General features: G+C 49.0%; 2 protein-coding genes across 6 annotated transcripts; one reads left to right on the forward strand and one right to left on the reverse strand.

The window, feature by feature from the left end:
• The first annotated feature begins 3615 nt into the window (after nt 1-3615).
• On the forward strand, nt 3616-39661 carry RANGAP1 (Ran GTPase activating protein 1). 4 transcript variants are annotated; one of them, XM_089781047.1, is made up of 17 exons: nt 4279-4431; nt 4517-4645; nt 8126-8286; nt 9912-10039; nt 10944-11003; nt 11725-11904; nt 12411-12545; nt 23447-23605; nt 23809-23922; nt 24227-24326; nt 25769-25853; nt 27988-28135; nt 28672-28794; nt 29168-29270; nt 31087-31175; nt 33820-33941; nt 38859-39661. In XM_089781047.1, exons 2-17 carry the CDS (start codon nt 4527-4529, stop codon nt 38926-38928), a joined length of 1896 nt encoding a protein of 631 aa, XP_089637173.1. In that variant the 5' UTR covers nt 4279-4431; nt 4517-4526; the 3' UTR covers nt 38929-39661. The 4 variants fall into 4 exon arrangements, with proteins under 4 accessions (XP_075792374.2, XP_089637173.1, XP_075792391.2 ...); XM_075936259.2 differs by lacking the exons at nt 4279-4431; nt 4517-4645 and adding an exon at nt 3616-3751; XM_075936276.2 differs by lacking the exon at nt 4517-4645.
• Nucleotides 39662-45192: 5531 nt separating this feature from the next.
• LOC102452389 (uncharacterized) lies at nt 45193-59413 on the reverse strand. Of its 2 annotated transcripts, XM_006123957.5 has the most exons (5): nt 59254-59413; nt 56264-56378; nt 53392-53839; nt 51740-52338; nt 45193-48801 (listed from the first exon to the last, which is right to left on the reverse strand). In XM_006123957.5, the coding sequence occupies exons 3-5, from the start codon at nt 53828-53830 to the stop codon at nt 47938-47940; spliced, it is 1902 nt and encodes a 633-aa protein (XP_006124019.3). In that variant the 5' UTR covers nt 53831-53839; nt 56264-56378; nt 59254-59413; the 3' UTR covers nt 45193-47937. The 2 variants fall into 2 exon arrangements, with proteins under 2 accessions (XP_006124019.3, XP_006124020.3); XM_006123958.5 differs by lacking the exon at nt 56264-56378.
• Nucleotides 59414-64604: the final 5191 nt, after the last annotated feature.

Raw genomic sequence — 64604 nt, forward strand, 5'->3', positions numbered from 1 at the left:
AAGAGCGCCATCTGTTGGAAGTACAGGAGCTTCAGGGGGTAGCAGAGTTTGTCTGTTACAGAAAAAAAACAGCAAGCAAATGGTCTGGGAGCACTCTATAGACTAACAAAACATGTAGATGGTATCATGAGCTTCTGTGGGCACAGCCCACTTCTTCAGATGACCAGAGTTATGATTAGAGGATAAGGAAACTCAAAATAAATAGGAGAAGGGAAGGGGGGGGGGGGAAAGATGTTCTGTCGCCCACCCTCCTACCTCTGTGCATAAAGTATAGGGAGAAAGGGTGCTAAACCTGAGTAGATAAAGATCAATGTCTGTGGATAGATAAGGCAGGAAGGATACCATTCAGAAAGTAGTTAGCACCTTCATTGATAAAGTATAGTTACTGATAACCACAAGTACGTGAACAAAATGACATGTGCTTTGTCAGTGGTGACCTCTGGCAAGCTATACATCTTACAAAGAAACCTGTACTTTTAATCTTTTCTGAGTCCAGCTCACTCTGTCCAATGTGTGTTAAAGCCATGTAATCTTTTTGCTTGGTCCAGCAATAAAAGAGGTAGCATCACACCCACTCAGGGCATGAGATGGGAGCAGAGTTTCCAAAAGTGGCCCCATATTGTAGTTGCTCACACACAAATGGCATGACTAGGAAAGTACTTTGGTTCCTTTGATGTGCTAGTTTTCATCCAAAGTTGTCTATATGCCATTTTGCTATAGCGAGCCAGCAAAAGATTAAGCACATCAGAGCTCCTGACTTTAGCAACCACACTGATGGCATTCACCATGGAGACATTGTAAAATAATTCTTATGTCTGTTTCTTCCTGATGAGTACACAGCTGGTGGGGGTCAACTATTGCTGTCCAGCACCAGACTTCAGCTTCAGCCTGAAAACCACAAGTCAGAACAAAGATTTTATCTGGTGGTGCTTGTGTAATTAGTCGCTCAGATAAAAATATTGCAAGGTTTTCCTTACAGTTTCTCCCAATAGGGATAATTTTGGGTGGGCAATGGACACCAGCTGTCAGTATTGTTTTTGTGCTTGTTCTCAGACTGCCATTTCTCTATCCTAATGCCAAAAGGACAAGCATTAAATCATCTTTCAAAATTCGTTGCAAATTCACAGCCCAGATGGCTTCATACACTGTGATTAGTCACTGAAGAATATATTTCTGCCTCTCCTTCATGGTTGAGGCCTTTCCTTTGACCTCTTTCTCTGCCTCAAATATCATGGAAAAAGTTGCAGCATTATTCTTTGGCACTGGATCATGAACATATACACATCCAGGCTCCCCTTCTTGTGTCATAATCAGAGCTCCCTGTAAGCTATGTGCTTATGTGATTGCTCAGGAGAGATTCAAATGCTGCTCAGCTGAACAGCAGATCCACAGAGCTAGGCTACATCTACACTGCAGGCTTCTTGCGCAAGAACTGTTTTGCGCAAGAGTGTCCATTTTTGCACCAAAAATTAAAAATCCTGTGCCAAAAAATAAAAATTCGACATACAATATTTTAAAATTCTCCAAATTGTATTTGTTAAAATAACACCATATAATTATGCCAGTTTCAATTATTTGGTAATTTATTTCAAAATATCTGTCAGCAAATATGTCTCTAATAATATGGACAAAAAAAGGATTTTTTCAAACAAATAGATTCCTGAAATTCCTAGGCAAATTAATAAGGAACTTCAAGTAATTCATTTAAGCTACAATATAGAAAGGTATTTCCCACACCCCTCAGAAGCAATCTAAAGGCTTTGCGGAATCATAAGTAGCATAGGAGGTGAGCGAGATGGAAGGAGCCTGGGAGTGAACTTGGAGGGTTATTGGTGTGGATGGAAGAAGTATAAAACTGTTTTTTTGGGGGAAAGTATGTTAGGGAGAATCCCACATGCAGATGCTGACTGACCCCATCCCATTCAATCAGGCACATCTGCCCCATTCCTATGTGTCCCTGCATCTTCCTCCCCCAGTTCCCATGCATCCCTACAGTCCCATCACCCCCATCCTCATCTGTCCTGGCAGTCCTCTACCTCCAGTCACCATGTAACCCTACAGTCCCTTGCTAATCAACTCCTAACTCAATGTTGTCACCCCATAAGCACCTATGCCCTTGCCCCAGTCTGTGATTTCTCTCTCCCCCTATATTCTGTGTTTCCTAACCTGTCTCCATGAACAGGATGGTGTAATGAATGTAGCAGGGCACGCCCACTAGTGCAGAATTCCTCCAGGAGTACACCATTCAGTTTTGCCAGATGGACTCAATCCTGTCAATGGCTTTTCTGTACTTGACATCTTGTAGTTTCTTTCTTTTACACAATCCTTGTTCACCTATTTCATGCACATATTATTTACTTCAAATACTTCACAAATAACAGAGACTGTAGAAAACCAGTAGATATCTCTTGAGCCTTACTACTGGTTCCATATCTACTTACAACCATAATCAATAAGTATCATAACACATCACCTCATCTAACCACTCTTTCTTGATGTCTTTGTAAAAAAAATGCCATTAGTATAATTTCTGTGTTAATTCTATTTTAACAACAAACCATTGCATGCTATAAAACAAATATAAAGTGTGCACAGAAGTGAGAAAATGCTTTCACATATTACAAGAAAAATAATCTGATTTACTTATAACATTGTATGAACAAATACTATCAAAAGTTGAGCATCAGGGTGTAGTAAGTCTTAAAACCAGTCTGACTTCTCATTTCTGTTCTTTATAGACTGATAAGAGAGTATGTCATGTTGAAGTTGCCATGTCAGTCCCACGATATTAGAGAGATAAGGTAAGTGAGGTAATAATGTCTTTTACTAGACCAACTCCAGTTGGTGAGAGAAATAAGCTTTTGAGCTACATACACAGAGCTCTTCTTCAGATCTGAGGAAGTGGGTCTGGCCCACGAAAGCTCATCATCTAATAAACCATCTTGTTAGTCTTTAAAGTGCTACATAGTCCTGTATTTTGTTTCAGCTACACCAGACTAACACAGCTACATCTCTATCACTGTGTTCACTTGAACACTTCTCTCTTTTAACAACAGACATTGGTCTGCTAGTGACTCACACTCTCATCTCTCTAATGACTTACATCAAAGCATTTAATTGCATCCCAACACATCCATGCACAGGCTGTGTGTGTACCAAACGTTTCTGGTAAACTTTGACAGTCACATGGAGCTGCAGGACTTGCAAGTTCAAAGCTTGGCAACCATCCCAGCTGTGGAACCGGCAGGTTCAAACAAGAATGGAAATAGCTGCTACCCACTCTGAACGAAAACCGCAACAAAACTCCTAGTGACGCACAGCCAGGAACCCACGACACCTCCGATTCTGCCTCGCCTGCCCGCCCTCTCCCTTTTAATAGCCGGCGCTGCGCGAGGCATCCTGGGAACGATAGTCCACGCCGCGTTCTTCTCTTGTGGAACTACAATTCCCGGCCTGCTCCACGGCACAGCGAGCCCCCAGCGCAATGCATCACGGGGCTCGTAGTCTTCTCTGCCGCGCATCAAACCTCACCAGGGTCTCCAAGGAAACCACAATTCCCAGCATGCCGCACGGGGAAGAACTGTCGCCTACGCCACCGCGACGGGCGGGCGAGAGGCCTCGCGAGCCAATCAGAGCCGGGAAAACAAAACTGCCGGGTTTGAAATCCTCCGCCTCCCCCTGCGCCATCGGCCTCGGCGTGACAGGCTGGAGCCGGGCGCGTCCGACCCACACCCGACGGCAGCGCGCGCAGGTGAGCGGGCCCAGGGGCCGCGCGGCTTGTTTACTGTAGGGTCGCCAGGAAGTTGGCGGGGTCGGGGAGCGGGATCCTGACGCTTCTCGAGCCCGGTGTGCGCGGGGCCCCTCCTGGCGCAGCGCCCCGGCGGGGTTTCCCAGCGACTGTGCGGGGGCGTCCCCTCCTGGCTGCCCCCCGACTCGGGGGCGGGGTGGGGGGTGCCCCGGGCGTCTGCTCCTGCGCCCCCTGCCCGCCGCGCCATGCGCTCCGGGAGCCGAGTCCCGCCCGGTTGCTGCGTGGCCCGGCCCAAGCCGCGCTGCTCTTGTGGCTGCCGCTTCCCCTGGGCTCGGCCGCCGGGCCGGGCGGGTGAGTGACTCTGTGCTGCGCAGCCAGGCTTGTTGCATCACTGAGGCTCGCTGGGGCAGCCTCACCTGGCGCGTCGCGCCCTGAGTACATCGCCAGGGAGCCGTAACCGCAGAGAGCAGCCGCGGAAGTCGGGGGGAGGGCGGTCGGAGTGTGTCACCGAGCAAGCAGATGGGCAAACAGCTTCCTGTGGTGCTGTAGCCTTGTGGGTCCCAGGATATTAGAGAGACGGAGGAGTGTGTGTGTGTGTGTGGTAATAGCTATTATCAGATCATCTATTAGTGTGGCTATCTCTGCACTACAGATTGCTTCAGTATAACTTATGTCATTCTGGGGTGAGTGTGATGGGTTGGGCAACCCTCCACCTTGGGTCTGTCGCCTGAGGTGCTGAGACATCACAAAGCCTGTTTTCCCTTACAGCTGTGAGCCTATGTTGTTGAGCCTGTCTCTTCAGCCTGTTGCAGCACAGGGACAGAGCCACCCCCCCCCTCCCCAAATCTGCAGACTCAGGAAGCAGTCCAATGTGAGACCATTCCCAGCACTAGGGATGTAAGTGACTAGTCAGCTACCCGATAAGCATATGCTTATTGGGAAGTCGAGTAGTGATGTGAACCTGTAGTTGCTGTAATGTAGACATATCCTGAGAGAGAAAAACTTCTGAGATCACTTAGGCCACTCATTAGTCAAAACTGAGCTAAGAATTAGGGATATAGAGGGTTAATCAATTACCTGGCAAGCATTGCCCTACCGGTATATTTACCGGGGTAACCAGTTGACTGGCCAGAGCAGCCCCTGCCCACGGCGCACCAGGCTGGGGCCTGGCTAGGCTGAAGCAGCCTCATGATGCAGTGTAGCAGGCCATCCGAGGGGCTGCTCAAGTGTCCCCCTCTTTCTCCAACCCACCCCCCCCCGCCTGCAACATATAGTCAACCAGTTAACATATAGTTTAATTGGTTAACATTTTAAATGGGATTTTACAGCCCTACTAAGAATCCACAAAAGCCTCGTGTGCAATTACCAAATGAAGAAGAATTATCTAATATAGTATGAAACATATTCAAGCAAGATCAGAAGACTGAGTCAATCAAAGTAGGGGTGTAATAGTACAGGCAGTCCCCGGGTTACACGGATCCGACTTATGTCGGATCCGTACTTACGAACGGGGCTTTTCTCGCCCCGGAGGGCGCGGGCGGCGGGACTGCCCAGACGCGCCTCGGTCCCACTGCCTGCGTCTCCCTGGTCTGCTGGGGGGGGGATGCAGCTAGTGCGCCCTTCCCCCCCCCCCCCCCCCCCCCCAGCAGAGCAGGCTTTTCTTGCGGACGCCTGTGGTAGAGCAGCTGGGGCCCTGCTGGTTGGTCCCGCAGCGCCGCTCCTCGGCGCTACTGGACCAATCCAGCAGCACCCCAGCTGCTCTGCCCCAGGCGTCCCCAAGTCAGCCGCTGCTGAAACTGACCAGCAGCGGCTGACTACAGGAAGCCAGAGGCAGAGTTGCTTTGCCCTGGGCTTCCTGGAATCAGCTGCTGATCAGTTTCAGCAGCAGCTGACTTGGGGACACCTGGGGTAGAGCAGCTGGGGTGCTGCCGGTTTGGTCCCCGCAGCGCCGAGGTGCGGCGCTGCAGGGACCTACCCGGCAGCGCCCCAGTTGCTCTGTCCGAGGCATCCAGATTCAGCTGCTGTTGAAACTGATCAGTGGCTGATTCCAGGAAGCCCGGGGCAGAGAAACTGTGCCTCAGGCTTCCTGTAGTCAGCCGCTGCTGGTCAGTTTCAGCAGCGGCTGAATCTGGACGCCAGTTCCGACTTATGTACAAATTCAACTTAAGAACAAACCTACATCCCTATCTTGTTCGTAACCTGGGGACTGCCTGTATGGTCGATTAACCGATAAGCAAAAGCTTATAGGTTAATGCTATAGACTACATGCATTTCCCTCCCCCCACACTTACCAGTACATGTTTTAGCAGACTTACCAGCAGCTCAGCTCAGTTCTGGCTCACACCGGGTCCAGTACCTACTCCTGCTGCGGTTCTTTATTTGAAGTGTATTAGGAGCCAGGCAAGCAAGCAGCCTGGTTCAGTTCCATCTTGTGCTGAGTCCAGGAACTCAGACCCACCTTAGACAGGGGTTGCTGCCACCCCACGCTGCTGCCTCTTTATTAGAGGCAGCAGCACTGGACAACAGGCAGCTGGACTTCAAGGTGAACTGGTTTTTAAACTGGCTCCCCTCATGGACCAGCTCCTGCCTGACACCCTGCACTGCTGCCTCTGATACAGTGACTGCCAGCCCCACCCCTGGGGACTATAGAATAGTCAACTAACCAATAAGAATTCATGAGGTTACTCAACTATTCAATTAACCAATATTTAACATCCCTAAATCCAAGAGAATCTTAGACTATTCCACTGCCTGACGTGGTAAATTTTGCACAGTCCATCAGGAAAAAAGGTGGAAAATCGCCACGTTGCTTGTTACAGTTACAGCTAGACTGGATAAGTACCAGAGATGTGATAGTGTAAATATGTAAAAGCCTGGGTTTATCAGTAAAACTTCACGATTACACATAACCCTCCCCGGGTGCTGCTTCTGTATCCGTCGAGCCGTCCTTCCCCTCCCTGGTATAAATGTGTACCCATACACATTTACCAAAATAAATACATTTTAACTTCCCTAGTAAATAATAATGTACAATGTAGTTGCTTTTGTATTCTGCACCCATGTAGTCTCTGTGATAGGTATTCAGCAACTAAATCTGATAGTAAAACGATGCTGATACGTGAGTACCGGGTGGGTTGCAAGGGAAAAGGAAAAAAAAACGTGTTTAACTCTGGCTCAGAGGAAGAGCAACTCATAGGATTGGACAATGGCTTGTGTTGAAAAGCCATGGTTTTTGGGGAGAAAGGAATACTGTATTGTAAACAGAGTAATGTCTTAAGGCAGCGTTTCCCAAACTATGGTCCGCGGCCCGAAAAAAATGCCGGGCCTCAGCGTGCCTGGTGGCTGCTGGCCCTTAGGCTGATTGACCCATCTGGTTGAATCGGGCCCCGCGCCCCTGCACCCGGAAGTGCCGGCGAGTTAAGAGCCGGGCCCTGCTCCAGCGCTATGTGGAGCTGGGTCTCTCCCCGGCTCTGCCTGGAGTGGGCCCCGCCCCTGCGCGTCCTCTCCGGCCCCGCCCCCAGAGCGTCCCATTGGCCCCGGATGTCTCTGCCGCGCGCGGCTCCTCCTTGCCGCCCATGCGCGGCGTTGCACGTGGGTGGGGAGGACGTGACGTCACGGCCCGGGGTTTTGAAACCCGCGCGAGGCATGTGGTGGGGCCTGGCTGGCTCCGGGTTTGGCCTCCGGGGTCTGAGCGCGGACCCTGGCCCTGCAATGGGGAAAGAGAAGGTGGGAACCGGCTCGTGCGGCGGCGAGGAAAGGAGAGGGGTGGGGAAAGGGGTGAAAGGAGAAGGGGCTTGGGAGGGAAAGGCACCAAGGGACAGGGGTGTGGGGGAGAGAGAGACAAATGCCAGGGGGCCAAGTGCAGACCATGAGGGAAAGGGCAGGAGGGGAGGTGTCAGTGGGAGGGGGGACAGGGTGATGCTGGGAGAAGAGAGAAGAGGGTCCCCGTGTCAAAAAGTTTGGGAACCCCTGTCTTAAGGGATGTTGTCAGGTAGTTCAGCTGCCTTTTGCAATGTTATTCATTGAAAATAAGTATGGGGCTGTGTCCACCTCTTGCTACACTCGCCAACTGCCTGATGACATCATTCTGTTGCATGGCAGGAAAATGTTATATATAATTTCGAGATGACTAAGCTAAAACTTTTCCCTGCAGGATCTCAATACTGAAACTGACCAATCCAGTCATGATTGTTGCTTAGATTTTTTTTTTAAGCTTAATCAACTAGAATATTAACATAGTGTTGTTGTGGGTTTTTTTGTTTGATTTTTTTTTTTTTTTTATTTTTTTTTTTTTTGGCAATCTGAAATGCTATTTTTAGTAGAGATTTAACCTGTGTTTCTTCAAATTGAGGTTTTGGATTTATTTTATCTTGACAGTGTACTTCCTTTAAATCAACACGTCTTGGAGGTTGGTGAAGTGGAGAAAATGGCGTCAGAGGACATTACTAAGCTAGCAGAGTCACTTGCCAAAGCTCAAGTGGGTGGAGGGCAACTGAGTTTCGCAGGCAAGAGCCTAAAACTCAACACTGCTGAAGATGGTAAGAAGAAACATTGTTGGGGCAGTGTCTCCCCTGGGATGAGTGGTGATGCCATCCCAAAGTTGTGTGTCATGAACTTCTTCCTAACCAAAGGTGTCTTGACACCGCTAATTTCAATGTGTGAGAATCTACGTCAGTGGTGGGCAATCATTTTTTGATGGGAGGGCACTACAAGAATTTGGTAAAAGGTCACAGGCTTCACTTTTCTACACTGTTAATGGAGGAGTGCAGGGTCTGGGATGGCGGTTGAATGCAGAAGGGAGCTAGGGGATTGGGATGTAGGATTGGGGATGGAGTTTGGGTGAAGGAGGGGGCTGTGACCTGGGTCAAGAAGTTGGGAGTAAGAGAGAGGGTGGGGTGCCAGGTGCAGGCTCTGGCTGGGATGTGCTTACCATAGATGGCTACTGGCTGGCAGCCCAGCAGGACCCTCAGGCGGGCTCCCTGGTTGCTGCAGTCCCACAAGCCACTCAAAACAGCTGGCTGGTAGGACAAGAGTGTGTCTTTCTGCGTTGCATGTCACTTGAGGGACAGAGGGGTTTCCGTGTACTTCCTGCACAGGCAAAAACGGCTCCTGCAGCTCTTATTGGCCACTTTCTGGTCAGTGGATGCTGCAAGGATTGTGCTGCAGAAGGGGGCAATGCACAGAGATCTCTACCCCTCAAGGGGCATGCCTCTTGGAGACAGACACTCTGGCCCCAGCGGCCAGCTGCTTTGAGCAGTGTGTGGGGACACGGCAGCCAGGGAGCCTGTCTGAGGGTCCTGCTGGGCCATGGGATGTTAGTGGCCTGAGAATCATGGCAAGCCAGATCCTAATGTGTGGTGAGCTGGACCTGGCCCACAGGCCATATTTTACCCCCTTCTGGTCTATGTAATGTGGCAGGGGGGTGCCAGGGTCAGCCATCTGAGAAATGGGACTTCTGATAGTGAGGCAACCACTTCCCACCTTTCCCCCAACACACTAGTCTAGCATCACTGCTACAGCTGGAGAAACTGATTTTGATTCTCCCTGATAGTTGTCAGGTTTTTTTTTTTGTTCTGGGAGTGATGATTGTCCTTACACGCACATTGATGCTTTAAATTGCTAGAGAATTTCCTCCTACTCTATAAATGCTTCAGAAAGACTAGTAACTTTCGGAATGATTGAAATGCCAAGGGATACTATCAATACCTTACAAGCGCTGGTCAGGGCTCACCTGCCTGCCTGTGCAATCCTCTTCTCTCTAAGATAGAGTGCTTCAGTTCTTGGCTCAGTCCCAGACAGCTTCTTGTTTGCTTGGAGTGCTCTTCCCCCTGTACACCTCTCTTTAGGATAAAGCATTTGCTGGGGTAGTGATGTCTTTGTCTTGCAATGGCAGTTGGGGGAATAAATCCCTGAAGCACATAAGAATTTTATTCTGTACTGCACACCTGGAAATAGATTGTACTCAAAACTGACTGATATTTCCCACTAATTTTCATAAGAATCATCTTTCTTTCCCTCTTTGGAAGTGCAAAACCATGTTAGTTGTGGTTAAAAGTCCCGGAGGCTGGAGAAAATAAATAGTGATGGGAAGAGAGACTCTTCAGCCTGCCCTCGTACGGTGTTAACTTTTCTCTCTTGTCTCAACTATGCTTGCTCTGTGCAGCCAAAGAGGTGTCTAAGGAAATCGAGGAATTTGATGGCTTGGAAGCCCTGCGCTTAGAAGGCAACACAGTGGGTGTGGAGGCAGCAAAGGTCATTGCCAAAGCCCTGGAGAAAAAAGCTGAGCTCAAGGTGAGATCTTCTAGTAGTACAGAAGGGGAAGATAGGAAATATTGATGAGATGCTGAAGGTCGGTCTATTTTTGAGCACTGATCCTGGACATGTCCCTGCAGGAGTAATACAACCTTCAAATTCTTTCCTTGTCCCACTAGCAGATAAGAATAGACCCAGGAATACTAAGCTTGTGTATGAATAAGGGATAGCGAACCCTCAGGACATCATAAGTTGGCTTAACACTTGCTGAAATGCTGCATATCAGCCATAGGCGATTCTCCATAGCTGAAATAAGAAAGTCATGAGAGAGGTCTCACACCTGCGTTGTCCTGTGTAAACTGGAGGGGAGCCCTCCGGTAATGCAGTGTGGCCTCTTAGGGTTGTGATCTCATCAGATCTTTCCTACTTGGGAAAGACTTTAAGCAAAACTCTAAATGCTGGAGGAAATAGCAATGGAGGTTCATCAGGATGCTCTCTCTCCCTTGAAATACTCTTGCTTAGTGTTGAGGAGAGTACTGTGCCATGGCAATGGTAACTCTCAATGAAACACAAACCAGAGGCCTTGACCACTCGTGGTTGCTGAGGTTTCTAACATCAGTCTCATAAGTTTAGGCTCCCATATCCTGACGAAATTCTCATTCTGTATCCTTCAGTTTCCACTGTATGTGGTAATCTTCTCTTATGTCCCTAGTTCTTGTGGTATTGCTGTGCACTATTAAACAGTCGCTGAATTCTACCCCAGAAATGATGGTGTTCCGTGGTGAGTGAAGTAAACTATATAGCTCTTTTTGGTACAATGAGGAGAGGCACCAAAAGTGTAAGCTCTAATATATCAATTCCCCTGTGGAGTGCAGGAGGTTACGGGACCTTTGCGTATGCAGCTGATTTGACGGTCATATCCTCTTTTCTTCTCTCTCTTTAGAGGTGTTACTGGAGTGACATGTTCACAGGGAGACTGAAATCTGAGATCCCTTTTGCTCTGGTAAGTGGGAGAACTGGGTCTGAAGCCTGACTTGTGATTAGTCTTCCCTCCATCCTTGTGTTTACATTGAAACTGTACATCTTTTCCATGGATCAATATACTGTTAGAGACCCATATTCAAGCATAACTTTGCTGATAAAGCATGAGCATGTATGGATTTCCCTCTCCCCTCTATCTCTGGGATGATGGGCAGGAGGCAATTGTATAAGTACTTTCTAGCTGATCTCCTGAAAAGCAGCTCTTCCTTGGAGGAATAACAATATGGGTAGGAATCAAGAACTCCAGAATAAAAGGATACCCTTTTGAAGGCGCAACAATCAGAATGATCCTGAGGTGAATCATGAGGTGTCTTCTGTGATCTTATAATCAAAAAATATTGCTCCTTTAAGTAACCTATATTTGCATCTGTGAAACTTGGTGCTTGGGCAGGTCTCTGAAATGTGTATGGCTCCTGCAGCCTTCGTTTAAAAAGGCCTGGATAACTTCATGGTCTCTAGTACTTACAGCTGTGCAAATTCAGCTAACCGCATCAAATCTCATGCTTGAGGGCGCAACCAAACTGCGTTGGCAATCGGAAAAGATTCCCTCTCCTTTTGTGGAGCATTGTGTAATGTACGGTGTGCACTGGAGATGTGCTCTTTCTTCTGAAGCATAGGCTTATGGTCTAGATGGGCCTGTGGAGCTATGTTGTTAAAAACCAAATCCTTTTGTCTCCTCACAGATTGCCCTTGGAGAGGCACTCATCACCGCAGGTTCCCAGCTGGTGGAGTTGGACCTGAGTGACAATGCCTTTGGGCCAGATGGGGTACGGGGCTTTGAGGCACTGCTGAAGAGTCCTGCCTGTTTCACTTTGCAGGAGCTCAAGTTGAACAACTGTGGCATGGGCATTGGAGGTGGCAAGGTGAGCGACGCTTCTCAATCCCTCCTCTCTTGCATTTGTCATTCCTTAAAGACTGGGTGCTGGAAGCTAGGGGTCCAACTTGTCTTGATTGCCATCATACTGATCTCATGACATGTCGAAGATGCAAGTTGGCCTATCCCAATACCTGCACAAGAGAATGATGTTCTTCTGTCCACGCCCAGTGCCTGAGTCTGGCTGTAATGGAGGATGTTCTTTGACGTGTGAAACCAAAGCCTTGCCAATTCATAGTCACTGAAGAGCCAGAGTTGTTTCCCCGAATTCTGTATAGACATGGTAACAGGATTATTGCATTTTCATGATGTAAAATTCCCTCTCAAGTGACTCCACTGTTAATGTTATGTAAAGTTGGTGGTATAGAATGGTTCCTGTGCTCCACAACAGAAGCACCTTCACTTCAGTGGTGTCCTAAATGTTTCCTATATATCGAGTTCATAAACCATTTCTGGGATGCTATAGTAATGTAAAGCTGTTAATGTCCTCTCTAGATCTTAGCAGCTGCCCTGAAAGAGTGTCACAGGAAGTCAAGCACCACGGGCAAACCTCTTGCTTTGAAAATATTTGTGGCTGGTAGGAACCGTCTGGAGAATGACGGTGCAACTGCACTGGCTGAGGCATTTGGGGTAAGCTTCAAAGCAGGAATTCTTCAGAGGGGGACATAGATGTGTCAGATATGTGTGGGTGCTGGTTCTGGTAGTCATGGGTGAGCAGTGTGTATTTAGACCCGCATGCTGAAGAAACAAGCATTGAGGAGAATTGTGTGCATAAGGTACTGGCCGTTGGTACATCTTTTCCAGAGCAATCTGTGTGCTGCTAAAACAGTCAAGCATTTTGAGGATGTTAACACCAAGAAAAGGAGAGGACTTGTTTAGAGGAGGCCTAACAGAGGAATGGGATAAAACTGAGCACAGAAAACATAGGATGCATTTCCATCCTGAATACCCCATACTATAACCTGCTAATTGTTGGGTGAAGTGATGTGTCGCTTGAGCACCTTAATACTGGACAGAATAAATGGTGCAGCTGGAGATTAATGTGGCCCTGAGAGGAGCTGGAGCAGATGACCAGTTAGGTCTCTATCTCTAATCACTGACTGGTAAAAGCCAGTGCTTTTTTGTGATGGCATGCACCGGTACAGCGTACCGTCACCTTTTTTGGGGAGCACTCGCTTTTCTCCAACAAAGCTGGCCCTGGGAGCACTAGTAAAAAAAGCACTGGTAAAAGCTATGTCTGAGCCAGCTATCTCCCACAAATCTCCTGTATGGAGCTCTCCTGTCTGGTGCCTCTCTTCTTCCCTTAGCCCTGGTTCTGCTCAAGCTATTAGTACTGCATTTGGGTGGGGGAATGGAAATTGTGTTGTCTGATGTCCACCTTTCTATCCAGCGAGCATGAATGAGATTGGAATCTGAGTTAGACTTGTGGTAGCTTTTGGGGTCTAAGGAATGAGGAGTCTTCACCTTTCCTCACCAGCAAACCTTACATTGCCTTCCCCTTTCCTCATGTGGCCTCCGTGTCCTAGATCCTTTGTGCCTGACCTCTGGTCACTGTGTGCCTTTCAGCTAAAAAGCCCATAATGATTATATACAGATCTGGCAAAAATTAAGGATTTAAATTCAGTGCCTGGCAACTTGGTACGCTTTCTGGAAAGCTGATGCTCTCCTGAAAGACTTGATGCCCTCTGAAAGCTCTTCTGAGCAGAAAGTGTCTGTCTTCATCTTGTCTTTCAGCCAGGAGTGCTAAGTAGGGGTGGTGTCCATGAAGGGACTAGGTGTCGCAACACATACACCTAATTTTTAGATGCCTAGACAGTCACGGGAACAGCACAGCATTCCACAAAACCAAATTGGGAACCCAGGCCACTAACACAATGACTGGGGGAGTCAGGAGCCTAAGAATGTGATCCATAAAAGCAAATGCCCTATGAAACAACGATGATACAATAACTCCTTGTGTAAAGTTGTAGTAATGTTCGTGAAAAATTCTGCTTTAAGCAAAACTGTTAAGCGACTCCATTAATTTCACCATAAAAATTAATGAAAATGTGCCGGGGGGTTGGCTACTGTGAACTTCATTTTTTTAGCAGACAAAAGGCAGTCTAGGCAGTATATGCATAAATTGTTTAATGCTTATACTATGTAATACTGTACACAACAATGATTGTGAAGTTGGTTGAGATACATGGTGGAGTCAGAGGGTGGAATATTTTTTACAGTGAATGTCTTCCTACTAAAGTGCTAGTTCATTGGCTGAACCCCCCCCCCCCAGGTTTAACATGGTAATGTAACCTCCTGCTGTAGAGCAGGGGTAGGAAACTTTTTTTGGGGGGGTCGGGAGCCACACACAAGTAAGAATCCCCTGGCTTAAGAAGAAAGACACTCCCCACATTCCCCTTGCACACCAGAGCCTAGTGGGGCCTCGTGGGATCCAGGCTAGTAGATTTTGTGTGCTCCAGCCCACGGGGGGCTGGAGTGCCAGCATGGGATCCCCAGTACTAAGCCTCTGGAGCTGGATCCAGGGAAGCCAGCAGTTACATCCAACCCCTGGCCCTGAGGTTCCCCACCCCAGCTCTAGAGGCAGCATAGACTGAAGCAGAAGGGAGGAAATACAATAGATACATGGCAATGGCTTTAAACAGTTCCCTGTAGAAACTGAACATGATGATGAACCCACCCTGTCCCATTGGAGTGCACCAGTCTCTCCTGTAGATGATGCCATGTATGGTTGTACAGTGCCAAGGAGTGTTTGTGTGTCTGTAACCACTACCAGGTGAATTTGAACCTGAGACCTCTGGAGCCGAGTATAGGAGCCTCTACCCTCTGAGCTAAAGGCCAGCTGGCTCCCAACCCAAGCTGTTGAGGTTTCTTGGTCTTAAATGTTGCTGTGGTCTAGGTACCACTTGCATTGCTCAGTAACCACACTAGGGCTATGTCTACACTTGCGGCATCTTGCGCAGGGGTTCTTGTGCAAGAAGTCTTGCGCAAGAAAACGTCCACACTGCCATGTGCGAGCTGTGCTTTTGCGCAAGAGCTCCCATGGCAGTGTGGACACTCTCTTGCGCAAGAAAGCTCCGACGGCCATTTTAGCCATAGGGCTTTCTTGTGCAAGAAATCCCTGCCGAGCGTCCACACTGCCCTCTTGCGCAAGAGCTCCTGCACAAGAGGGCTTACACCTGTTAAAGAGCATAGCTCTTGCGCAAGAAGCCCTCTCTTACTACGCTGTACTATAAATTTCCTTGCGCAAGTGTGGGTGGGCTGTGGGGACGCTCTGCAGTTTCTTGCGCAAGGACGGCCATACTTGCACAAGAAGCTGTGAGTGTAGACATAGCCTAGGGGTGTGGGCTACACGTGCTAGGGATGTAATAGTGTAGTCAATTAACTGGTTAATGGATAAGCAAAACCTTATAAGTTAATGCTATAGACTGTTAGTCAATGGCAAAACTCCCATTAACTTTGATGTGGCCCATTTTTCACTCTGAGTAGTTCTGTGGTAGTGAGTGCAGGATTGGAGCTTTAAGGTTTTACTCCTTACAAGCCAATATTCACACAGCAAGATAATCTCAAAACAATATTGTTTTCAGTCACCAAATTCTATTTTTATTTTGAATATAACGTCTTGAATTTCTTCCAGATAGCCAATAATTTATGCATTTCCCACCCCCTACCCTTACTAGTACATTTTTTAGCAGGCTGGCCAGCAGCCTGGCTCAGTTCTGGCTCATGCCAGATCTATAACCTACCCCTAGCTTGCACCGGGTCTAGGAGCTCAGACACCACCCCCCTTAGACAGGGGCTGCTGCCACCCCGTGCTGTTGCCTTTTTATCAGAGGCAGCAGCACTGGGCGACAGGCAGACAGTCCACAAGGGGAGCTGGTTTTTAAACTAGCTCCCGTCGTGGACCAGCTCCTGCCTGGCACTCTGCACTGCCTCTGATACACTGGCTGCTGGCTCCACCCCCAGGGACTATGGAATAGTCAACTAACCGATAAAAATTTGAGGTCATGTGACTATTCAATTAACCGATATTTAACATCCCTAGTGTGTTCTAGAGAGGGAGTGCATTGTGAGGATTTAATAGCGTAGTCAATTAAACGATAAGCAGATGCTTATCAGTTAATGCTAAGCTACATGTATTTTCCTCTCCCCACCAGTACCCCCTCCCCACCAGTAATTTTTTAGTGACCAGAAAATTCAGCCACAGCAGTCTAGCTGTGATATCCTGCTTTGTAAAGATGGTGTGGGGGGGGAGAAGCGGGGGGGGGGGGAGCATTGGCACCCTCTTCCCCCTCCTAGCAATCAGGAGGCTCCTGGAAGCAGCTCCAAGGCAGAGGGTGGGAGGGGCAGCTGAACTGCAGCTTCCCAGCTGCATACCTTATAGCAGGGATGGGGAAGCCTGTGGCTTGCTTTCATCCAGCCTGCAAGGCTCAAATCACCTCCATCCTCAGCAACACAGTGGGATGAGGCAATACTGGCACTCCAGCCACACACCAGATCTCTGAGCCTCAGCACTCCCCATGTGTCTGGAGCTTCAGTGCTATCTCCTCACTATGGGGAGAGGGAACCCTGAGCTTCTCAGGCTGGGTGAAGGGAAGCCATAGGCTGCATCTGGTCCCCAGGCTCTTCCTGGCAGCAGGAAAGAAGCAGCTCCCTATGGCAGCACAGGGAAGCTCTCTCCCTGTGCTGCTTGCAGGCTCCACTCCTGTCATTCCCATTGGCTGGGGATAGTGGCCAGTGGGAGCAACAGGGGAGCTGCACCTGCAAGAATAGTGGTGCAGCGCTGCTAGTGCCCCCAGGAGCTATGCCAGGTAGGCATCCCAATTGCCCATCCTCAGCCTGCTCCTGCACACCCCCCACTCCTTCTCAGACCCAGCACCCCCAACCTGCTCCTGCACCCTCCCTCTTGCTCAGACCACCCCCACCCTGAGCCTGCTCCTCAGCAGCTTCTCCTGCACACTGAACCCCTCATTTTTGTCCCTATCCTACTACCTGGGGGGGCCCACAATCTACTAGTTCCAGGCCCCAGAAAATTAATCCAGCCCTGATGAGAAACCCTGAGCCTCAACGCTCCCCTGCCTTGTGACATTAGGTGTCTATTTTTTTCCCCCCCGCATCTCAGTTGGGGCCATGTCAGTGAAGGTGGTTTTTTTTTTTTTTTTTTCTTTTCCTTCTTGTGTGTGTGTGCCTCCCCATGACTGATTTTTATTTTCATGGTGGGTCAGTGGCCCCTAACCCAACAAAGGTTCCCTACTTTCCCCTTAGAAGGAACTTAGTGGAGCTGTTGGGGAGGGGCATGCAGCCCCCAATGCTTCAAAGCCCCCATAAGGCCAGGCTGCTTTTCCAGAAAATCCTGCAAGTAGTGGACAAAGCAGACAGCTAAACAAGGTTATCAGAGAGCTTTGCACAACTTTAAATGAGCATGTGCTCTATAGATAAGCAACTGTGGCAAAGTTCTGGCTGTTTCCCATGGGTCCTGCGCTCCTTAGGTGGTGATTATATGTCTCAGAGGCTCACTGTGACCCTCTACACATGAACCCATTCTGGGCAAAGAGCCAAGATAGCAGTGGATCCAGTGCAAAGGCTGGGGCAAAGTTGCCAAGGGGGAGGGAAAAAAACTGCCCCTTTAAAAGGAGCCCCGGATTGCGTTCGGTCGAGGGGCGGGAAAAAGAAAGCTCTGCCCCTTTAAGAAAATGCATTTAAACGTGTTTTAAGGCTTTTTGGCCACAGCAGGCTCCCGACTCCATTTTTCATTCTATATCTTTCATGGCCGCACTGGACAGCTCCCCTGCCCAGGTCAGCACAGGGGGCCAGGAGGAGAGGACCATTTTGGGGGGCGCAGGGATGGCTTACGAGCCACAGGAGGGAAGGGGGCTTTGCGAGCCGCACCCGGGAGTGGGGAGAGCTGCATGCGGCTCGCAAGCCTCAGGTTGGCCACGGCTGCTCTACGCTGCTTCTTATGTTTTTCTAGTGGTCAGGGTTACAGCTTATTGAGCTATTTTCATCACTGGGAGAGATCCCTCTGTAATTCCTGGATCTCCTTTTCCTAGAATTAGTTCTTTCTGTGGTGTGGGGAGGTTGGGGGGGGAACCCAGGCCCACCCACTATTCCGGCTTCTGGCTCAGGGACCCTAGGCAGCAATAACTGCTTGGGTTTTTCCCTCTAGCTCCAAGACAGCAGCCTTTTCTCTGGGCCACTTCCTCAAGTGTTCCTCTGGTACCTGACTGAATCTTTCCCTTCTCAGCATCTCCACAAACTCACTTCCTCCTCTTCTCCTTCCCCTGCCTTTCTGACTTGGGGGAAACCTTTTAAAGCAGCACCCCAGGCTTTAATTGGCTGCAAGTGTCTGATTGGCCTGAAGGAGTAGGATAACTATTAACTAGTTTCTGGTGTCTCCCTGCCTTAATTTTGAGGCAGCAGACCATGGGAGCTTATTCAGGGAATAGAAAACTGTTTATCCAGCACTCTGTATACCTGCCCTCTATTAGACTGCAGCAGCCAGCTAGCGTGGGTCTGTCACACAACATGGCAATGTTAATTGAGGAGTTACTGAATAACTGAGACATGATATTTTCAATCTCTGGACAGAAAGCTTAAAGTCCCTCACAAATTTCTACCATGTCTTGAACTACCATATGCCCATTAAACGCTCTCTCTGGAACACTTCCACACTAGCATCAATTTTTCTGGACACCACGTTCAACTTTACCAATGGAACCCTACAGACAACACGAATCCCACATCTCAACACGCTTACCTTCATAAATGCAATGACCACCCCAAAGACACTAGAACTCTTATCTACAGCTAGATACTCAGCTACCACAGAATATGCTCTGAGGATGGAGTTAGGAATATACAATTTAACACACTCAAAACTGCCTTTCCCAAACAATTGACTCTTGGAATAGGCCATCTAAATAGCCAGACAGGACCTGCTTCAATACAGAAATAACACCCTCCCTACTTGTCGCCTACCAGCCCACACTGGATCTCAAATGCGATATCTACAAACAGCTATAGGTTCAACCTCTCTAGTCTGCCTTTCTCAGATTCAGCAACATCCATGGACCTGCATGATTTTAGTTAGCCAGATGTCCATGTACAGTGGGTGTGGTCATGTTTCCTGCAGTCTCATAAAGTTTATTTATAGTCACCAGTCCTGGCTCTCACTGTTGTGTGCTGTTGTTTAGTTCTAATTTATGCCTAAATGTCTAAGAGCCCCCTAAGCAGTGGAAGCATTGGTAATGCTGCTAGACAATATTGACCTCCCGTGGTCTGGCAAATTCTCTGGTTTGGCCCTGGTCAGGTCCTGAAGGTGCCAGACTGGAGAGGTTCAACCTGTACAATCCAAACTTGATGGGTGCCTGTCTTAAAATAAATACCTCCGCAACCTCTTCTCATCAGTTCCTCATCAGACAAGCTCCTCAAAAGCCAGTACACATCAACTCAGAGCAGCATCAGACCTCATCCCGTAATACCTTTCAAGATCTATAGGTCCTATACCTGCCTATGGCAACGTAGAGTGCACTTTATCCAGTGTAATAAATGCCCCAGGAACAACTGGGTGAAACCAGCCAATCACTCTGCTCTTGAATTAACTCAGCCAGGAAAATAGAACATCAGCTTTGCGGTAGTGAACACTTTTTTCACCAAATAGGTCAGATATCGTGTGATTGTCAGTCCTCCTGCTCAAAGGCGTGCAGCACTTACAAAAGCTGAGCCTGGGAGCTTAATCATTGCTAGTCATTCAAAAAGCAGGAATTGAATACACATTGAACTTACGGCTTATTGCAACCATCTTCAACCCTCTAGTGCCCTCTTCTTGTCCTCTCACTGCAGAGGTATTAATGGGTTGCACTACCATGAATGGTCCCTTTAGAACTGTGGTATCCAAACTGTTCTGAAGCATAGCCACTCCAGTGGCTACTTGCTATAGCAAACTAGCCACATTGTTCAAGCCAAATAGCCACTAGAAATGTTAAGAAACATGTAATTTGTTAATTGTGTAGTCAACACAAATGTTGTCAACTATACGATTAATTGATAAGGGTTAGCACTGCAAGTACTCAGTCCCAGCTCGGGCCAGGTCCTGGGAGCTACCCCTCGCCCCCTGTGGCTCTGCAGTAATAGTGCAGAGTCGCATCAGGGGTATCTCTGGGGACCTGGCACGAGCTGGGCTGCCTGCCTGCCTGCCTGCCAGCACCTAAATTACTTACACTGCAGAGCTGCAGTGGGGGTAGCTCCCTGGATCTGGTGTGAGCCGGGAGTGAAGCTGCTGGCAAGCATGCTAAAATATTTACTGGCAGAGGGGCAGAATGGGGGCTGGGATGTCTATAGCCAGTAGCATTAACTAAGCATTTGCTTACCAGTTAATCGTTTCATCAACTACACTATTACATCCCTAATAACCACGGCTTTAGAATATGTGCTTTCTGCTTGTGCTAAATTATCTGTTCCACTGTGCATTTTGCTATGATGCTGGGAGCACCTTTCCCAGTCCTGAAGAAGACCTTGGTGCAGCTGGAAAGTGTGTCACCAACTGAAGTTGGCCCAATAAAAGAGATGCCTAGGAGAGGGTTGTGTGCTAAGCCTTACCATCTGTGAAAGATAGGCACCTCCCTGCAGCCTGGACATGCAAATTCTGCCTCCAGTTCCTAAATGATGACATTCTGGTTTTTTTTTTCCATATAGCAAAACAGTCAGACTTATGTGGGCTATACTCTTATTTTTACACTGTATATCGTATATGCCATCTATCCGAAAAACCTAACTACTGCTCAGATTCCCATTTTGGAGGGTTTCCTTTGCAACCAGAAAAGCGAGTAGCAGAACTTAAAAAAAAAAAAGCAACAGATTTAGATTAAGGATATTAGAAAGCGGTTATTTTAATAATCATGGAACCACTACATTTCTTAGTGGTTACACAGTTATTCAATGCCCCCCAGGGGCAGAGCCAGCAGCCAGTGTGCTCCCAGCTCTGTGCTATATCAGAGGCAGTAGGGCGGGGCGGCAGGTAGATGTCGGTCCATGTGGGGAGCCAACTTAAAAAATGGCTCCCCGCACAAACCGACTCCCTCCTGCCATCCTGCACTGCTACCTCTGATATAGATGCAACAGCCTCTGCGGGGAGGTTGGGCCTTCTGTGGACAGGAGCTGCTGCTGCCCTGTGCTGCTGCCTCTATATCAGAGGCATCAGTGTGGGGTGGCAGGTGGCTCCCCTGCCTACTCTTCATTTGAAAACTCAGACCTGTGGGCTTGGACTGAGCCCAGCCTGCTGTTCCATGTCTTAAATGCAGAGCGTGGGGTGGGGGTGTTGTTGCAGTTAACCAGGACTGTTAATCAATAAGAGTACGTCTACACTACAACGTTAATTCGAACTAACGGATCCAGACTAAAAAACTAGTTCGAATTAGCGTTTTCCTAATTCGAACTAGCATGTCCATATTAAGTGGACCCTGAACCGGGCTTAAGGATGGCCGGAAGCAGTGCCGGCAGGGCATCAGAGGAGGACTTAGAGCGTGGAGATGCTGTGTCAGGCTAGCCGAGGGCTGTGCTTAAAGGGTCCCGATCCCCACCCCGAACAGACAGTTCTCAGGGGTGCCCTGCTTGCAAAGTAGTCCTGGCTTGGATTGCCCGGAGTACCCACACTGGGCACGTCACAGCACTCGGCCATCAGACCGGCTGCACTTGCCACAGGCTGCCATCTGGGGAGAGGGGGCAATTGGGGGGCTACAGGAGAGCTTCCACCCCAAAAGCCTGCAGAGCCAGCCCAGTCCTCCCCATCAGGGGCGCATACCCCATTCCTCCCTCACCTCCTTCCACTTACCCTTCCCTAGCCCCTCTTCTTGATGTACAAAATAAAGGACAATTGTGTTCAAAAATGGAATCTGTCTTTATTGAACAAAACTGGGGGAGACTGGGAAAAGGAGGTGGGAGAGGGGAAGAGAGAGGCTGGGAGAGGGAAGGGCAACTAAAATGATCAGGGGTTGGGAACAGGTCCCATATGAAGAGAGGCTAAAGAGACTGGGACTTTTCAGCTTAGAAAAGAGGAGACGGAGGGGGGACAGGATAGAGGTCTCTAAAAGCAGGAGTTGGGTGGAGAGGGTGCATACAGAAAAGTTCTTCATTAGTTCCCATAAAGAAGGACTAGAGGACACCAAAGGAAAGGAATGGGTAGCAGGCTTCAAACTAGTAACAGAAAGTTGTTCTTCACAAAGCAAAGAGTCAACCTGTGGAACTCCTTGCTGCAGGAGGCTGTGAAGGCTACAACTAGAACAGAGTTTAAAGGGAAGTGAGATCAAGTCATGGAGGTTGGGTCCATTGAGTGGTATTAGCCAGGGGGTAGGAGTGGTGTCCCTGCTCAAGGTTTGTGGAAGGCTGGAGAGGGATGGCACGAGACAAATGGCTTGGTCACTGTCTTCGGTCCATCCCCTCCAGGGTCCCTAGGGTTGGCTGCTGTCGGCAGACAGGCTACTGGGCTAGATGGACCTTTGGTCTGACCCAGTATGGCCATTGTAAGCTCAGGGCTCAGGGTCGGGGGTCTCAGTGGACCCCCTTGATTTTCATGCACACCTGCTCCTGGGTGGCCAGGCTGGCAGCTCTCCTGCCCTAGCCGGCCACTTTCCTGTGCCTAGTGCGGAGGTCATGGACGAGGTCCACGATGTCCGCACTAGCCCAGGCGGGTGCCCGCTTCTTGCGGTCCTGGGCAAGCTCCCGGGAGCCGCCAGCCTGGTCCCAGGAAGAGGGGGAGGGCTGGGGGGCATCGGGTGGGTGGCTCGATCCGTGCCAGGTGCAGGGTCTGCTGGCTGGGTGCTGGCAGGCTTGCACCTGGCACGGGCACCGTAGCCAGCCCGTGCCCCTTTAAGGGGTCCGGGGCTGGGAGGGGGGCAGACGAGTTTCCCTGGTGTTGGCCCGAGTGGCCACCAGGGAAACCTGGGGAGGGCTAGCCTCCCACTAATTCGAATTAAGGGGCTACACACCCCTTAATTCGAACTAGTAAGTTCGAACTAGGCTTAATCCTCGTGGAATGAGGATTACCTAGTTCGAACTAAGCGCTCCGCTAGTTCGAATTAAATTCGAACTAACAGAGCACTAGTGTAGCGCCTATGAAAGTTAGTTCGAACTAACTTTGTAGTGTAGACATACCCTTTAAGTGGTTGTTAACATCCCTAATTTTGATTGTGCCAAGTGGTCATGTGCCTTGATCTGCAAAGCCGCTTCTTTAGTCACTTCTGGCTGGTAACCCCAAGGCTCAGAATTGCTCATAAAAGAACTGAACGAAATGACATTGTAAGCTCTGACTCAGCAAATAAAAACATGGGTCCTGTCTTGATTTGTCATTGGAAACCTAGCTGCTGGGGCGCGAGGAGTGTACTTCTAGCAGCTAAAAGGGTCGCAGGGATTCTGGCAGGCAATTTAGTAAACCTGCTGTGAGTGGCAAAGAAGCACCTTGTAACGTAATCTGGTGGGATGATGGTTGTCTGTTTGCATTGAAGTGTCTTTTTCTAATGGCTAATCCTGTCTGAATCCAGCTCATTGGGACCCTGGAAGAGGTCCATATGCCACAGAACGGAATAAACCATCCTGGCATCACAGCACTGGCCCAGGCTTTTGCTGCCAACCCTTTGCTGAGGGTTATTAATCTGAATGACAACACCTTTGCAGAGAAAGGGGCAGTGGCCATGGCTGAGGTGAGTTATTAGCTGTTGCATTAGGTGTGTTCTGTTCCCTCCCTCCCTCCCTCCCCGTGTTAACAGTGGAAGGGTGTTCAGTGCTTGGGGTGGAATGTCCTGGTGAGGCAGGGAGGAAGAAAATGCTCTTTCCTTATTTGAGTATGAGTGAATTAGCCATTGCCTCTACCCTGAATTACTGCCTTCCTGCTCTCACTTTGCAGACCCTGAAGACTCTCCGTCAGGTAGAAGTGATCAACTTTGGGGACTGCCTGGTGCGCTCAAAGGGTGCCGTTGCCATTGCCGAAGCTGTCAAAGAAGGACTTCCTAAACTAAAGGTATCCTGTTCTACTGCTCCATCTTCAAATCTCTTCCCAAAACACCTTGTATCTTCTCCCCCTTTCTTACGTTGAATCAGATGCATGGTGTTGCCCATGGTATAATTTCTTATTCGCTTCTTGGCTTATCAGCATCATTTAATCGTTGCTCACTGACTAATTTTCTTCCAAGTCTTTTTATAACTTAAAAAAAATCCAGCCCCAAAGGAGAGTGTTTCTTAGACAATTCTGCGCATGTGAAGTTGGTTTTCATAATGGAGAAATGACATGCAGCATTCCATAACGCACTTCCTCTGCTTCTCAGGAATTGAACTTGTCCTTCTGTGAAATCAAACGAGATGCTGCTCTGACTATTGCAGAGGCTACTGAAGACAAGTCTGAATTGGAGAAGCTGGATCTCAATGGTACGTGAGCATGAAATTAGATCAAAATTTGTCTGGTCCATGACTAACTCTAGAAACCATTGGGAAGAAGCCTGTGGGATTGAAACATCTGTATTGCTGCCAGACATGTCTATGTATAAAATACTGGGGCTGCTGAGAGCAACTGAACCGACTAAGCAAATAAGCTCTTTCCTCTTCCTCAAGACTTTAATGGTTATATTTAAACCTCTTGAGCCATAGCTTCAATTTCTGGCAGCTTATCCCAGCCACTTCCTGAAGTGAATACATCTGAGTACCATATGGCTGTATGCGTCTATAGGGTGTGAAAACAAAGTCCTGTCTGTACTGCATTGGTGTCAGAGATCCCATGATGCTATTAGATTTTCATTCAAGCCTGTTTCTGTGTCGTTGGTCGAAGTTTCCAAATCGTTGTTGTGCTGTCTTCCCTCCTAGAGGTAGCTGCTTTTTAGTGGTACTTTATAGGATCCTGCCAAACTCAGTTCGTTTTGGTCAATTTCATGGTCATAGGACTTTAAAAATTATAAATTTCATTATTTTAGCTTTTTACATTTTAAATTTCACGGTGTAGTAATCGTAGGTCTCTGATGCAAAGAGGAGTTGGGGGGTGGGAGTTTGCAAGGTTATTGTGGAGAGGGTTGAACTACTGCTACCCTTACTTTTGAACTGTTGCTGGCAGGGGTATTACCTTCAAAGTAGTGCCTGCTGGCTGGGAGCTGATGCCAACAACAGCACAGACATGGTGTGATGTAGTATGATCTTGCAACCCTTACTTCTGTGCTGCTGCTGTCAAATCTCTACCTTCAGAGCTGGGCACCCAGCCAACAGCTGCTATTCTCCACAGGTCTGAATGCAGCATAGAAGTATGGGTGGCAATACCACAGCCGCAGTAAAATAACCCCTACAACTCTTTTTTGGATCAGATCTCCTCCCAATTTCAGAAACATTGGTTACCCCTGTGAAAACCCTATAGTATAAGGTAAAAGCACACAAAAGACCAGATTCATGGTCTGTGAGATGTTTTTCATGGCTGTGAACTTGGTAGGGCCCTAACTGTAATTAGTGCTTTAGAATCCTCGGAGATGAAAGATATAGAGAGTTCAGTCTCCAAGACTTTTCTGATTAATTACATTCTTCCTCCTTCAAACTTCCCTTGCAATTGTATTCTGTAATGTTCTTGTCTCAATTCATTGTGTGGTGTCTGAGTAGGTGAACAGCTGATCGGTTTCAATGGAAGTCTGCTGTCTGTGCAGCTTGTGAAAGGTATTTAAAGAAATGCAAATCAAGTAGCCATCCTCCCAGCTGCAGTTGGGTTTGATTTAGGGACTTCACTGCAGGCTCTACTTAACTTTTTTTTCCTGTGACCAATTCAGCGCCAAGTCTGAGAGTGTCTGACTCTTTTCCCTCTGCTCCCCCCACCTGACTTCTCTTTTCTTGCATCCTAGGTAATGCACTGGGGGAAGAAGGTTGTGAACAGCTTCAGGAGATTCTTGAAGGTTTCAACATGGCAGATGTGTTGGGTTCCCTGAGGTAGGCCATTGGAAAAGGCTGTGGCAGAGGTCTGCTCAGCATTCATATCAGTGCTCTGACTGCAATTTACATCTGTTTCATGCAAGTTCATGTTTTTAAGGGGGTCTGTCACTACTGAGAGATGCTGAATTAACAAGACTGGAGACTACAATTTTCTATCTGTAGTAGATATGCAAATCCCACCCCCTCACTGTGCCTCAAACCTTTGATTTGGTGAGAGCTCCAGAGGAGTGAGAGGAGAGCACAGTTTCCCTGGCCTACATAGCTCTCTTGCCTGTACTCAGTGCTTTCTCTAGTGTTTTGTGGATGCCTGTCCACTAGTAATTGGGCTGAGATTCTTGACACTGCTTCATCCACTGCCAAAGGGCTGTCAGGTGGGAACCAGTCCCACTACTGCTCTGAGGTCAGATCAGGTGACTTGAACATAGCTGGCTCCATAATCCATTGCATTCCCCAAATGTTTATACTCTCTGCCTCAGAAGTGATTTGTTCTCAGTAACCTTAGTGCAGTGGTCTCCCACCTTCTTACACCCAAGATTGCGCTTTAAATGTCAGGGCAAGCCAAGATCTGCCCCATCCTTCCCCACGGCCCCACTCCTTCCTTGAGGTCCCACACTCTCTGTTCCCCTCCTCTCCACCATTTGCTGTCCCCAGCCCTTACTCACTCTCACTGGGTTGGGACAGGAGGTGCGGGCTCTGGGGTGGGAATGAGGGATTTGGGTGTGGGAAGGGATGAGAGGTGCAAGTTCTGGGAGAGAATTTGGGTGCAGCAGGAGGGAGAGAAGGGGAGGCTGGCTCAGGGAAGGGGCTCCAGGCTGGAGAGTGTTGGGGTCAGGTGGAGGGTTGAGAGGCTTGTGTATGTGAGGGTGCAGGAGTTTAGGTTGGGGTATATGAGGGGCTCAGGGCATAGGTTTGCAGTGTGCGGATGGTGCTGGAGTGTTGTAGCACAAAACTGGGGATGTGGAAGTGCAGGAGGTTGGGGGATGTGAGAGGCTCAGGACAGCGGGTTGTGGTGTATGATAGGGTCAGGTTTGGGATCTATGGGGGGCACAGGAGTGTTATGATGTGGGCAGGTGGGGATTGGCCACAATTGGGGGCTTGTTGGCCAGGCTTAATTTTTAAATAAAATATTATGTCAAACACAATGTTTCAACATTATCTTTCTTTATGAGAAGAACCTGTTTTGAGTCAGGGGTCACTGACCCAGAGAAAAGTTAGTCGGGGCCACACGAGAGATGCAAAAAAACAACCACTCCAGAACCCCCCAAGCCTTACTAATGGGGCCCCAGCTGAGACACCTCACTCCCCTGGCACTCTAGCCCCAGGCCAGATTAACGCTTCTGGGGTTCCAGGGTTAGTGGAATTTGTGGGCCCCTCTACCTCTGTGGTGGGGCCAGAAATGAGGGATCCAGTGTGTAGGACAGAGCTGCCAGAGAGTGGGATAGGGATGGGGGTGCAGAATCTGGGTGGAAAATAGGGTACAGGAGCAAGATGGGGATAGGTGTCTGGCCGGGAGGTAGGGGGTAGGAGCAGGGTTCTGGTGGGTGTCTGGCCATAAGGCAAGGGCAGGGTGCTGGATGGTGTCTGGGCAGGGTGCTGGTGGGGGTCTGGGCAGGGGCAGGGAGGTGCTGGTGGGGGCCTGCGCAGGTGGGATTCTGGTGGGGGGGGCAGGAGTAGGGTGCTGGTTGGGGCTGGGTACTCATGGTGGTCTGGCCGGGGGGGGGGGGCAGGGACAGGGACGGCTCGGCCAGTACTTGGGGATCCCACAGCTGCGTGCCAGGTCTGGGGTCTCAGGAAGTGCGCAGGCTGCTCTTCTCCTCCCCTAAACAGCTGGTAAACACTTCCTGAAAAGGCGGGTCTTTTGCGCCACCGGGAACTTCCTTCCCCCTGCTGCCTTCCTGCATGGGTGGGAGTGGAGGGAGGAGTCGTCCTGGGACTGCACCAGCTTCAACTTCTCAGGAAATGCGTGGCTGTCATGGGGAGTGGAGAAAGAGTGCTCTGGTGACCCCAGCCCTAGCATTTTAAAGCTTGGAAAGGTCTTACTACATTTTGTTATGACCTGGAAAAGTATACTTAGGTGCCAGTGTATTGCAGGCTTCCTATTCATGTAAACTCTCCTCTTAATTTTTCTTAGTGATGACGAAGGGGAGGATGAAGAGGATGAAGATGATGAAGAGGAGGATGAAGAGGAGGAAGAAGAAGAGGAAGAACAACAACAGTTGCAGGAGAGAGGGCAAGGGGAACAGGAATCACTGCCTTCTAAGAAGATCCTAGACTCCCATGTAAATGTGCTTTGAAAGATAGCCAGTAATCCCTTATTTGGAGTAGGGAAAAGAGATTTGAAATGTGGGAAGCTGTTCATAGACTTTTATGAACTCGTAGAGAATAATTGGGGATTCACATGCCTCTTAAGTGTTCACCTCTTAGGCTAGAGGGATGTGTCAGAGCAGGGGTGGGGTAAAAGAGGAGGGTGAAAGAACAGTGCCTCAAGATAGTTCGGTGACAATTTGAAGAAAACTAGTGGGAAAATCTTATTTCTTCCAACATTTTCTGTAGACCCAACAGTATTGGCTGAGCCAATTAGTCAGAGCATTTGCTGGGCAAGCTTTCACCACAGAGCTTTGTTAGTGTAGCACCCCTTCCGTTTAGTCCTGGGCTCACTTTTCACACCCCTTCACAAGTTCTGACAATGCAGATGACCGGCAACCTGCTTCACCCTCGCTGTACCAAGTCCATCACACTTCCCTTTGCATTCATGCACCCACAACTCTGCCAGTGCTCTGCAGAATGAGCTGAGATCAGACTCACTGTGTTTCAGGACTCTGCTCCCGTGTCTCCTTCTCCTCCTCCTCCTGTGGACGTTGCCACATTCCTCGCCTTCCCATCGCCAGAGAAACTGCTGCGATTAGGGCCTAAGTGCTCCATTCTGATAGCTCAGCAGGTAGGTGGTCACTGGCTGCTTTGCACAAGGCTTTCTGATGGTGTGGTTGGTGTGATGAGTGATGGGATATATTGTTTAACTGTCAGAGCTGATCTCCTCCTGGGGTTTCATGACCTGGATTAGGATCTCTGTCTTGTCTACCTCCACACTTTTCATTTGGACAACTTGAAGCTGTATGTGTATAAGTAAGTATGGTGCCAGCACAGCAGCTGCATTTCATGGCTTAGGCCTCTATGCATCCTGGTGCAGCCAGGACCGTTACTTTCTTCTGCAGCCAGTTGGAGGCAATTGTTGCACTTTTCATTGGTTCTGTAGTGTCTTTTCTGTGCTCACTCTGCCATGGACTTACTGGCACCTGCTTTTTGTCTGACAGACAGACACATCTGATACGGAGAAGGTGGTTGCGGCTCTTCTGAAGATCTCTTCTGTGTTCAAAGATGAAACCACAGTGAAAACAGCAGTGCATGAAACAACAGGTTTGTGTCTCCATGCAAAAGTGGGGCCAAGGGAGCCTAACTTATAATGGTGGCCCCTAAAGAAGTCCCAGGGATGGCCTTCCTGGGCAAAATTCACTAAAGGGTGGTTTTTGTGCACACCGGTAATGTCCCTTATTGCTGAGGCAACAACCCATGGTCAATTGTATCAAAGGCTGCTGCAAGGTTCTGCATTATAAAAATGTCCAGCTGAGCTTCCTCTGAGGTCAGCAGGAAATCACACATGGTGAGGACCCTACCAAATTCAGGGTCCATTTTGGTCAATTTCACAAACACAGGATTTTAAAAATCATGGATTTCATGATTTCAGCTATTTTAAATCTGAAATATCAGTGTTATAATCTTAGCGGTTGTGACCCAAAGGCAAGTTCTAGGGGGGACTGCAAGATTTGTAGAGGGGGTTGAAACACAGCTACCCTTATTTCAGCTCTGCTGGGGTCAGTGGCTGGCTGTCTTCAGAGCTGGGCAGCTGGAGAGTGGTGGCTGCTGGCCAGGAGCTCAGTTCTGAAGGCAGAGTTGTCATCAGTAACAGCACAGAGGTAAGGATGACATAGTATGGTATTGCCATCTTTCTGTGCTGCTGCCAACAGAGCAGGGTACCCAGCCAACAGCTGCTGCTCTCTAAACCCAGCTCTGAAGGCAGTGCAGAAGTAAGGGTGCCAATACTACCCCCCCCAAAAAAAAAGCTTTCATCTCCCCTGCAATTCCTTCGTGGGTCAAGACCCCCAATTTGGGAAATGCTGGTCTCCCCTGTGAAATCTGCATAGCATAAGGTAAAAGCACACACAACATCCAATGTCACAGTCCATGACACGTTTTGATGTCCGTGAATTTGATAGGGCCTGGTACATGGCCCGGACTATCTCTGCATCTGCTCCTGTGAGATGCTGCCATCCAGTATGAAACCAGTTCTTTATGTTACTCACGTCCAAGTGCACCTGGATCTGAATATCCTTTGCCTCCCCTAACAAGCTGTCTGGCAATTGCTGCAATGTCAAGAGATGATTTCTTCAGGATGAGGTATCTGTGTGGTGAAAAATGTCTGATCTTCCATGAGGGAAACATCAGATGGTCCCATAGCCACCCCACTTTCCTTAATTAACCAAGGAGGACAAGGGTCAGAGACCCTGTGGCTGATCTTGAGAAATTCTGAGAACCAGAGACCTCCTTGCTGGAAACCAAAGCAAATAAATGCACACCCAGTGGATGACAGCCAAAGGGAGCCTGTGGCTTTTGTTATTTTAAAGGGCAGTGAGACCAACCTACAGTCCAACAGTCAGTCAAGCTTGTCACCATGAGAGGTAGGCTTGACTGACTGTTGGACAAACACACCCAGGGAGACCATTTCTTGCATTGTTTGTGGCTGAAATCAATCAACACTTCTTTGCCTCAGCCATAGTCCCCAGGTCTTTTAAGCAGCCCCCGTGCTAAAGACTGGACTCTGTGTGACTTCTTGGGCTGTCTCCTCTAATCTGTGCCTCATCTGTTTCAACTGCCTGCTTTCACTGTTGGCCTGCAATAACCTCTCTGGCAGCAGAGACAACCAGGGTATTTAAAGGGATGTGGCCTCCCAAGGCCGATCTAACAGCTGATAATAGTCAAGGCCTGCTGTACTCAATGGAAAACTTGACCTTACATTCTGCACTGAAGCTCCCTATCTGGGTGGCATTCCAGTGCAGAACCTGGAGAGTGAGGTGGCTTCAGATAAGATAAATGTAACTGAATCCAGCAGTGAAATGAACTATCATCACTACAGTATCTTACTGCCCTCTTCAGCTTAACACATTTATTTCTCTAGATGCCTTGATGAGAAAAGCCTTCACTTCCGCCACCTTTAATTCTGATGCCTTCATCACCAGTCTGCTGATCCACATGGGCCTGCTCAAGGTGAGAGGGCAGGAGAGAGTTAAAGTGGTCTGTGATGGGTGGGGTGGGCTGAGTTCTGATTGTATTTCTGCTTGAAAAGCTAAGGTTTGTTGGCTTGTGGATAATCATATTCTTTTCTCCATGGCAACAGTAAGATTCCTGTGCATGCCCAATGCCTAGGGACAATAGAAATCAGCAGGGATAACAAATTCCAGAGAGTGGGATTATGCTAGGGTGGAGGGCAAGGGTTGACTGTTCTCTACTCTGGTCTACTAGGCCTGACTTGTATTTTCAAGATTGGGTATTTCTGTAAGGCAGGAAGAGCCAGGCTGTCAAACTGGATTGCTACTGGATGAAGCTTTTTATAGAAGCCTCATAAAATATGAGTTACTGGTTGTCAGGCTCCTCACTGTAATATCATAAATATCTATTCATCACCCTGGCCACTCTTAATCAGATTTTTCTTTTTAAAATGACCACTGCAAGAATAAATAAATAAATCTGACTGATACTTTCAGCTTCTTTCTATCCAGTGTTCTTGCTAATACCTGGAGCATCCAGTATGAGGCTGCACAGAATAAAATCCATTAGCAGGATTGTTGTTTTGAGAATCAGCAGCAAGTTAGCTGCAATAGAACCTGCACCTAGGCTACAGCATGAACTGAGCCAAAAGAGGATTGGAGTTGTCTCCATCTACAAGCTCAGGGAGTGCTTGAACTGGTCTGGCTGTTCTACTGTCATAGATCAGTGTGCAGTGTCTTGCAGCCACAAGGACTAGAAATGTCTGAAAATAAAGAGTCTAGAAAAATCAGCAGAAATCCTTGGCATGCCCTACATCCACAAAACTTGCTTCTTCTTTTCAGTTGTGTGGCTTTCTGGACTTTTCACGGATTGCTCTCAACTTGTGGAAATGCACAGCTGTGACATAGGTTAGGGACTAAGACACTTTCTTTGAATGGTCTCCTCTGTTCTCTCTCTCGGTCTCTCACTCCCTCAAGGCACAGTCTAGTTCTCTGCTCCATGAATGGGATTTTTTCTTTCCCATCATGCTTTGGATTGCAGATGCTGTGGAGCTGCTAAGATGACCTAGAGAATAGAACTTTCTTGGAACTGGATTTCAAAGTAGGGAATTGAATTGGGGAGCAGTGCCAACAATCAGTCCTCTCTTGGGCTGACCAGTTGTGTGATCTATGTGCACCTCTGGCTTAGGTTTGGAGTGGAGAGGAAGGCTATTTCCATAGTACTTCCTCGCACTCTAGATTTGAGGCAATCACTGGGCTCATTCAAACAAAATGCACTTTCAGTCTAACCAAATGCAAAGAAATAGGGAAGACCATGTATCCTGGAAAGCAGTGATTCCAAACAGGATATTGGAATCATGATGAACCTAGCAACTCAGCATGAGCTCCCAGTGCAATGGTGTGGCAAAAAGGGCTAATGCAACCTTGGCTGTATACATGGGAGAGTGGATGTAGAGAGGGGACTTCACTTGTGTGGACAGCACTGGGGAGCCTGATGGTGGAATACTCTACATTTTTGGGGTCAGCAGTTTTCAAAAGGACATTAAAAATTGGAAAGGGTGCAGAACAGAACCACAAATGATTCAGAGGCTTCAGAAAGTGCCTTACAGTGAGAAACTTGAAGAGCTCAATCCTAGCTTATCAAAAAGAAGACACTATTCATGTATAAGTATGTTGATAGGGAGAAAACACTGGGCATAGAAGGGCTCTTAAATTCAATGGTGAGAGGCATAACAAGAACCAGTCAGTGGCTGGAATTTAGACCGTATGCCTTGTTTTCCTAGTTTGAATTGTACAGTGAGGGTGATTATCCATTGGGTCAAACTCCCATGTGAAGCAGTGGATACTCCCATCTCTTGGTGTCTTCCAATCAAGATGCATCGTCCTTCTGGGAGACCTGCTTTAGCCAAACATGAGTTATTTGTCTCCACACAGGGCTACTAGGGGAAATTCTGTGGCCTGTGATAGAACGGTTGTTGAACTAGATGAGCTAATGGACCCTTCTGGCTTTAAACTTGGAATTGATTCTGGGAGTGACTGGGAACAATAGGCTTGGAAGAGGGAGAAGCACACAAGAGGGAATAACTGCCCTCTTGGATCTAGCAAGAATTGTAGGCTTCCTTCTCAGCTGGAGGGAGGGTCCTCAGCAGGTATCTGGAAAGGAAGTTCTGGAAGAAGTATATGTGAACTGTCTAAATTGCCTACACCTCACAATATTGTCACACCCTAATTGAAACATGCTGTCATCTTCCTGGTGGCTGTGTTTGAGACATACACTTTCGGGATGGGGAGAGAGTTGATTGCTCATGTCTTGAATAACCCATTGCACAGAATACAGGAGCCAGCTTTACCTCCTCCTGCAGATGGGAAGGCCAGTTCCAGCAAAGAATTAGGTATTTGTGTGAATAACCATAGCATCTGTTATGTAAACTAGGCTGATCTCCAGAATTAGTCCTTTCCATGACTTACTGTGGAGACTAAAGCCCCAGCTGGAAACAGACTTCTTTCCTTTTCTGCATGTGAGGTCTGTTTGTCTTTTTTATAGGCACCGGGTTGGTCAGTCAGACAGCATAATGGACTAGATGGAATGCGCTGCTTTTGGTGTGGCTATGTGCCTGATTTGTCTGTCTTTTCCCAACTGGCAGAGTGAAGAGAAGATCAAGCCTGTCCCAAGCCTCTATGGGCCTCTGATGGCCCTGAATCATATGGTCCAGCAAGATTATTTCCCCAAATCCCTGGCCCCAGTTCTCCTGGCCTTCGTGACAAAGTGAGTGTTGCATGTTACAGGCTATCTTGTTCTGTAGGAAGTTAGAACCCTTCTGTGTATGGTTGAGTTAAAAAGAAAAATACATATTCTTCCCTCAAACCTCCTGGGTGTGGGGAGTCAAGAATACAAATGCAACAATTTTAAGAAAAGCTGTTCCTATCTTGCTTAGTCCCACATTCACAAGGTAAGAAGCATTGATCACGGGTAATGAACTGTGAAACTGACTTTCTAAAGGTGGTCTTAAAACTGGTGAGGCAGTGGGGAATGGAGAAGAACTGCCAGCCGTTCCTCCAGTTGCTGTATTGCTCCAGTCCCCCTCCTCCCAGGTAATGTGGGATGGGGGAGGGGAAGAGCATGGGGTGTCCTAGGTTGGGGGAGGGGCCAAGTCACTTGGGGATATCACTTGTTTCCCTGTTAGCTGGTGTGCCTCCCCCCTCCCCCGTATGGGCAAGAACTTTTATTTACTTGCATCACTGGTTCAGGGCTCATTCCACATGAGAAGGACAGTGTTGCTATAGCAGCAGAGATAGCTGCATAGAAAGCTGCCAAAGGGAGGCCAAACCAGACTCCTGTAGCTATACAGCAATTGGGAGCTAGAACTGGAGTTCTAGAACCTAAAGCTTGGGAAGCTAGTTACAGCTTCTTCCCAGCATTGTGCATGAACCCTAATCTGGAGGAACCACTAGTGGTGTGAGAGAATTCAGTCTGTGCGGTCCCTTTTCTCCTTGGCCTGTGCAGTTCTTGGTGCCAGCAACCAGGCCAGTAAGCATCTGGTAAGTGGAAACTGGTCTGTGAATCCTCAGCCTACCACAGGATGGCTGATGGGGAAACTTCTGGTCACCTCCATCTTTCTTCTGTTGAGCCATATCTTAAAGCAGGCTGACGGAGCTTTGGCAGTGGTTTCTAGAAGGCTCCTGAACTGCTACAGCTGCTCTTTAGCACGAGGATCAAATGCCAGTGGTAATATGAAAAGAGCGAGGGAAGAAGTCCTTGTCTGGCTCTGCCTAATGTCAGCCTGATCAAAGCAAGTGCGGTTGTCCTGTCAGAACTGAAGTTAAACGGAGTTGGGTGGAGGAACTGGAATGCTTAGATCTATGGTCTGTGAATTCCAATGCTCTTGTTAATGGCTTGTCTGAATTCTTGTCCCTAGACCAGCCTGAGCTTCCAGTTCTTATCCCTTCTCCCTCCATCTCTCCAGGAGAAGGGGAGAGACTATATCAGCTTTTCACCTCTCTCCTACAGCTTTTCACCTTTCGCTCATGCCTGGGCATGGTTGTTGCAGTCCCCAAAGGAAGGATGAGGAAACGGGGGGCTGGCCAGAACAGTTTCTGCTGAAGGGAACAGGTAGGAGGGCAGGCTGTAACAAACAAGCAGCAGTAGCAGTCGCAGTCCTGTCCTTCCTTTACCACCTTTCTAGCACTGAAGCTGCCTCTCCTCATGTAAAGAGGAGCAGGAACTGCACTGCCCCCCAAGCCCTCCAGTCACCGAACCTGTCAATTTAAAATGACCAAGGGAGCGGTGTTCCTATCCCAGACTTCCAGCCTTGTGCTGCTGCCTGTGACACACACATTTCTAAGTGACACTTCCTGGGATCTGCTATAGAGTCAGGTGCACCAATAACATGTTTCTTGTGCACCATAACCTCTGACTGACAGTGTCCGGTGACTGGGCATATTGAATTAATTCATGGCTCGGTCTGAGCTATGCCCACAGTGCACTAAGCACAATGGCAGCCATGATTTTGCTGCATTTAGATCAGTGGTTCTCAAATGATTTACCTGTGTGACCACACCCCCACTGTATACATCCTATCTGTGTGGCCCTAAGACTGGTGTGTGGGCTGCAGCTGTGTGCTGATTGGGCTGCAGGTTGAGAGCCACTCATCTAGACATTTGGGTACCCCAGTGACAGGCCTGGTATAAATGGGTAGGGCTTCCAGAGTGAAAACTTGTCTCCATTGATGTCAATGGCAAAACGCCAGCCTGCAACTGCAGGCTGGCATTTGCCAGCCTTGCTTAAAAATGGGGAAGAGGAGAAGTCTAGTTTTTCAGAGGATGGGGGGAAAAGAGCAGGGGTGGCAACAGAGGGAGGTATATGCGTGTCTTACTGTAACTGTCAAATCAACAGCCAAGTGACTTTTGCAAAGGAAATGTTTTTGTAAATGGTGAGAGCAAAAGGAAAAAACAAGCTAGTACCAAATCTGCAGAGTCAAGCAGTGAAGCCATGCCGCTGTCCAAATGAAAGCTTCCTTCCCAGTGCTAACCTATGGTGGGCAGTAATATGAGGAAGATGTGCAATAAGGCCAAGACAACCCTGCAGGAGAGCATATTTTGTGGTTCAGGGCTTGTTTTCTTTGCCTTTGCATTTAATGCCCTGGCTGTGGGAGTTAGAGGGAACTGGAAGCTATGCAGGTTCTCTAGAGAATTGCTGTGTGTGTCCAAAGGACTTCATAAAAGCTCTTGGTAATCCCAGAGTCATCTGTGTCCTCAGTTTGCCTGAAACTCAGATGCTGAGGGGCTTGTCTTGTCTTGTCTGGTCCGGTCCAGCTCACTACAGAGCCATCTTTTGCTCATTGGAGCGCTCAGGTAACAGCCTTTCTCAGCTTCTCTGGGGGATTTATGCAGCCTTTTTGGCTCATTGGTCCGAGCCTCCACTCCAGCAGCCTTCCTGCCCTTGTCAACGTATCAGCACCTTTGTAATGGGCTTGTGGAGCAACAGAGTTCCTGTGAGTTGCTTCAGTCAAAGCTGCTGTTGCTTGCTGTGCCTACAAGCTCCATTACCTCGCAGTACAAGGGGCTGCACCTCTTGAATTTCCAGGCTCTCCCTGCTTCAGTAGGAGAAGTTATAAATGCTCATAGCCAGGGCCCACAGGACTTTGGCGACAAGGGATTGTCCATAGAACTCATTCAGAGAGACAATTTGTCCTTTTAAATTGTTTCTAGCTTTGATTATTGAGAGTAAGAGAACCTCAAAGGTATAGAAGCGCTGCCCATCTGACTCCACAAAGGGCCTGAACAGAGTGCCCTGATGGGTGCTGAGGGCTGATCCTCTGACTGGAATTTCTGCCCTCCTTCCCCCCCCCTCCCACTCAAGATACTGCAGAATTCATTAGCTCGCTCCAATTAAGCCCTCACCATTTTGTTTTGTGCCCCAACCTTGCTGGGACTTGCCTGCAGTTGCCTCTCTCAGCTCTGTTCCCCACAAGGGGTGAGGAGAGAGGGATTGTGTACAAATTACATGATCCCTTTGCTGTTCTATAGAACCAGGCAGCAGGGAGCCCGAGGAAGCATCCAGCTCAGGAGAAAGGGAGCCTTAAGTGCAGGCAACTGCTGTTCAGGGAACTCTGATACAGTTCACTTCACTAGTTCAAGTTCTCCCTTTTCTAAACCAAGCGGGGCTAGTTGGAGAACAGTGAAAAATCCCTCATCCAAAGTCATATAATGAATTGTACATCAGTGGGCATCTTCAGCACCGCCAGTTGTGTGTTGGGGCAGGTATGGAGAGGCAATGCTATAACAGTGCTGGAGAATTTGGTCCAGTGGATCGTAGAGTATACAGGGCCCTGCCTCTTGTCAAACACCTTGAAGTGCACAGCTACCAGCCAGGAGATGCTGCTCTGTCCCTTGTTTCAATGTTCCAGGCTTCAGTTGAATCCCACTTCTCTCAGATGGATCATGGCACACGTTGCTGTTCTGTGACTGGGATGGGGGTGGAGTTGGTCAGAATGTTTTCAGTGATGGTATGTTCCCTCCAATCTTTTCCGTCCATGGGTGGAATAAATATTTATGTGCACCAAGGCACGTTCAAATGTGCATCACCAGTAGAAACAAAAACCTGGCTGTGGGCACTCTGGGTATGTCTACACTACCCTCCTAGTTCGAACTAGGAGGGTAATGTATGCATACCGCACTTGCTAATGAAGCCCGGGATTTGAATTTCCCGGGCTTCATTAGCATAAGCGGGGAGCCGCCATTTTTAAATCCCCGCTGCTTCGAACCCCGTGTAGCGCGGCTACACGGGGCTCGAACTAGGTAGTTCGGACTAGGGTGCCTATTCCGAACTACCGGTACACCTCGTTTCACGAGGAGTACCGGTAGTTCGGAATAGGACCCTAGTCCGAACTACCTAGTTCGAGCCCCGTGTAGCCGCGCTACACGGGGTTCGAAGCAGCGGGGATTTAAAAATGGCGGCTCCCCGCTTATGCTAATGAAGCCCGGGAAATTCAAATCCCGGGCTTCATTAGCAAGTGCGGTATGCATACATTACCCCGCTAGTTCGAACTAGCGGGGTAGTGTAGACATACCCTCTGCTAGTCAGCTGCACAGCATTTGAATCTCTCCTGAGTGGCCACACAAGTGCACAGCTTACAGAGAACACTGGTGGGTACAAAGCATGGAGAGTTCCTGCCTAAGTAGTGAATGCGTACAAAGGATGTGCCTGTGAAAACCTATTGCAGTGGTAACTAGCAATCTCTGCCCTTATGCCCTGTACAGAAGTAAGAGGCCAGCTGGCTTGGTAAGTTTCAGGAAAGGAGGATGAGCAAGTTTGTGTAACTATACCATGGTTCCTCTAGAAGAACCATTACAGGGCTAATCAGTACTCATGCCTCAGGCCACTTGTACAATAGTGACACACAATACACTATATGGGGGGCAGGAAGCTAACACTGACCACTGCCTGAGGTGGGATTCAGAACTAGATGGAGCAATGGGCTTGTTCAGTGCAGTGATTCCTACACCTTGCAAGGCCCTGTCTAAGTCCCTTGCAGGTAAATAGTCAAGCTGGCTGATTCTTGAGTTTCTGGCTCCATCCTGTGTCACTGAGCCCATTAACTCACAGAGGGCTGGTATGCAATGATTAAAGCCCAGTCAGGGCAGCTTTTACATGACCTTTTTCTCTTCTCTCCTTTCTCTGCAGACCCAACCGTGCTTTGGATTCCTGTTCTTTTGCCCGCCACAAGCTGCTGCAAACCCTCCACCAGCTGTAGTGGAAGCACAGCTGTGCTTCTTCCCCCTCCTAGGACTTTTATCAGCAAGAGCTCTTAGCCAGCTGGTGGGAGAGGATGTCTGCACCCATGGAAACATGCTGGCTGTCTCTCACAGGGATGTCTGTCCTTCTGCTTTAACAATCTCGGAGGAATCCTGCTGATGGTTTTTTACTTTGTTTTTCCATTTTTTTTTTTTAATTGATGGTCCCACTTCCAAAGTGAATTCCATGGGCTTGAGGGCAGGCCATGGGCCAGAACTGATCCTCCATGGGGCTGCAGTGCTCTCCATAAATGGGAAAGAGATGGGTCCATTGCACTCACTGGGGCCAACAGGGCTTGTGCCTAAGCTACTGCCAGGCAGAAGGTGCTGGACATGGGGTTTCTCTGAAGAAGCAGCAGCTGTAGTAAGCGGAGCTTTTGCATGGTGCTGTGGCTTCTATCTCATGCTGCCCTGGGCCATGCAGCTGGAAATAGCAGCAGTGGTGTCTGCTTCTCTATGGTTCTAAAATTGCCCAGCTGTCTCCTGCTGCTCCAGGCTTGCATTCCTAATCTAACTGGAGAGTGGGGCCTGTGTGACCCATCTTTTTTTTAATCTGCTAATCCCCTGCTACTCTAGAGTGGATCTCCCTCCAGTAGACCTGACCCCCGTGGTTTTTGCCTGTTCATTGTGATATTGCCAGAGCCTATGTTCTCTTACCCCCACTTCCCAATTAAAACAGGCTTGGTTTAGAAATGAGTAGACTCAGTTGAATCGTGGAGCTGGGTCCCTACTCAGCGTGCTCACATGGGAGCAGTAAAGAAAGAAGGCGATTGACACTTGGGGGCTGGAATAAATTCCCAGAAGAGTCTCCGCTTGGAAGTGTGAGCCCCTCGCAGCTTCAGTGCCAAGAACTAGCTGAGGATCTCTAAGCAAGTTAAAATAGAGGTGAGGGCTCTGTACCCACAGGTGACGCTGCAGATCTGAGTGTGACTGGCACCTCAGTAAGTGACCCTACACATGTGTTGAAGTCTGAGGTTCCTGCCCACCAGGCGATTTCCTGGGGTGTTGTAAAGGAGAGGCGGTGATGGCTTATTTAATGTGCCCCTCAGCTAATTTTCTGATATTCTTCCTTGCTCCCCAGGCACATTATTGTTCACTATAGTGCAGTTCTGGGAATTTTGCCAGAAATCTTTGCCATGGAAAGTTAGGGCAAGGAGCCCCTCCCCTTTGAGCATATGTAATAAGGGCCTATCTTGGCCTTAACAAACGCTGCTGCCTCTGAGGGAGAAGTGGCTGTAACGTGATTGCTGATGAGCAGCTTGTTCTGCCTAGCTTGTGGGAAAGCTCAGTGCTAAAGCACACAGTGCTGAATGAGGGCTAGGGACTCCATCCTTAGCCCCCAGGAAGCCTGTCCAAGGCAAAGATGCTGCCCTTACCCCAGCTAACTCCTGCTGGCTGCTCCTGGCATGTTGCTGCATAGGGTGTGGCCTTGACTAGCTGGCCTAGTCCAGTGAGCTAGTGTGTGTGGCTGTGTATGACCTGCACAACTGCACCTCTCCTTAGTGCACACTTCCCCTGCCACAGCAAAATTTTCAGAGATTTTGCTGGGGGGTGGGCAATACATTAAAGCTTCTCTCTTCCTCCACCCCCCTTCCAGTTGCTTAGCTGAGTGCCTCTTAGCCAGAGTCTGCTCCCCTATTCCCTCCCAGACCCTGCACCCCCTTCTAAACGCTCCCCAAGGCCAGAATCCTCCTGAATCTTTACCCTCTCCTACATCTCAGAGAGGTGATTAAGAAAAAGCAGAAAGCATATAAGGAGTGGAAAATGGGAGGGATCAGTAAAGAAAGCTACCTTATTGAGGTTAGAGCATGTAGGGATAAAGTGAGAGAGGCTAAAAGTCAGGTAGAGTTGGAGCTTGCAAAGGGAATTAAAACCAATAGTAAAAGGTTTTATAGCCATATAAATAGGGAAAAAAACAAAAAAAGAAGAAGTAGGACCACTAATTACTAAGGATGGAGTGGAGGTTAAGGATAATCTAGGAATGGCCCAATATTTGAACAAACACTTTGCTTCAGTCTTTAATGAGGCTAATGAAGATCTTAGGGATAATAAGTTAACAAATGGGACTGAGGATAAGGAGGTGGATATTACCATATCCGAGGTGAAAGCCAAACTTGAACAGCTTAATGGGAGTAAATCGGGGGGTCCAGATGGTCTTCATCCAAGAATATTAAAGGAACTGGCACATGAACTTGCAAGTCCATTAGCAAAATTTTTTAATAAATCTCTAAACTCAGGGGTTGTACCATTTGACTGGAGAATTGCTAATATAGTTCCGATTTTTAAGAAAGGGAAAAAAAGCAACCCGGGTAACTATAGGCCTGTTGGTTTGATATCTGTAGTATGTAATATCCTGGAAAAAATTTTGAAGGAGAAAGTAGTTAGAGACATTGAGGCTAATGGCAATTGGGACAAATTACAACATGGTTTTACAAAAGGTAGATCGTGCCAAACCAACCTGATCTCCTTTTTTGAGAAAGTAACAGATTTTTTTAGATAAAGGAAATGCAGTGGATCTAATCTACCTTGACTTTAGTAAGGCATTTCATACAGTACCACATGGGGAATTATTGGTTAAATTGGAAAAGATAGGGATTAATATGAAAGTTGAGAGGTGGATAAGCAACTGGTTAAAGGGGAGACTACAGCGGGTCATACTGAAAGGTGAACTGTCAGGTTGGAGGAAGGTTACTAGCGGAGTTCCTCAGGGATCAGTTTTGGGGCCAATTTTATTTAATCTTTTTATTGTTGATCTTGGCACCAAAAGTGGAAGTGTCCTAATAAAATTTGCAGATGACACAAAGTTGGGAGCTATTGCCAATTCAGAAAAGGATCGGGATATCATACAGGAAGATCTGGATGATCTTGTAAATTGGAGTGATAGCAATAGGATGAAATTTAATAGTGAGAAGTGTAAGGTTATGCATTTAGGGATTAATAACAAGAATTTTAGTTATAAGCTGGGGACACATCAGTTGGAAGTAACGGAGGAGGAGAAGGACCTCGGAGTCCTGGTTGATTATAGAATGACTATGAGCCGCCATTGTGACATGGCCGTGAAAAAGGCTAATATGATCTTGGGATGTATTAAGTGAGGTATTTCCAGTAGGGATAAGGAGGTGTTAGTCCCATTATACAAGGCATTGGTGAGACCCCATTTGGAATACTGTGTGCAGTTCTGGTCTCCCATGTTTAAGAAGGATGAATTCAAACTGGAACAGCTACAAAGAAGGGCCACTAGGATGATCTGAGGAATGGAAAACCTGTCTTATGAAAGGAGACTCAAGGAGCTTGGCTTGTTTACTTTAACCAAAAGAAGGCTGAGGGGGGACATGATTGCACTTTTAAAATATATTAGAGGGATAAATACCAGGGAGGGAGAGGAATTATTTAAGTTTAATACCAATGTGGACACAAGAACAAATGGATATAAGCTGGCTAGTAGGAAGTTTAGACTTGAGATTTAGACAAAGGTTTCTAACCATTAGAGGAGTGAAGTTCTGGAACGGCCTTCCAAGGGAAAGTAGTGGGGGCAAAAGATCTATCTGGTTTCAAGATTAAACTAGATGGGTTTATGAAGGGGATGATTTGATGAGATAACATGATCTTGGTAACTAATTGACCATTATCAGTGGGAAATAGGTCAATGGAGGGATGATAGGAGTTACTATAGAGAACTTTCTGGGTGTCTGGCTGATGAGTCTTGCCCACATGCTCAGGGTTTAGCTGATCGCCATATTTGGGGTCGGGAAGGAATTTTCCTCCAGGGTAGATTGGCAGAGGCCCTGGAGGTTTTTCGCCTTCCTCTGTAGCATGGGGTACAGATCACAGCTAGAGGATTCTCTGCATCTTGGGGTCTTCAAAGTATTTGAAGGCTTCAATATCTGAGATATAGGTGAGAGGATTATTCTAGGAGGGGTGGGTGAGATTTTGTGGCCTGCACTGTGCAGGGGGTCAGACTAGATGATCATAATGGTCCCTTCTGACCTTGGAGTCTATGAGTCTATCTCAACTCCCACCCAGACCTTCTACCCCTTCTTCCACCCCTTCCTAAGCCCCTCTCCAGGCCACAGTCCTCACCTGCACCCATATCCCCACCAGCCCCTGCATCCCAGATCATAGCCAGCTCCACCCAAACTCCCCCTCGGCTCCCACATCGTCTCCTGCATCCTGGTCCCCACAGTATCTCTATAGACATGTGGTGTACCTCCCCCCCACCCCCCCAATCAAAAATTATTGCCCATGCCTGGGTTAGTGTGTGTTCTACTTTGCTTCAGTTACTTTTATACTATATTTTGAGGTGCCCCATGCACCTAGTGGGCTGTCTCCCTGCACCACGGCCTTTGAGAGCCAATGGCCTGTGCCACCTGCAGAAGGCCATGTCACACTGGTTGGTAAAACGCTGCCTGCAGCCCGTTAGGCACTGCCAGAGGCACGTCTTCAGCTTGGGCCTCTAGGCTCATGGTGGTATCAGCAGCCGTTTGGTGGCACCACAGGGCAGATGGCTGGGGGGTCAGTGTGGCATGGCCCTGCGCAAGTTGGCCGGTGCTAGTTGCTTTAGGGCAAAGTTATTCTGTGCCAAAGCTGTGGGAAGCTAGACAAAGGTGGACCATGGCTCATGTCCCTTTGCATCTTGTGCCTGCTATCACCAATGTGAGGACTAGGCCCGGGGGGTTAACTGGTAAGGGGCTGGCGCGTGGCTAAGCAAACTAAACCGTGCATAGGTTTGCCTGAGCCTCTAGCTATACAGCTGAGGCAGGGTCCAGTTTTAGGGGCATTCAGCCTCCATAGCTTGTGGCTAAGGCTGGCTGGTTGCTGGCACAGGTTTATTTGCACCTAGGTACCAGTCCACTGCAGCAGCATCGTCCTACACCAGGCTCCAGCTTACACCAGGCTCTAATGGCAGCATGTTGCTGGCATGTAAAATTAATGGCAGAGGGATTTTTTAAATGATGGGCTCAGGGAAGCTGACAGGTGTGGAAGAGCAGATGATTTGGACAGCCACAGTCCTGGGGGGAGGATTGTTAAAGTGGATGTCCAGAGATAATGTACAGGCAGGAAGAGAGAGACAAATGAAAAAGTCCCATTCAGTTATAGCACATGAAGATGGGCAACTATTGGAAGTAGTGTTGTGGCCATGTGAGGCCCACGCGCTTAGATAGACAAGGTGAGCAAGGTAAACAGCTTTGTGAACTTGGTGAGAGCCAAGCTTTCAAGATACCTAAAAGCCTGTCTTTCGCCAACAGTTTGGAACAGTTGCTATAAGAGGCGTGATTAAAAAAACTGGGACTTCTCAGTCTTTTTTCCAAGATGTATAGGGGAATACAGTAGTGGTCTATAAAATCATGAATATTATGGAGAAAGTGAGTTATTTACCCCTTAACAAAATACAAAACCCGGAGGGGGTGGAGGTCACTCAATTAACATATAGCAGGTTTCAAACAAGAAAAAAAAAGTACTTCACACAAGATGTGGCACTTGACATGGGAGAATGGGAAGAGAAAAAAATGTAACCAGCGTAAAAAAATTTAGATAAATTCATGGACGCTAGGTACCTCAATAGCTATTAGCCAAGATGGCCAGGCACACAATGCTTGGTGGCCCTAGCCTCCCTGGGGCGATAAATTGCCCGAGTCCAGGGGTGGGGAACCTGGATACGGCCCCTGCTGCTATGGGCCCCCCCCCCCACCATTGGGGAGCCCACGTTGGTACTCCAGGTCCCCACTGTCCCTTTGTGGGCTTGGAGCATGCAAAGTCTACAAGTCTGGTCCTCCCACCAGTCTGGTGTGGGAGTTGGGGGCTATGTCAGTGAGGGCTTGCTTTGGGGTTGGTTGGTTGGTTGGTTTTTTTGCTTCTCTTTGCAGCCCCCTCCCACCACCTGATTTTTCTGTGGGTCAGCAGCCCCAGACCCGAAAAAGCTTCCCCACCCCTTTCCTAGTCTCTTCACTCCTGAAGCAGCTGGGACAAGCCAATATCAGAAGACAGGATTCTGGGCTTGATGAACCATTGAGTTGACCCCTATAACTGTTAAGTCCAACCACTCCCCAGAGGCTGCTGGTTGAGTCTCATCCCCTGCCTTTCGGGCTCTACCAAGGTGTGCTGACGGCCAACTGGTGCCCTGGCGCAGCACCTGTCTGTGTTCTCTCCCCAGTTCCAAATTCTATCTAACTAGGTGTTCTTGCATGCCAGTCATCTAACGACAGAAGAGCAACACGACAATATGCAACTGCTTCAATGGGTGCTTTATTAGTCCAGCAAACAAAAGTGCCACAGAGGAAAGGCAGAGCTGTGCCTTGTTGGTCGCCATGCCAGGCAGGAGCTGAGCTGGACAACACGGCTACGTCTACACTGGCAGCTTCTTGTGCAAGAATTCTTTTGGGGAAGAATTCTTGAGCAAAATCTCTTCCAGAAGAGAGCGTCTACACTGGCATGTTCTTTTGCACAAGAGCATCCATGCCAGTGTAGACCCTCTCTTGCGCAAGAAAGCTCTGATGGCCATGTTAACCATAGGGGTTTCTTGCGCAAGAAATTCATCTTGCCTGTCTACACTGGCCTCTTGCGCAAGAACAGTTGCGCAAAAGGGCTTATTCCTGAGTGGGAGCATCAGAGTTCTGGCGCAAGAAGCCCTGATTTCATACATAAGAACATCAGTTTACTTATGCAAGAACACGCGGCCAGTGTAGACAGGCAGCAAGTTTTTGCATAAGAGCAGCCACTTTTGCGCAAGATCACGCCAGTGTAGACACAGCCCCCTTCTTTCTGAAGGGAGGAGGGAAGGGCAAGGAGAAAAAGACTAGGACTTTGCCTGTAGACAAAGGATGAGGTTTGTCTAAAGATTATTAGGGATGAAATAAACTGATGAGGCTACATCTTGCTGGTCTGCCCCACACGATTTCAGAGTGCTGCCCCCAATTGCTTTGTGGCCCTGAGCAAGCCACTCACCCTGTCTGCCTCAGTTTCCCCATTTGTCAAATGGCTATTGATTCAGTTTCCCCCTTTGTTAAATGGGAGGGAGGAAGGAAGAATGTTCTGTAGGTGCTTTGAAAGTGGAATGTGCTACAAAGGCTCTGCACCTCTTCACCTAGGAGATTATTCCACAGCCTCCTACAGCTTGTAGACTGGGGCAAGTCCCAAGCAATCGAATGTGGAGTAGTCTGGAAGATGCTCAAAATGCTGTTCAAGCATGAGATTGAAAAGTGTGGGGCCAAGCTCCTTTCAGGCCAATCCCCAGCAGGGAGATGCAGTGAGGAGACCAGAGCAAGGTCCAGTGTTCTGCAGGGCCCCTCCAACTGCATGAGTAGAACCCTGCATGGATACAGAATTGATATTCACAACGCTGGATGCGGATACCCACAGCTATAAGAAGCCTTGGATGAAAGGCTGCTCATTCTGAGTGTGCAGCTTAGGGGAACCCTTCAAACTACACAATGGAAAACAAAACAAGATTATTTTTAACTTGAAAGCATTTAAACAGTCCCATCCCCCTTCCCACACCTGCCAGCCTGCCTTTATTTTGGACAAAATGGAACATTCAAAAACCTGCACCAAGGCAGTGGGCAGGTAAGGCAGGGTAAATGCAACCAACAAATAACAGCTCTGAATGTCTTGCTTGGCTGGGAATTCACAATGTCTATGACGGGTTTCAGCAAAAACAATGAGGAGACCAGTGGCACCTCAAAGACTAATGATGTTACTGAGGTGAAGCTCACAAAAGCTTATGCCATAATAAAACTATTAGGCTTCAAGTTGCCACTGGATTTGTTTATCCTCCATCATGTCAGGGTTATAGAGGCATTGACTGACCTGAGCCCTGTACTACACCAGAAATACAATTCCTTCCTTTCTCCCCACAGTGTGTAGCACCTGGCTCCCCTCCCCAGCCTTTCATATGGGCTAGGCAGGGCTAGTGCAAATTCCTTCTCTTCTTCTGTGGCTCCCTATGGCTTTCACTGGGCCTCAGCTGTGGTCAAACTTGAGCTGCAAACATTTTATCTTCTTTGCTCCTCCAGATTCTTCCTATATCTCTCTCCCTCCCCCCACCCCACGTTCACGTCTAAGGCTTTGTGTACACTGCAGCTTTTTGTGGCAAAAAAATATGCTAATGCAGGACTCACAATCTCATTAGATTGTCTGCCGGTTGTTTTTGCGCTATGGGGTTTTGCGCAAAGCCAAGCAGTATGGAATTTTTTTGCACAAAAATCCTGTTTTGCGCAAAGCCAAGCAGCATGGAATTTTTTTGCACAAAAATCCTGTTTTGCGTATGAGCCTTATGCCTCTCCCCGGGTTTTTGCACAAAAAAGTCCACACTGCTTGTTTTTGCGCAAAACCCCCTAGCACAAAAACAAATGGCAGAAAATATGCTAATGAGATATAACTCATGCAAATGAGTGTCTCATTAGCATATTTTGTCGCTAAAAGCTGCAGTGTAGATGAAGCCTAAGGGTGTAAAACTACATGCCAAAGCAGAAACTACTTTTGGGGTGGGATTGGTAGAAGTGGCAAACAATCCTCCAGGCAACAGCAGGGGAGCTCCAAAACTACCTTCTCCTGAGATTTCCAGTCCAGCTTTGCTATAAATAGCAACCCTCAGCCATGCAGAGGTTGCCTGTCAAATGGAAACTAGTCACTGACTCTGCCTTTCTATATCACCCTGCAGGTAGAAGGCACATGGCTTTGTGAATCACAGGGGGACCACAGTGGAGATCCAACTCATCAAAGCTATTTAGATGAGACTGTGCATTGTTCTCCCTTGGGATTCTCTGTAAGGAACAAGGCTGCACTAGCTGCAGTGGGGTTGGACTGGGATGGATAAAGGGCCTTAAGCCACAGGCTTTTCCCATCTCAGCTTTCTATGGCTCTGCTTTGCTGTCCCCGTCAGTCACAAGAGGCAGTTACAGGACTGTCGAGTCCCTGGGTGAGTGGCAGACCCATCCTGCTCTGTTGCAGGATGTTGCGTGGGGCAGTTAGAATCACAGAGTCACATACGTGGGTGTGGACATGAGTCTGGGTGGGGCACGCACGGTGCCGTCTACCTTCTCCTCTGGGCACTGGCTGGCAGCGGTCATATAACCGTGCCGGTCCTCGTCCTCCATGCTTTCGTCTACTGGGTGCATGGTCATCTTGGCTGGCTTGCTGCTCCTGCAATGGGGGCGTGACTCATCTTCATCATAGTAGCGCTGGAATTGGATCGGCCGTGTCCGCAGCCTGTAAGTGACAGCCAGGGCCAGTGCCGCCAGGCCTAACAGAGCAACAGCGACACCAATACCTACGGCCGAGTGGCTGTGGCCGAGTGGGGCGTGCACAGGCTGTGCATCATGAGGAAGGCCGGCTGTGTGCGCGGCTATGCACTGCCGGGCAGCAGGGGTCTGGCACTCGGGCAGATTTTCATTCTGGGGGATGATGCAGACTCTGTACTCAGTCCCTGCATGGAGTTCATGGAGTGTCACCTCTGTCAATCCCCCCATCACCCGCAGCACCTGCTCACCCCAGTCAGACGTGTACCGCACCTCAAACTGGTCATGCTCACTGGAGAACGACCAGCTAACTACCAGGGAGCTGTCGCCTTTGGACCTGATGCTGACACTGCTGATGTGGTCGGCCAAGCATGGATCCCATTTCTCCAGCACACGGTGATGAGAGGTAGCTAGGTGCACGGTGAAGCTAGTGATCCTTGTAGTGGGCTGGGTGGTGGAGGTCGTGGTGGTAACTGTGGTAGCAAACCCAGGGAGAGGTCTGTCTCTGGGCGGAGCTGTGGCCATAGGTGTATTCGAGTTCTCAGAGGGGCTGAGGGTGGTGGGGTCCATCCCAAAAGGTGGGCAAGTCAGCTTCTGTAACTGGACAGGGGAGAAAAGAAACCTACATCAGATGCAACACTGGCAAGGAGAACTCCTCCCCACTGACAGGCAGAGGCTTCTGGGAGGGAACAGGCTAGCCATCCTGCACCCTGATCTAAAACAGCGGTGAGAGATTATTTTGGGGGGGGTTAGGACAGGAAGTGGAAAATGCCTGATCTAGTTAAAATTGTAGCGGGATGCTCAGACTGGAAGAATATAAATGAATCAGCTGAGAACTGTTCCCAGGTACCAAGCTAATACCTCTGATACAAACTGCTGGGGGAGGGAGGTGTCTTTTATGGGCAAGAATGTCAGAGTGGCTCTGTTTTTGGGTGACTACGTGTCTCAGAACCAGAACTGACTCAGTTTCCAGGATCCATCCCTACCTACCAGCAGCATTTTGGCCCATTTTTTGCAAACTACTCTGATCCCCTGAGGAGACCAGCAGCCAACTGAGCTGCAAAAATTGACCGGAGGCTGAATGGCTGTGGCCCAGTTCCCCCCCAGGCTGAGGCAGATAGCAGAAGAGACATCTGTGCGTGGCAGGTAAATGGACGGAGAGGTGTGAGTTGAAGGGCAGAGTCCCAGCTGAGCCTGAGCATGACAGGGGATGAAGAAGGATATGGCAGAGAGAGGAAGTGAGAGTCAAGAATTGTAGAATAGTAAAACTGGAAGGAGCCAAGAGAGGTCATTCATAACAGAACCAAGCACCATCTTGTCCCGGACAGATGTTTGCCTAATCTGCTCTTAAATATCTCCAGTGATGGAGATTCCACAACCTCCCTAAGGCAATTTATTCCAGTGCTGAACCAGTTGGGAAGTTTTTCCTAATGTCCAACCTACACCTCCCTTGCTGCAATTTAAGCCCATTGCTTCTTACCCTATCCTCAGACGTTAAGGAGAATAATTTTTTTCTCTCCTCTTTGTAACATCCGTTTAGGTCTTGCAAGCTGTTATCAGTTCCTCTTTCATTCTCAGTCTTCTCTTTTCCAGACTAAACAAACCCAGTTCTTTCAATCTTTCCTTATAGGTCACATTTTCTAGACCTTTAATCATTCTTGTTCTTCTCTTGACCTCCTCCAATTTCTCCACATCTTTCCTGCAATGTGGTGCCCAGAACTGGGCACAATACTCCAGTCGAAGCCTAATCAGTGCAGAGTAGAGTGGAAGAATGACTTTGTGTGTCTTGCTCACAACATTCCTGTTAATGCATCCTGGAACGATGTTTGCTTTTTTTTGGCAATTGTCAAACTGTTAACTCATATTTAGCTTGTGGTCCACTATGACCCCTAGATCTCTTTCTGCCGTACTCCTTCCTAGAAAGTTCCTTCCCATTCTGTATGTGTGAAACTGATTGTTCCTTCCTAAGTGGAGCATTTTGCTTTTGTCCTTATTAAAATTCATCCTATTTACCTCAGATCATTTCTCCAGTTTGTCCAAATCATTTTGAATTATGACCCTATACTCCAGAGCACCTGCAAAGCTCCTAGTTAGGTATCATCCACAAACTTTATAAGTGTACTCTTGATACCATTATCTAAATCATTGAAGAAGATATTGAATAGAAGCAGTCCCATAACTTATTCCTGTGGAACCCCTCTTGTTATGCCCTTCTAGCATGACTGTGAACCATTGATAACTACTCTCTGGGAATGGTTATCCAACCAGTTACGCACCCACCTTATAGCTGTCCCATCTTGGTTGTATTTCCCTAGTTTATCAATGAGACGGTCATGCAAGACTGTATCAAAAGCTTTACCAAAGTCTAGATATACCACAACTACCACTTCCCGCCTATTTTCTACAAGGCTAGTTATCCTATCAAAAAAAGCTATCAGATTGGTTTGACAAACCCATTCTGACTGTTACTTATCACCTTATTATCTTCTAGCTGTTTGCATCCATTCCTTAATTATTTGCTCCCCAGCCTTCTCAGCTGGTCAGAGAATTGGTCAGCTGGGCAGCCACACCACAGCTGCATGGCTCCAGCCTTCCCGGATGACTGGGCAATTATGTGGCCTCAGCTTTCCCTGCTCACATGAGCGTGGTGAGCAGGGACACCCCAGCCTGTTTGGGAAGGCAGTCCCCTCCTTTGCCTATATTACCTGCCACCTGTGTCGAGCTTGTATTTTAACAATTCTATTATTTTTATTCATACCTCACATACTGTGGGAACCGGAGCCTGCCAAAAACTGCAGCCTGCTCTACATACTGACTTCCAGCACCTTCTGCACTGACCTCTGCAGTCACACCCTAACCCAGAAGCCCCAGCTGCTCCCCACAAGAGCTAGGGTAGGCAGGGGGAGAGGAGGAGGAGAGGAGGACTGAGCAGAGGGGAAAGGAAGGAAATGAAGAGTGTGCATCTGCTTCTTTCTTCCTTCACCAGCTGCCAAACCCACCCCCTGTATGCACCTTCCTGCCCCCTATAATTCCCCAACCATGAAACACATTAATGCCAGGCCTGCCTGTTAACACACACCTGTTGCTTTCTGGATTTCCTGTGACCACCCCAAGCCTCCATAAAAAAGTGCTACCTCCCATCTGGCAGCACTATGGGGGCTGGGCTCTCCAGGAGCTGGCTCACAGCACACATGGTCAGGGAGCTGCTATCAGCTACAATCAGAAGAGACCTTTTTCAGCAATGCGGAAGGGGCCCGTGTTTTCAAGTCAAAGGACCAAGTTTTGGCTCCCTGGGGAATGGGGTCTGTTATCTGCAGCACATGGTACTGTCTGCGTCCCATCCCATACTGGCCAGGCCTCACCCTGCTGTGATGAGATCTGCAAAGGCACCAGTCACATCACTCACTTCCCTTTTAAAGTATTGGTGCCATGAGCAGCACTACCAGCCCTTGGGGCGAAAGGGGGATAGATTTGGCCTGGAAATCCTGGGTGCCCTGGCCCCAGGCCAGTTGCATGTACTCAAAGCACAGGCCGTTACCTCTACATCCGCCAGGAGCTGTCCCTGCAGCGCCGCCGGGGAGCTGCACACCACGGGGCTGCGATCTTTCCGGAGCACCTTCCTCTGCCAGGTGCGCAGCCAGATCAGGTTGCAGTCACAGCGCCACTTGTTCCCAGTCAGATAGAGCGCAGAGAGCCCCTTCAGGGGGAACAGAGACGGGAGCGACTCCAGGCTGTTGTTCCTCAGGCTCAGCAGCTCCAGCGAGCGCAGCCTGGTGAAAGCTAAGGAGGTGACCTGCTCCAGGGCCAGGCTGTCCAGGTACAGCTGGCGTAGGGAGCGAAGCCTCCTCCCAAAGGAGAGAGACGTTAGCTTCTGGATGGGGTTACCGCTCAGCTGCAGGGTGGCGAGCATGGGAGAGGCGCGGATGGCCGCAGGCACGCTGGCCAGCTGGTTCCTGTCTAGGCTGAGGGCCCGCAGGCTGCCTGGGAGGGCTCTGCTGGACACGTTGGTGATCTGGTTCGCGCTCAGGTAGAGCCGACGCAGCCGGAGGGGGCCGTGAAGGGCTTGGTCAGAGAGCTCCAGCAGTAGGTTGTAACTCAGGTCCAGGACACTGAGCTGCTTCAGGGAAGAGAGCACACCTGGGGTGGGGGGAGAGAGAGATCCGCCCCCTCGAGGTCAAGCCAGTAGCAAATGTTCTGCGCTTCGATAATCTCTGGCCATTTACCCTCCCCCCCCAGCCCTGAGTTACTCCCTCCCGTTTTCCCCTGGGTAGAAGGAAGGGCTGACTTTGTATCATGGAGACGCAGGACCCTTCGATGGCAGTTCTGGCCCACATCCTGTCAGCAGCGTGAGGCCTTCTGCTTGGACAGGGCTTTAATAGAGAAGAGGTGTGGGGCTGAGAATGCTGGTGCTCAAATAGCCAGCTCAGAGTGGTGCTGGGGGGTCTATCCCCGGGGCTTTTTACCTCACCAGATGACTGGACCCCTTCTTCAAGAGTCTGCTTGGCCTTACGTACCCCTAGGTTTCACCTCACTTAAAAACTCCCTGGGTGTGTCTAGACTGCATCCCTTTTCCGTAAAAGGGACGCAAATTAGACACATCGCAATTGCAAATGAAGCGGGGATTTAAATCCCCCCCACTTCATTTGCATAAAAATGGCTGCTGCTTTTTTCCGGCTCAGAGCTTTGCCGGAAAAAAGCGCCAGTGTAGACGTGGATCTTTCGGAAAATAAAGCCTTTTCCGAAAGATCCCTTATTCCTTTTTTTAAGAATAAGATCCCTTATTTTAAGAGGAATAAGGGATCTTTCGGAAAAGGCTTTATTTTCTGAAAGATCTGCGTCTACACTGGCTCTTTTTTCCAGCAAAGCTCCGAGCCGGAAAAAAGCGGCAGCCATTTTTATGCAAATGAAGCGGGGGGGATTTAAATCCCTGCTTCATTTGCAATTGCGATGTGTCTAATTTGCATCCCTTTAACGGAAAAGGGATGCAGTCTAGACACAGCCCCAGATTATAAAACCAGTTGTAAAAATACAAATATATCACGGCTACACGATCAGCGTATAGGATATGGGGCAGTATCAACAAGTCATATCACATTTTAGTTTCACTGAGTCTGCGAATGATTTTTACGTAGCTGGTGGTAAAACTCAGCCCTATGGCTGAGAGCCACTGGCCTACCCACCCAGAAATACCTGGCGGGAGGTGAGTAATCTGGTTGTGATCCAAGTGGAGGAAGATCAGATTTGTCAGGTTCTGAAAGACGCCGTCTGGGAGCTGCTCCAGGAGGTTGTTGTCCAGGTGGAGATGGTACAGAGTCTTGACACCTGTAAAAGCCCCTGGCTCAATCTGGCAGATGCCGCTGCTGCCGAGGTAAAGGCTGCTGATCTCATTCAGTTCTGGGAAGAAGCCTGCAGACAGGGTGCTGAACTGGTTGTGCTGCAGGTCGAGCTCCACCGTGGCATTGGGAATGCCAAGGGGCAGAGAGGAAAGGCTGGCATTGGAGCACCGCACAAACCACTGGGAGAAGAAGCAGGAGCAGTTCTCAGGGCACTGGGCACTGCCTGGGAACTGTGTGGTGGCCAGGACTGGAATCCACAGCAGAACAAGGACCATAATCCAGAGCCTCGACATAGCGTCTCTCTGTGCAATATAAAAGGCAGGCTGCGAGTGAAACGGATGCATACGCGTTGTAAAAGGGCTGGGAACAGGCTAGATCCCATCTCATCCACACCTCCCTGAAACTGTTATTCCCCATGCTATAGTTTCCAGGGAATTTGTCCACACCCATGACCCTCAAAGGTCTATTCCACAGCCCAGCAATTCTCCTCCCCATTAGGAGATATAAGATAATGCAGCCAAAATGTTCCCATCAGTCTAGGTTTAATCAGCCTTTGACTCAATGGAAACAGTTCTTAGCCCTTCTGTTTTGCCCTCAAACAGTGTACATGCTCGTCAGCTCACTCGGCTTTGGCTGAGCTAAAGGAACGTTGTTATCTTTCCTCAGGTCACTTCCTGTAGGTCACATGGCTCATCTGCTACCAGCTGCTTGTGACGGTGTCCTGTGTGGGTCCTGACCTCAGCGCAGGGGGCTGCATGACATGACCTCTCAAGCTCCCTGCTAGCCTTGCATTTCCTTGTGGCAGACCCCCATAGGGACAAAGAAATTGCTGTCACCAGATCAGCCCGCTGCTCCATCCTGTTTGGTATCCTTCCTCCAGATGTGGCCAGGACCAGATGTTTCCAGTGCCACAGTCTAAGCTAAGGACACACTGCACTGTGGCAGCAGGTGCTACCGTGTCTTAGACTCAAGGGGTACGCCTACACTAGCTCGTTAGTTCAAGCTAGGTACGCAAATGAGGGCAAGCGGAGTTGCAAATGAAGCCCGGGATTTAAATATCCCAGGCTTCATTTGCATGTTCCCGGGCGCCACGATTTAAAAATCCCCCTTAGTCCGAACTCCGTGCCTGCAGCTACACGCAGCACGGAGTAGGTAGTTCGAATTAAATATCCTAATTCGAACTACCGTTACTCCACTATTAGGATCTTTAATTCAAACTATCTACTCCGTGCCGCGTGTAGCCACAGGCACGGAGTTCGGACTAAGGGGAATTTTTAAATGGCGGCGCCCGGGAACATGCAAATGAAGCCCGGGATATTTAAATCCCAGGCTTCATTTGCAACTCCGCTTGCCCTCATTACCCTACCTAGCTTGAACTAACGAGCTAGTGTAGACGTACCCACAGACTTTAAGGCCAGAAGGGACCATCATGCAAATTGTAGCCACAGAATCTCACCCAGCCACTCCTGCGCCAGATCCCTCACCTCCAGCTGAGTTACTCACGTCCTCAAGTCATGATTTAATGATTTTGAGTTCCAGAGGATCCACCATTTACACTAATTTAAACCTGCAAGTAACTGATCCCCCTTCTTGCAGAAGAAGGTGAAAATCCCCCAAGGTGCCTGCCAACTACATCTGGGGAAAAATACCTTCCTGACCCCAAATATGGGGATCAATTAGTCTCTGAGCATAAGGGCAAGGCCCACCAACCAGACACCTGGGCAAGAATCCTCTAGAGCCCTCCCCTTCTAGTGTTCTAGTCGTGGGGGATACTTACAATGGCAGATGCAGCCGGGCCACACACCAGTGTAGGTGGTGTTATCAGACCATTCCCTTCACAAACTTATCAAACTCAGTGGGGAAACAAGGTAGGTTTTGTGCCCCCACTGCTCCCCTCAGAAGGCTGCCCAAGAACTTCACTCCTCTGATGGTTAGAAACCTACACCTAATTTCAAGCTAAGCTCGTTGCTGGCCAGTTTATATCCATTTGGGCTTGTGCCAGCATTGGTCCTTAACTTGCATAGCTCCTCTTTGTCCCTGGTGTGTGTCCCTCTGATGCACTTATACAGAGCAATCATCTCTCCCCTCGGTTTTTATTTGGTCGGGCCAAACAAGCCACGCTCTATGAGTCTCCTCTCCAAAGGTAACTTTTCTGTTCCATGAATCATCCTAGTAGCTCCTTGCTGCACCTGCTCCAGTTTGCAATCATCGGGTTTTTAGAAATGGAGAGCACTGCACGCACTGCCCAGCTGAGGTCTCGGTGCTTTGTATAATGGTACTAACACTTCTCTTCTCATGCACCATAAGGCTGCATTGGCCTTTTTCTCAGCCACATTGCACTGTGGCTCATACTCACCTTGTGATCAGTCAATACTCCCAGGCCATCTCCTCCTCTGCCATTTTTTCTTAAAACGTTTTGGATAGGAGCTGGTCACCTCACTGCCCCAAGGATCAATGCTGTGCCACACAGCAGACCTGAATTTGACTCCTACTCTCTGGTCCCCTGCTGCTTGAACAAGTTATTACCCTGCCAGGAGGAAGAGCCATGGCTGACTCCCTGTTGCCCGGAGCTTTCCCAGTGGATCCTGCTGTGCCAGAGAGGAGACTCAAATTTCATTCAGGTTCCCCAGAATTGGGCAGACCAGAGGGCTTTCCAGAAATCGCAGCGGCCAAGACTTCCTGCTCAAGGCTCCCACTGTGGGAGAGCAGGGAATTAGGGTTCTTACCTAAGATGATATTTTGTTCCAAATGTTCGGAGGGTTTCCAGTGGTCTGGAATAATGTCCAGGTCTGGCTTTGGCTGGCAATGGATTTTCAACACTTCCTATCAATGTCCTCCTTCCTGCCAGGGTGACATGACAACATGGTGAAAGAGGAACATGATCATTCAGATCAGTTGCACCGTTGGGAAGCTTCATCTTTTGCTGTTCTGCCTTCCTTTATTCTCTTCTCCTCACCCCATTCTGCTCCATGCGCCTGTGCCTTTTGATTTCCAGGCCAGTCTATTTTTCCTCCTCTCCCCCACCCTCTGGACTCCCTCCAGCCCCCAGAGTGAGAGACTTGGGCAGCGTCAAACAGTATCTATACCTACAGGAAGGTATCAGCTTTACACTCCCAAAGCTTCTGTCCCCAATGTGTCTCTGACTGCTCCTGTTGCTTCCCTCCCTGTTCTCATGGCCCTGGTCTCGCTCCCTGTCCTCCTCCATGGCAGAGGAGACATGCCCCCATCTCCTCCTCAATCAAGTCTGTGTAGCCCAGAGCCCACGGATAGCACAGGAACGGCCAAGAGCCCGAGCTTCCTCCTTTTGTTCACTCACACAAACCAGAGTGGTAGAAAAACACTGACACTGTGATCTGGCCGGCAGGAAATGCAGCCCTGCAGTCTCCTGTCCACCCCTTCCCCCTCTGGGTTAAGTTTTGCCTACAGCCCAGGGAACCTATGCTGTAAACATGGCCGCTTCTAGCTGTATAGCTCTATGTCCCAGCTGCGGCCCGGTTCAGCCTTGCTGATCCCTGCAGAGTCACTGCCACTAGCAGAGAAGGTGGATTCTGCACTCAGCTCAGCCCTGCCTGGCAGAATCCCTCTCCCTGGTGGAGATGACGGGAAGCACAGTAACACCCAGAGCCCCTGGGTGCTGAGGGAGGAGCTGGTACAGGTTGAACCTCCCTAGTCCAGGACCCTCGGGACCTGACCGGTGCTGAAGCAGAGATTTTGCCGAACCACAGGAGGTCAATATTGTCTAGCAGCATTACCAACACTTCCACTGCTTACTGGGCTCTTAGAAGACATTTAGGGGTAAATCAGAGATAAATACCAGCAGAACACTGAGAGCCAGGACTAATAAGTGGGCATCTGACTAACTAAAATCACGCCAGACCATGGAGGTTGCCGGACCACAGTGCCGGATTAGAGAGGTTCAACCTGTAGAACCATTATCATGGCTGGAGTTGGAAACTGAACACACTGGAGCTAGAGGTCCCTGGATGAGGGAACAAGCAGGGGACCTCCAGCTGATGTTCCTGATCAAGTCACTTCTGTATTGGCTGCACCATTAAAGAGTCCCTGGCATCAGCAATACAGTCCTCCAAGAACTGGGGGTCTGAGATGAGCACCCCTCTGCGCAGCCCTTACTTAGCTGCTTGAACCGATGGGACATGGAAGCCCTCGGATGCTCATCTCACACCCTGTGATGGGGCTCTAGATGCACAGCCAGGACAGAGCAGATTCGTGAGCACAGCAGCAGTGCTCCAGATGCCAGATTCTGGTGTTAGTCGCACCAGCACAAGTCACGCCATTCACGTCTGTGGAGTTGCTCTGGACTCACACCAGTATCACTGAGACCCAGGCCCTGTGGGATACATGCCCTGTGCTTTGCAGTAATAGCCTTGACCCACAAGACTTGATGATGGTGCAAATTACCACCCCAGCTTGTTCTGTGCCCATTTTATTTAGCATAAAGCAAAAAGACCCTACCTAAAAGAAGCCGCTGTTCTCGACTGCAGGTGCTCTCCTGAGCCCGAGTGATGGCTGGGCCACTGGGGTGCTCAGTTAACGCAGAGGGGAAAACAGAGCTCCCTCCCACCCCCTAGCACTCCTGCTCCTCCTCAGCTGGTGCAGGGAGATTTCCCCCCCTTTCCCTTTCCATATACTGTCACTACGCTTGCGCGCCTGTAGGGTTCTGCCCTGTCCCAGGGCATCTAGCTGCAGACACTTCCTCACCCCCTCTAGGTGCCTGAGAGGGGCAGTGCAGTTAGTGGGCAGCAGCCCCCTGCCCTGCCAAGCCCAAAACAAGAAAAAGAAGCGTCTCTGGCTACTCTTGCAGCCCTCCCTACGCAAGGCTCAGCATCACTCCTGGCATTGGCTGCTGCCACCTGTGCTATACAGGTGCTGAGGGAAGGCAGCGTTTGCTCAGTCCTAGGGGCCACGCTGGGAACACGATGAAAAACAAAAAAGCCCCCAATACCCACTTTCTATTTCATTCCCAGGGCCCTGCGTGCAGCTCCCCGGGATGAGGGAACCAGCACAGGCAACAGTCAAGGGAGCCCTGAGGCCAGCAGGAGAGGGGCCCCACCCTGCACTCCTGCCAGGTGCCCAGAGGCACTCAACGTTCCACTGCCCCAAGGTGTCACTGTTCTGGGTATACAGCACAGCCAGCTCTAAAGCAGCCGCTCTGCCTCTCTTCACTGTGTGCCTTACCCAGCAGTGGGAGCCTCTGCCCTCTCCAGTCAACCTTCCATTCCCCACTCTCTGCATGCCTCTCTCCTCCCCTCCCAGCATCTCTCCCCATCTACTCCCTCCTACCAATCCCCACTCCCCCCATCTGTCTGTATCAGTGCGCGTTTATCTTGCTTTCTGTTATTTCTACTCCAATCCACCTGAAGAAGTGGGTTTTGCCCATGAAAGCTCATGATTCTCTATATTTTGGTTAGTCTCTAAGGTGCCGTGGGACCACTCATTGGTTATTAATAATAGTGTAGGAATGGCCTCCTTTGGGGCTGCAGATTTGTGCTCCCAACTAGCTTACACAGAGCAGCGATGTCACTTGCTTTCTGCTGGGGGTGATTGCTCCATGTTTGCAAAATAATCCATTTGCAGCAGCTATTTCCAGAGGCACAGCATTTCTCATCTCCACCCTGCCCCCCTGGGCTCCCCTTACCCCCACACTGACAGACACCCAACATCACGGTCTGTCACCGGTGCTTTCCATCTCCCTTACCTGGCCTGAGAGACGGCTCTACTGGGGAGGTATTTGCTGCCCGGCTCCAGAGTGCTTTAGCTCTTCTCCAAACACCCCATGTGCTACTGCTGCTGCCAGGGAAGTGATTGTCCTGGTTACTCTTCCCTCTTTCAGCTTGAATGCCTCCAACACCCCGCATAACCTGATGGCGGAAGTGGTGCTAGGACATGAGTTGTTTCCTCCTATTGTCTGCAGGGAGAAAGGATACAGATGAGCGGGAGAAAGTAGAGGCAGCAAAAAAATACAGCCACGGATTTTGGAACCAAGCATGCGTTAGTGTTTGGAACACCTGAGCCTGGCCAGCCTTTTTGCCCCTCTCTGCTTTAGGACATGAGCCAGTTTTGAGAACCATTTTCTTACTTGGCTCCTTCACTTGGCGCTAGAGCAAACGAGAACGTGATTAGCAGGCCTGTGCCGATCACCGAACTGGGTCCAATGGCTGATTCCAGAAGCATATTTGCCCAAGAGACAGCTTCCTCTCTTCTCTTCTCTGGACCTCGCTGCGCCTCTGCCCCCTCTAGGCTGGACAGCTGCTGCTGCACTCTACCTGGGGCTGACCGCTCAAGGTTGGTGATGGTTTTCAGGCCACTGGAACCTTCAGGTAGTGCCACATTTGACTGGCCTCCTGGGGAGCCAGGGCAGACTGGCATGAGCATATTTTTCTCCCATGCGTGGTTCCCTTCACTGGCAGCCAATGCTCTGCCAAGGTGCTGGTGCCCTGATGTGGATTTACCATGAAACAAACTCTGCGATAACACAGGGCCCCGAATGGCAGGGACCCCCAGACATAGGCATGGGAGCTAAGGGTGCGGGAGGGTGCTGCAGCTCCTTCATGTTTTACGCAGGGCACCACCTGCCTGGAGCTCTTTGGGGTTCCAGATGCCGCCCCATGCCCAGGTCCTGAGTGGGGACCCCAAAAATGAAGCTGCATACAGGGTCCCACAGTCCTCTAACTCTGCCACTGCTAGTGCTAATCTATAAGCCTGTAATTGGAATGGCCTCACCCCAATACTCTCAGAGCCTGGAGCTCCTGTGATGTCCCTCCAGCTCCAGACATTTTGGCTGTTTTTCCAGAAGCGCTGTGGCACAGAGAGGTGTCAAGAGCAACTCCCTGCCTACAGCATTTTCTCTCCATGGGAGCATGTCTGAGTCTGTTGAGGCTTTCACATGAAATGCACTTTCCAAAATCTCCGGTCACTGAGCTGGCTTGCGGTAGCTTCACAAACTGTTACCATCCTCTGGAGGTTACATCATGTGCTCTTGTGCTGAAGCTTAAAAAGGGCCCTCACTGCCTCGGACCATAGGCAGCAATGTCTTCCTGACAGCAGGCCTGAGAGAAGTATCAACTGCACTAATCAGCTCAATATGTACACTCTGAAGCCTAATGATGACAGTTTTGAATGTTAACAATGTTGTTAACAATTTCACATCAGAGGCAAGAAGGTAACACTATGAAGGTTTGCACAACCTCCTGCAAGTGGCCTTTCAGTTTGGTATCACAGGTGGACAGAGGTTGGGTTGTTATATAGAAAGCGTGTATTTTTTCCACACTGACATCTGTTTAGCTGACTGGTTTGCCTTGCTTTATGCTCGATAATGCAGAATTCATGCTTCCCTTTCTGGGACTGTATTTGTGACTCTACATTTCTCTGGTGAAGTGCACACAGATGATTTGACTGGACTGGTGCTAGCGTCTGCAATAATTCAGGGAATAACTTGGATTCTCATCTTGTGAATCTGGGGTCTCTGGAGCAATGTCTACACAGCAGCTTTATTTCAGAATAACTGACTTCTTACTCCGACTCCTGTAACCCTCATTTCACGAGGGCTACGTCTACACTGGCCCCTTTTCCGGAAGGGGCATGTAAATTTCACCAGTCGTCGTAGGGAAATCCGCGGGGGATTTAAATATCCCCCGCGGCATTTAAATAAAAATGTCCGCCGCTTTTTTCCGGCTTTTAAAAAAGCCGGAAAAGAGCGTCTACACTGGCCCCGATCCTCCGGAAAAAGTGCCCTTTTCCGGAGACTCTTATTCCTACTCTGCACACTCAAAGGCCAGACAATAGCCACTGTAGATCAGCAAGTTTGGGGCTCTACTGACTGACCTGTGGCTGGCTCAGAACAGGAGTCTGAGAGATAAACGGTCGTTCCGTCCAATGTTCCCTCTATTTTTCCCATCTGTGGGCAGAATAAATTTTGTTATGTGCACCAAGGTACATGCAGATGCGCATCACCAATAGAACCACATGCTGCCAGCCATGAGTGTTCTGCTCATCACCTGGGCAACACCTGCATCTCTCCTGGGTGGCTGCCCAAGCTCTCATCTTACCGGGAACACAGATTCTGCCCTCCCTCCCCCAAAAGATGGCTTTAAGCAGCTGAGAAATTGCAAAACATCCCTGCCCCCCCTTAATAGTCAAGGACTAATGCAGCTTTAATCTGCCACTTCACCATTTCTAAAAAAAGGGTCTGATCCTGCAACAGCGTCATTCATACAAGGAGCTCTAGCAAAGCCAGAGGGGCTGCTTGCTGAGTGGGGGCTCCTCCCTTTCAGCAGAGGTCGCAGGGGCAGATGGGCTGGGGCATTTGTTGCTTAGAAGGACGCAGGTCTATCGTTTAGCACCAGCTTCCCCCATTCTGTTTGGATCAAAGTGCAGCAGCACCGGCTGGCTCCTGCAGCCATTCAGCTGACACAAAGAAGCCAGTGTCATTGGGTGAGCAAGAAGGGGCAGTTCCTCCAAGTCTGAGGTCTGAGAGGAGGACAGAAAAAGCCACAACTTGCATATCTCCTCCCCGCACAGAAATCTTCCTCTCTTCACCCCACTTCCCGCTGCCTGCACAGGAAGGAGAGTCACCTCTGCATAGTGGAAAATTCCATCCCCCTCTGCCCAGCACACCGAATGTTTACATTCAAAACAAGTTTCTCTTTCCTGCTTCCCGCTTCTCAGTGGCCCAGGTTTTGCTGCTGAATATACCCAGCACTGCCTCTGCCCCTCTCCCTGTACAACGCGGCCCTTTGTTGCTAAATTAAACGAGGAGCAGCATTTTAACTCGGCCAGTCCCCATGCTGGTTCAAGAACAATAATTTCCTGAGGTCTAGAAGGCATCTTGTCCAGCAAGACAATTAAAATTCTGTACCCAGCCATAAACCAACGTGATCCAAGACCCGAGCTACCCTACAATAACAAAACAATGTGCACAGTCCATATCTCAGCAGCAATCAGGCACTAAATAATGAGCTTGCTTCTGCAGCTCTGACTTGCGCAAAGAGCTACAGCTGAGGCAGGGGGACCACTCAGGGGAGGAAGATGTGCAACAAGGGGGCCCACTAGCTGGCCCAGCTTGTGACTGAGGGCCCAAGCCTGTCCTCACTGGGCCCAGGTGGAAGCAGTATCAAGCCCTGAGCCAGTGGCATTGCCACCTTTCGATCTGCAGGCCCAGAGGTCGGCGCCGCTGGAGCAGCGAGGTGAGAGTTCTGCGTCGGATGTTGTCTAGCTGGTGATCACATTGTCCGTCTCGGCGCACTGTGGTCACCAGAGTGTTCTAATGAGCCCCTCAGAACAGCGCGTTGAGCGCCTGTTAAAAAGACAGCCCCGTGTTTGCGATCCTCACTCTCCTTACAAAGCTAGTGGGTGCCCTGAGCAAGGAGCCAGCTCTGAGAGTGGAAGCATCTCCCCTACAGCAAGTGCTTACTCACTCAAACCTAGGATCCAGAGTCTGATCCAGGGCTGATGTTCATTAAGACAGACTGAGGGGCAGCAACAGAAGTAGACCCCAATCCTGCAAACAGATGCACCAGCCCTGCCTCTCAATGTGGGATTCCACTGATTCCATGGATTCCTGCTCCAGAATCCCACTGAAGTCAATGTGATGCCATCACGGCACAGGGGTAAATGCTAATGCATCCATTAACGAAGGTTAGGGGGACCTCAACAGCCTAGACATTTGCAAGTGCAAAATCAGCATTTTCCATTATGAAAATCACATTTCAACATTTTTCTTACATTTGCTTAAATGCAAATTCTCCACCAACTGCCTAATCCTGAGCCTTGCGCCTGACTGACAGGTGTTTGAGCATCGCAATGGGGTGACCCCTAAAACTCTCTGCAATCGAATGGCCTGTTCTTGAGAGTTGCAGAGAACAAGCAATTCCCACAGGAATCAGAGACTGTCAGTTTCTCAGCAAGTCACTGGCTCAAGGCCCTGGAAGATTTAAAAGGAACAAAATAAAGTGGCAAAGTTATGCTCCTACACTCATGCTAGCCAGTGGGTCCTCACAGAGATTCTATCAGTGACACCACAACATGCCAGAGAAGCTAAAACTCCAGGCATGAAAGAAAGCAGTGGTGCAAAAACAATCCATCCTTCCTCCCAATGCTCTCTGAAAGCACAAACACCACACGTGCACACAGAGAAACAGGCACTTCCTTTAATAAAAAAAGGGGGAGGGGGGAAGGCGCTGCGATTTGAAATGCACAACAGTCAGGACATTCAGAAACCTGTTTCCTGCATCAAATGTCACTCACCATATAACAGTAATTTGTCTATCAACTTAAAAGAAAGCATATACAAATACATAAAAGCATTAAGTCTATAGTAACTCAATTATAGAGAGATATATTTTAGAAATTTTGTCCACCTGTCCGTCTGTCCGTCCATGCGTCCGTTTGTTCAAGAGCATCTAAACGGTAAGAGCTAGGACCATCAAATTTGAGATCTCACCTTAAAGCAAGGTAGGGGCTCAGTTGTAGCCAAGACAATGGGCCATGCACAGAATGCGATTGTTTCACATCAAACAGAAAGGGAGGGGCGTGATAGCAGGGACAGTTATATTGATAAATGACCAACCCTGGGGAGTAGCTACTTGCCAGCAGCATGGCCCCCGCTGTCTTGGGCTTTCCCCAGGGAGCAGCCACTGACCGTGTCGTGCAGCTCTCGCCGCCCTGGTCTGTCCCCTGGAAGAAGTTGGTGGGTGGCCTGTGCAGCCCCTGCTGCTCCCGGACCAGTCCCAGGGAGAAGCCAGCAGGTGACCTGCCTGCCCCCCTGCCTCTGGCCAGCCCCCGGGAGAAGCTGGCGGGAGGCCTGAGCAGGACATCCCAGGTCATTCCCAGGGAGAAGCCAGTGGGCAGGATGGCCCCACTGCTCCTGGACAATGCTGGGTAAGTGTTATAGGATATCTATATCGCATTACTATATATTTTACACACACACACACACACACACACACAAAGTTATTTAGCAGCCTCCTTCCACCATAACATTTAATCTAGGTGCATTTCAGAGGTAAACCTTAATGCTGGATTAGTATGGACTGGGTAGTTATGTATTGT

The sequence above is a fragment of the Pelodiscus sinensis genome, chromosome 1 (genome assembly GCF_052426305.1).
Source record: "Pelodiscus sinensis isolate ZL-2025 chromosome 1, ASM5242630v1, whole genome shotgun sequence".
In the NCBI taxonomy this organism is placed as follows: Eukaryota; Metazoa; Chordata; order Testudines; family Trionychidae; genus Pelodiscus; species Pelodiscus sinensis.

Coding starts and splice junctions, on each gene's coding strand:
- RANGAP1 (XM_089781047.1), top strand. CDS start 4,527: ATGTTGTTGAGCCTGTCTCTTCAGCCTGTTGCAGCACAGGGACAGAGC. Junction 8,287..9,911: donor ACTCAACACTGCTGAAGATG/GTAAGAAGAAAC, acceptor TGCTCTGTGCAG/CCAAAGAGGTGTCTAAGGAA. Junction 25,854..27,987: donor GATGTGTTGGGTTCCCTGAG/GTAGGCCATTGG, acceptor AATTTTTCTTAG/TGATGACGAAGGGGAGGATG.
- LOC102452389 (XM_006123958.5), bottom strand. CDS start 53,830: ATGTCGAGGCTCTGGATTATGGTCCTTGTTCTGCTGTGGATTCCAGTC. Junction 52,339..53,391: donor GATTACTCACCTCCCGCCAG/GTATTTCTGGGT, acceptor CCCCCACCCCAG/GTGTGCTCTCTTCCCTGAAG. Junction 48,802..51,739: donor AGCTCCTGGCGGATGTAGAG/GTAACGGCCTGT, acceptor TCCCCTGTCCAG/TTACAGAAGCTGACTTGCCC.